This window comes from Phyllostomus hastatus, unplaced genomic scaffold (assembly GCF_019186645.2).
Source record: "Phyllostomus hastatus isolate PE091 unplaced genomic scaffold, TTU_PhHast_1.1 phas_scaffold_385, whole genome shotgun sequence".
Lineage (NCBI taxonomy): Eukaryota > Metazoa > Chordata > Mammalia > Chiroptera > Phyllostomidae > Phyllostomus > Phyllostomus hastatus.
The window spans coordinates 15,038,981-15,106,235 of NW_025334026.1; the positions used below are offsets into that span (position 1 = coordinate 15,038,981).

A 67,255-nucleotide genomic window follows, 5' to 3' on the forward strand; every position below is an offset into this window, starting at 1 on the left:
TCAGGTGTTTGGAGGATGGAGATCCCCGATTGGAGAACATCCCGGGTGGAAGAAAGGTGGCATGAAAACGTGTCCGTGTGTAGGGTGCGTGGGTGCCTGGAGATGAAGCTGGAAAGGTAAGCAGGGGCGAGCTTGAAGGGCTTTGTGTACATGAGAAATTTAAACAATGTCCTGAGTAGCCTAAACGGTATTTCAATTATGAGCTCTGATTTGCACTTTAAAATACAACTGGCATTCAGGCTGGGCTGGAGGGGTAAAAAATCCGAAGGCTGTTGAAGTATGGCGACAGAATGGAGGCGGGGTGACCTGAAATCGTATATTTATTCGTTGTCTCTTCTACTAAGGTGTAACTTTCAATGGAAGAACTTTGCCTGTTTAGTTATTTCTCTTAGCCAACACTTAGAAGAGTACCTAGCACCCATTGGGCCCTGAACAAATAAATATGTGTTGATGAATAACTCGATCTGCCATTGATGAGCCTTCCTAACCCATGGGCTAGTAGATGCAAGTGGGAAGTGGAGCGGATGGATCACTGAAGATGGGAAGAACACAAATACTGAAATCCTGTTCGGTGGATATTTGCTGAGCACTTTCCTGGGCTGACCCCGACAAGATGTGGTGTGGGGCAGAAGTCCAGGACAGACTCAAACTTCTGTTGTGGTCAGGGGAGGGGCCAAGAGCTCAGAACCTGCTAACAGGTACCAGTTCTAGGTTTCAGCCCCCAACAAGAAACATGTCATTTTCCTTTCTGCCTCCTTGTGTTACCGAATTGGAAAAGTACATGCCTTGCTTTGTTCTGTTTTTTGTTTTGAATACTGCCATCCACACGCATAGAATCCATATGACTAGTGGTTTACCTTCACAGATAATGCAGAAATGAGTATCTTCCTGTCTTTTTTTTTCTTTTGTTGAATATTTTCCCACAAGATAGTTTAGTCAAGTAATACTACATCTTACAGGTCTTACTTTATAGTGTCTCACTGCTTTCCAAAAAGTTAATCTTAGCAACAGCAACATCCGTTTGTGCAGAAATGACAAATTGAATATCTACTGGTGCTAAGCACTGGGCTGGGCTCTAGAAGGCATAACAGACACAGATCCTGCCCTTGTGTAGCTTCCAGTCTGGAACAGGAGGGAGGCATTAATCACATCATCACACAGGTATTAATTACAAACTGAAAAATAGTGTAAATTAAAAATACTGGCCGCTAGCCAAGAGGTAGAAACCAGTTTTACAACAATTTCAGCAGCTATGGTGATGGTTGCAAGGGTGGGGGGGAAACTTTCATTTAAAATTTTACTACTCTATTAGCTAAAAAAAAATGGTTTCTCAAGATTCCTTTCCTGTTTTGGTTTTGCATTAACCTGAATTGTTTCTTCCTAGTGCACCTGCTGCTTAAGGAAAGTCCTTTGTTGTGAATCAACAAAAAAAATAAAAATTTATGCCTAAAAATTTTTAAAGATTTTATTTATTTATTTTTAGAAAGAGGGGAAGAGAGGGAGAGAAACGTCACTGTGAGAAACACCGATCGGTTGCCTCTCACACGGTCCTCAATTAATGCCCTGACCCTGACTAAGAATCGAAACATCGACCTTCTGCTTTGCGGGACAAGGCCCAACCATCTGGGCCACACTGGCCAGGGCTGTGCCTAAATTTTTAAAAGGTGAATAACTAGAGTGTACTTATGAACTTTTCCTCTTCTCTCCTCCTATTTATCCTTCAACTGACTCGTCCTCTACTCTGAGCGCACACCTCTGTCTCTTAGCTGAAGCAGGAGCTGGATTTGAATCCCAGCTCCTCCACTTCTAGCGCTGTGACTTTGGACATATAACTTAATCTTTTTGAGCTCTAGTTTCAAATGGAACTAATAATAGCACCTTCGTGGTGTGACTTTTGGCCACATGTCCTCTGTGAGCATTCTTTTATGCAGGAAAAAATAGGTGAGAGCAGAATAGAGTCACCGGCTCCTGGCAGATTATTACTGTAACCAAACCAGTTGCTTGCATGGCTCACAAAAAAACACTGCTAACAAAGACAGGAATGTGCAGGTTACAGTTTTATATTCTAAAAGTGTAGGACAGGTAATGTTCTCCCTTTCTACAGGAGACCTTACCTAGTCTGGATGATGGAGAAGGTCTTCCTTAAAGAAGAGTCTTAGAGCTGAGAACCCAGGTGGATCAGAGCAGAGCCTGCCTGTCATATTGTACTTGCACACATCCAGCACATCAGCGGATCCTGCCAGCCATACCTTCTGACCACAGATCCTAAATCCCTTCACCTCCACTGCTATTGCTGTAGACCCGGTCACCACTGTCTCTTGCCTGGGCCACCACAGCAGCCTCCTAACTGGCGCCCCATTTTCATTCTCATTCCTACCGCCTTTTTTTCCAGCAGCAGCCAGAGGGATCCTTTCACAATGGATCATTTCACTCTGTTGCTCAAAACCCTTCCGTGCTCACCTATCACGCATAGAATTAAACCCAGATTCCTTACCAAAGTTTACAAGGCCCTGTATGATCTTCCCCTGGCTCCCTCTCTGCCCTCGTTTTGTGTCACTCCTTCCTTTGCCTGCCCACTCCTCTCTGGTCACACTGGCTTCCTGGTTCAGCCTCGAATAACCCTTGTATGTTGCCTCTTCAACATGTCTCATTTGCTGTTTCATTGGCCTGGAATGTTTTTCCTCATTCACCTGCATGGCTCATTCACTCAAGTGCTCTGCCCAGGTGTCAGCTTTCCAGAGAGACCTTCTCCAGGCACTCCTCTCCTCTCGTGGTTCCTTTACCCCAATTCGTTTTCACAGCACTTTCCACTCCAGACATCATTGTTTTTAGTTATTCACTTTTTCAATTATTTTTTTGTTTTCCCACTAAAATGCAAGCTCTGTGAGAACAGGAACTTAATCTTATTTGGTGCTAGTGCCTGGCACATAGTAGGGGCTCAATAAGTACTTTCTGAATGAATTAAATCGTAAACGAATGAATGAGCCAAATAAGAGGGAGAGGATAGATGTTCCAGGCAGAGGGGGCTGCCTGTGCAGAGGGTCTGTGGCCCCTGGGGGTTTCAGAGTGAAAGAAGGCCCGTGGGGCTGGGATAGAGACAGGGAGAGGTAGTGTTGAAGACAAAACCACAGGCCCAAAATGTTGTCACTGGTGCTAAGGACAATGATACCAAACCTAGATTTAACACCTGGCATAATTGCAGTTTCTACCTCTCTCATAAAACTTAATCTTAATAAACCGGTCTGGAATTTTCTCAACAAGCATCATTAAGGTAATATGCCACCTGGACCCTCTCCACCCTCCATAGAAAGAAGTGGCAACCTGCATGATAAAAACTCTTGCCATTTCCTTCCCCCACCCCCAAAAGAAGATGTCTAGGTCTTAAAATAATCTTTTCTTTTGTTAATAGCTCCCTTGCCTACCTTTTTTCCTGTAAAGTCTTCTATTTTGTATAACCCCTTGGAGTTGCTCAATGGGATGCTGCCCAATTCATGGATCACATAGTAAAGTCAATTAGATAGTCAAATCTACTCAGTTGAATTTTGTTTTAACAGTAGTAATGAAGAGATGAGGCAGAGAGTTAAGCATGGACCAGACTGCAAAGGACTTGTAGGCTGTGTTACAATATTTTGGCCTTTGTTCTAAGGGCAATGAGATCAGCCATTAAAAGGTTTCAGGTAAATTGAGAACTGTGTTTTAATAAGACCCTCTGACTACTAAATGGTAAATCTCATAGTAATGGGGCAAGAATGGATGTGTGAGACCAGTGAGGTGGCTGTCAAAGTCATCAAGGCAGAGATGACAGAGGTTTGCATTTAGATTCTGGTTGAAGAAGGCAGACAAACATAATATGTATAAAAAATTATCAGCATGCCCTGCCTGGTGTGGCTCAGTGGGTTGAGTATCATCCTGCAAACTGAAAAGTCACTGGTTCGATTCCTGGTCAGGGCACATGCCTGACCAGGGTTGCAGTCCAGGTCCCTGGTTCAGGGTGTGTGAGAGGCAACTGATGGATGTTTTTTTCATGTCGATGTTTCTATTTCTTCCTCCCTCCCTTTTCCACCCCCTCCTCTCTCTATATATATTCATTCAACAAACTCTGATGGAGCTTTTGCCATGCTTTAGGCCTGTTCCAAGAGCTGCAACAGATACAGAGATGATCGAGGTGCAAGAGGCCATTGCATAGAATTAACATCCCAATAAAAATCACATTCTTTGGCCTTCCTACGGTCCCTGCCTTGCCAGTACCTGCTCTCTGTTTTTGGTCCTGGTCTACTTCATATTGTGTGCATATTTTTATGCCCCCTTCTTACCCCAAATCAAAATTGGGTGCTGGATGCAATGATGCAACTTTGAATAAACAGGAATTATTCTCCTTGCTATTATACTCATGGTAATGAAGGAGCCAGTTCTCTAAACTGGAGTTTCTGTCCAATAGAGAATAGTCATCTACCTCACTCACAGAGTTATTAGGAGAATAAAAAATAAATTTAAGGGGATTTGCAAATGCGAAAGGTGCTTGGATGATAGGTAATCCTTCCATTTGGACAGCCGTCTTTACAGTCATGCGCCACATCACATATATGAAGGTGGTCCCATAAATAATGGAGCCGAAAAATCTCTATTGCCTACTCATGTCATAATGCCACAGCCCAATGCACTACACAGATACCACTGTGTTATAGTTGCCTACAGTCTATAGTACAGTAACTTGCCGTGCTGTACAGGTTTGTAACCTGTACTGTAGGGGACAGAATTTGTCACCCCAAAATATGCATATTTGGCATAAGGATTATTTTAGGCCAGTTAATTTTAAGAAACAGAAGCCATGGGAGAAACTCAGAAAGCCAAGTAGAAGTTACCCTGTGCAAAAGACATTTACATTGTAAGGGAATCCACACTTGTAAGGGTGTCTCCCTTGCTATACCAGGAAGAGGGGATGACCTTATCTGTAGAAACTTATGTTGAAGGCCAAGACTTAAACCTGCATAACAGCCTTACCCTTTGTCACTGTGCTTGCCCTGGTAACTTCCCATAACTGACTCCTCCCCTCCCCCAACATGTTTCTCTTCAGCCAAAGACAGTATTTAAGGTGGTGGCTTCAGTCATTTTGGTGAGTTGCTCAGCTTTTGTGAGCCTTGCCCAAGTATACTGGAGGAATACATTTTATTAAACTTTTGTTTGTTTTTATACTACTATGTCTTTTATACAAGGATGTCTCATTCAAGAACACAGAAAGATAAAGGGAAAATTACTTTCTTTCCCCTACAGAGAATAGGCTATACCATATAGCCTAGGTGTATTGTAGACTATACCATCTAGCTTTGTATAAGTGCACTCTCTGATGTTTGCAAAGGAAATCACCTAATAATGCATTTCTCAGGATGTGTCCCCATCGTTTAAGCAGGACATGGTTGTGCTAGTGTTGACTTTATTTCATGTTTATTCAACAGATATTTTTTGAACATTGAACTTGTGCTAGTGTTAGCAGTGAAATGGCACCAGAATGTTACTAGTAATTGGACCTCGGTTCAGCAACCTCAGTACCAGAGTTCTGGCTGAGGAACAATTCAGAGCCAAGACTCAAATACAAGCAAGTTTATTTAGAAAGTCCCAGAGATAGAAAAAGTGAGCCAGCTAGGCTGCATGGGCTCAGGAAACAGGTTACAGAGGCAAAAGAAGGGCCCTTGGAATAATTAGGAGAAAAAGCAAGGATATACAAACCCGAGGGAGGGTGAAGGGGGAAAGCTTGGGTTGCTTCAGAGAGAACTAGGTCTGAGGAAAGAAGGGAGTGGGGCAAGACATGGCATGCTTCTGGGTGACAGGGTGAGGGGGGGAGGTAGAAGGAGACAGGGCCGAGCCCTTTACCTGAAGAGATTTTATCTGTTTCCCAAAGGCAGCGGTTTTAGGGGAGGTCTCAGGTGGATCTCAATAGAATGTTTTTCAGCTTTCCTGTTGTATCCTTTCAGAGTCATGGTCTCCACTGATTGGTTGACACCTAGGCAGGGGGTCATTAGTCATCGCAGCTGGTCTTGATGTCAGCTATGGCGTCACCCCTCCTGGCCTTGCTGCTCTGAGCCTGGAGCAGAAACACAACTGTGGCCTAGATATTATCTCTAGGGCTTAATGCTTAAGGGACTGCTTGTGCAAGGAAGTCATATGAGGCTATTCTCTGGCCCCCTTGTTCCTCCTGTAAGAGGGGAGTCTACGGCATGACTAGCAACACGTAAGGGGAGGAAAGGTCATCCTGTGGGGCAAAGTCCCACCCCAGTTTCCTCCGTTGCTAGGCACCAAAGACTTTCCACCCTGGTGACCTTCTGTACCTGGTCTATTGCTCCTACTCTGCTCATGCCTGTCTGACTGCCTACTATGTTAGGAGCTGAAGATGCAAGGATAAACAAGATTCAGTCTCTGCCTTCATGGAACTTAGATTCTAATATACACTAGAGCACTGAAGGTCAAAGTTGTTTAAAAAATTCAACCAAGTAACTTTGAAGATCTAATTGGCATTATTAAACGATTCATTGGGCAGCATCCCATAGCAACTGGTAGGGTGCTCCTAGAGGATTGTATGAAGTGGAACTATTAGCAAAAGAAAGTATTCTTTTTAAGCCAGGACATCCCGCAGGTTGTCCAACCTTTTGGCATCTCTGCACCACATTGGAAGAAGAAGAGTTGTCTTGGGCCACAGATTAAATACATTGTGACATGTAATCACACACAAAAAACACCTCATAATGTTTTAAGTAAATTTACAATTTTGTGTTGGGCTGCATGTGCCCCTCGGGCCTCAGGTTGGACCCCCCGTTGGGGAGAAGGAATGGCAAAAGTTTTTCATCATACAGATTGCCTCTTCTTTCTTGGGGGGGGGGCATGGAGGGAATGGAGGGAGCCCACGTGACAGATTTATCTTATTGGTGCTTGACCAGAAAATTCTAGACTGATTCAGATTACATTTCTGGGAGAAGTTTGAAACTGCAATTAAATTAGGTATTAAATCTATATTGGGTATGGCTTTTACACTGAGTGATGCTATTTTGGGCCCATGGTTTTCTCTTTAACAAGGTAAAAACAATTTGAAAGTCACTACCTACCCAGTCCCATCACTGCATAGAATGATGCTAGACAGAGAAGCCAGAAGCATCTCCCCTTTTCATACTTTTTTACTCTTCACTGCCAAGCTCCTCATTGCCCTTAACCCCACATGGCAGGCAGGCCTTCCCCTTTGGTGGGGGGAAGGGGGGTTGTCTAAATAATATTTAAAAGATTGGACCCTCTCTGCAAATAATGCCAACAGCTTTTCTTTAAATTCCCAGTAATATCCCCGGTTATTATCTATGTTTCTGTCCTCTTGCATTGTTAAGAGTAGCAGAGGCCCTGGAGACCCTGTGGTAGTTGTTCTGACGTTCTTGTAGGCACTGAGAATTCACATAGCCTCCAGGGTCCTAGATTTCTGAGAGGGTCCTATAGCTCACCTGAGGGTGGAGGGTGGGACGGGTAGAGTAAGACTGGTCCCTGAAATTAAGTGACCCAATACCGATTCTCCACCTTCCTCTTCCTGCTATTTTCAGTCCCAGGAGCTAACCACCGAGAGGAGAGGTAGCCTCCGACTTTATTGTGGCAGCCTCCGTGGAGAAAGAAGGCACATACAGGGCAACCCGGAAAATGGATGTGGGGACAGGAGTAGCATTGTCCTCGGCGCGAGGGTGGTGGGATTGACAGGGGGACCTGTGCCGCGCGTGCGCTTTACTAGGCCCACCAGCGCGCCAGCTGTGCTGGAGGAAGGGGCGGGACGCCACTGGGGGTGGGGGCTCGGTGTCTGCTACCGGGCTACCCGAGGCGGTTGGCTACGAGTAAGGGGCGGGACCAGCTTCCGTTGCTCGCCGGAAGTGTCTCTCCGCCCCTGCCAGTGGGCCATGGAGTCGCTGGCACAGTAACGTCTGAGGTGTAAGGATTGCGGGGCCAGCGGCTATGGAGGCCGTGCTAAACGAGCTGGTGTCTGCGGAGGACCTGCTGGTGAGGCCTGGCCCTGAGGGAGGGAAGGGAAAGATTTGGGCGAGCGGGTCCTGAAGAGAATCGAATATGGGCCAAACTCTTCCCATCAGCAGCTTTGCCTAGGGAAGCCGAACTACTGCTCCCGGCAGCCTTTGCAGCGCCCGGCTCCTGCGGAGAGATTCCACTTTACCCCAAAGGCTAGTGGGAGTTGTAGTTTCCTGCGCCACCATCCCTCAGACTCAAGGCCTAGAGTCTGGTGTGGAAAGACTGATGGGTTCTGGGTGCGTGCAACAGTTAGGTCAGGGTCCTAAGCTGTTTTTGAGTGCTCTCGCAGTGGCGGGGGAGTATAACGACCACCATAAAGTGTCATATATTACTCACTGTATCCATCACGATGTCAAGTGCATTGCAGGCGATTATCTCAATCTTTGAGTTCTGAGAGGTAGGCACTATTCTTGAATTCCCGTTTTGCAGATGGGAAAGAGTCCAGACGCGGCAGGGTGGGGCGGACAGGGGGCAGCAGTCTCTGATGATGGACTGCGTGGGCTGTTGAGCTGTTCTGAATGTAGTTGAACAATATGTTTACTGTTCAGCCGCTCGGGGTCAGCTGCTCTGGGAGCGGTGCCTGGAGCCGCCACCAGGTGGCATCTCCACTCGGTACCACTAGGGGGAGGGAGCGGAGGGAAGGGGAACTGTCCAAGGAGACATCATGCCTACAAGAAACAGAAAGCCGAGTCCCAGAGAGGGGTATAGAACCTGTGGAGAGAGGTATCAAGACCCGCGAGGGAGATGTGGCAGAGACTGGGGAAGATGGATTGTAACTGGGAAATGGACACCTAGGTCCTGATAGAGAATGGTTTATCCCCTTCATTTCTAAATGACTCCTCTCCTCTCCTATGGCAGAAGTTTGAAAAGAAATTTCAGTCTGAGAAGGCAGCAGGCTCGGTGTCCAAGAGCACGCAGTTTGAGTATGCCTGGTGCTTGGTGCGAAGCAAGTACAACGATGACATCCGTAAAGGCATTGTACTGCTGGAGGGTGAGGTGCTAGGCTACCCGACCGTCCCCTTCCCAACTGCAGTCAGTCTGCCCTTCTTTACTGCCATTGGGCATGCCCTCCCTTCATAGGGTCAACATGGGACCCTGTAGTCCAGTCACCTCACAGTTATTTTACAGCAAACTCACTAACAAGGGGCTGTGTACATTAGCCTAGCTTCTCCCACTGTACTTCGGGCTAATTACCTACCACCTCATCATTGTTTTGCCCAACAGTCAGACCGTGTTAATTTCCACAGGACTTGGGTAACCTGGTAGTCTAACCATGAAGAAAGTGACTTGTCTGAAGTGCCACAGCTATTGGCTGAAGTAGGACCAGAGGCTCCTGTTTCATGTGTGCCAGTCCTGGGTTCTTTGTCCCCACCATGTTGCTTATTCAGCAGCTATTGTAGAAAGAACAAAACTTTCGTGAGGGTGGCGTGGAAGATGTTCAGGAGACAGTCCCGAAACCCTGTGAGCAGATGATGCCTTTTTAATAGGAACCCTAGTTCCAGTTGTTTGGGGATATGGCGCCATTTGTCAGGAGCCTCTATATTTGACCTTTAAAGTTCACTGAACCCTCTTTCTCTTGGTCAGGTAATTGGATATAAGCAAACAAGTCAGTGTACTGGCAAAGGATGCCTGTGGTAAATCTTTAAATATAAGAATCTTGCTTAATGCAAATAATTTCACCCTACATTTGTCTGATTTGCCAACTCAGATTTTTCAGGTTTCCTCTATAGCAGGGCACAGCTGTAAAAGTGGTGGTCTCTAAGAGCTGCCAGTCTACTTGAGGAGACCGTACAGACACTTGGGAAGATTTATAAATATCCACAAAGCTATTTATCAACAAATTCTAGTGCATAGAGTACAGTTGAACACAAACTTCTGGGAAGTCACTGGATTATGAGTCAGGGTTATTCAGGAAAGGCTGTTTTTTGTTTTGTTTTTTTTTTAATTGGGGTGGGGAATACAAACTTACTTTTTTTTAACACTTATTTGGGTAACTCGCAACTGTAGTTGAAACACAACAGATGCCAAAACTGAGCAGAGGTGCCTCCTGGCTTTTCCGGTGGCTCTACTGCCTTTCAGCTCACTTGGATGAACCAGGTTGACTGTGGGATCAGCACCCAGGTGTCTGGGCAGCCTGGAGTCATGCTTCCCACAGCTCTGACTAGGAAGCCCAGAACTGCAGGCTCTGAGCAGTGACTTTCTCCCAGAATTATGTAGGGATTCAGAGAATGGAAGGGGTCTCTGGGACACAAGTATTAGGAAAAGAGAAAGCGGGTTTTACTCTTTACTCTCTCCTTCCCAGAGCTATTGCCCAAAGGTAGCAAAGAGGAGCAGCGGGATTATGTCTTCTACCTGGCTGTGGGGAACTACCGGCTCAAGGTAAGGTGGGAAGCTCCCTCCCCACCCCATCCTATTTGGATGAGCCATACACCTTCTCCTCACCGTCCTCCAGGGTAGAGCCTGAAGAGAGCAGTAGGTAGAGGGTGGTATTGGGTACAGAGGTTCAAAGTGATAGCTGATCAGGATGCTGAGGGAAGATGAGACAGAGGATCAGGGTGCCTAGGGTGTGGGGAAAAGGTGACGTCAGGATTGGGGTGCAGCCCCAGAGCCTTGGGTTGTTATCTCCCCTAGCTTATCATCCCCACACAGTTGGGGTTGTTTGTGGACTCTACTCCATTGGGTGGGGCTAGGGTGAGGGAGGGGGTGGAGGTAGAGGGAGGAGCCCCCAGGGCACGTGAAGGGAATGCCCCTCTGATGGGCAGGAGGAGTGCTGAAATACTGAGAGAGGGATGTGTGTGTGTAGGAATATGAAAAGGCCCTGAAGTATGTGCGAGGGCTACTGCAGACAGAGCCCCAGAACAACCAGGCCAAGGAACTGGAACGGCTCATTGACAAGGCTATGAAGAAAGGTGAACGTCTTCCCCTGTTTTCCTCCATTCCCACTCTCCTGTCTCCCGGGCCTCCATCATCCCCAGGTCCCCCTCAACTGTTAGTTTAGTCCTCATCCTCACCCCTACCGCATGCCTAGGCCCTCTGGGCCCTCTTTAAGTGACTCTCCCTGCCAGCAGTTCCTCTTCAAACTCCCAGGAGCCTTCTTTGTCCAGCCCTCAGAGTCCCTCGCCCTGTGACTCCCAAATGGAGAGGCACATCTGTGGAGGAGCAGTGGGCAGGAAGAAGATAGTAGCCAGGGTCCTGGTGGGCTGGGGGTTGACTCCTGACAATCTCCCTCTTCTTCTCCCCAGACGGACTGGTGGGCATGGCCATTGTTGGAGGCATGGCCCTGGGTGTGGCGGGACTGGCTGGACTCATCGGATTTGCTGTATCCAAGTCCAAATCCTGAACGAGACTGCACCTCTGCCTCTGCCCGGGGACACGGGAGAGCCCATGGAGGACACTCAGGGAGGGCCCATCCATCCTCTCTGTCCCTTTCTTCTGCATCCCATCACTGTCCTCTGTGGCCTCAACCTCCTCCCCCCTGAGACCTGTCCTGTAGCCCCAAATCATGTGCTTTAGGATGAGTGTAAATAAAATTAGGCTTTGACTTGGGAACCTCTGTGTCTGTGTTGAAGGAGGGGCAGGTTCCCTCAGTCCCAGAGGCGGGGGTAACGCACGGTCCTCTCCTGCTCTGTGTTGTTCTATTACCTCCACACTGGCATGGGGTTCTTTGTCTGCAGAGCTGCCCGGATCCTACACCCTTCCTCCCCTCCACTAAAGCCACGTGGCCTTTGCACAGCCCTAGAATCCTGGGAGAAAGCAACAACTGGAGGAGGGAAGGGCAGAGCTGAAGGGACAGGCTTGGATTTATGTCTCCTGTCTCCTCTGACCCACTCAGCTGGCTCTTAAGTATGTGGAGTTTTCCACACCATGGGGCCCCCCCACTCAGTTTCCTCCAAAACCTCCGCCCTTCCCCACCCTTTGTCTTCCTGCTTCCTCCTCTTCCTCCTCCTGTAGCCTCCTGAGGAGAGGGGGTGCCACTGGTGGCTGGAAGGATACAGGCATTTGTCATGGAGTTGGCAGGGGTCTTGGAAGAGGTTATAGATGCGGTATACACCAGTTATAGCCTCCAAGATGGAAGGTGAGGACCCAGTCCCCACCCAGCCCGCTGTGCCCCACACCCGCCCTGTGCCAGGCTCAGCTTGGACCTGTCTTGCTTCACTGCATACCTCTCATTCCACAGCCAAGCCAGCCCCGCTGGGGGATTGGGGAGGAGGCCCCTGAGCAGAGCACAGAGCACAGAGCAGCCTGACACACAAAGGAGGGGAATGGGGTTTACACTTCAGCTCAGGGCTGTACTGTGTGACTGCCTGGGTGTAGGGTGAGCCCCTTTGAGACTGAGCCCCAGCCACACTTGCCAGAAGAGAACCAGGGCTGTCCTGCTGTGGCCTTGGAGCAGAAAACGAGACCATCCACACCAGGACAGGTGCTCAGCTTTGGCTAGAAGTGGCAGCCCAGAGGTTTCTAATCCATCATAATTAATAGAGCTTAGTGACATTTCTGATAATGAGTCACTTAGATTAGCCACAGGATCACCTGGGTCTGAGATTTATCCCCCTTGGGGGATCCTTGGCCACAATATCAAGCTTGTTGCTGAGGGTCAAAGATCGACCCACCAAAGGGGAAAGCTCGAGTTCATGAACTTGAAGTTTAGAGGAAAGCAACTCCTAATGGCTTCACCCTGGGTCTGCTGCACCAAAACCCAGGTTAGTCACCAAGTATTGAGTAATTCATACACGTGGGGAGCTTTGATCTCCAGTGAAAATTCTTGTTATATCTTGTGAGGTGAGCAGCAGTAGTTTTAGTTCACAGAAGCAGAAATGAACTCACAGGGCTCAAACTTCATGCCCGTGTCACTTTGGTGAACGATGAGGTTTGGTGTGAATCTAGGTTGGTTGGACTCCAGAGCCATTGGTTTCCCCCACAGATCCTTCTCTAAACTTAATCTTCCTGGAAGACTCAATGCTCCAAGCCCCAGGCCTTGGAGTTTCCTGAATTGTTCTCACCAGTGCTTAGAGGCAGTGGCTCTGCTCCCTGGTTTCTTTCCCAGTGAAGGCCACAACGGCGTACCCGTGGTTATTCCCTCTGTTTGTCCCTCGTATTCCATGCTCTGGCCCCCGATGAAAGCCGAGTCGGAGACACGCTTCCCCTTGGCTCCCGATGCCTCCCGGGGGGGCCCCTCCTTGGCTGCATCCGTTAGTCACTCCCTGGTGAGCCCCCCCCCCCACCAGGGCGGGGAGCCTGGGGCAGCCCGGAGGCATTGGACTTTTGGCCCGTTTCGTTTATTCCCTACATCTCATCAACATCTGCCGCGGGCTCTTGCCTCATTTCTCTGACTGGCCTGCAGGGAAGCAGAAACCTAGAAAGACGGGAGGAAGGCAGAAACCTGGAGACGGACCTGAGGCTGAGGAAGAGGCCAGGGCTGCAGCTGGTCTTCCACCCTTCTCCTCTCTCTTCCCACCTCAGCCAAAGCCCTTCAAGGTCCCCTGGGGCGCAGCCCTTCTCCCTCCGGGGCCCCTGGTGCCCCTCAGGGCCTGCATCCCACCATGTCAGTGGCTGTGGAGACCTTTGGCTTCTTCCTGGCAGCCGTGGGGCTGCTGATGCTGGGGGTGACCCTGCCAAACAGCTACTGGCGAGTGTCCACTGTGCACGGGAGTGTCATCACCACCAACACGATCTTCGAGAACCTCTGGCACAGCTGCGCAACTGACTCCATGGGAGTCTACAACTGCTGGGAGTTCCCGTCCATGCTGGCCCTCTCCGGTAAAAGGTGGAGGGTGAAGGGGGCAGAGGGAGGGGGGAGGTTGGAGAGAACTCTGGCAAGTGCGGGTGCTGCCTGTGGTCTGCCCTTGGGTGCCATACAGATAGGGGAGGCCTGATCAAGCTCAGAGACTGGCTCCTGCAGCATGGAATTCTGGGGATAGACCCCTGTCTGGAGCTAGTGGTGACATGGCCCCCTGCCCTCATGTGACACTGTCTCAGTGGTTACAAGTGCAGGTACCAGGGTCAGACTGCCTGGTCCAGTGCCTGCTGTGCCCTAGCTCTGTGCCTAGGACAGGTGGTAAAATGAGCTCTATTTGACCCATCTGTAAAATAAAGATCATGATAGCACTCATTCAGAGTAGTGGTGGGGACTTTACAAAATAAAAGGTGCAAAATGTTAATACCTATATGCACTCAAACAATTTTAGCATTTTAGTATTGGGTTGGGAGTGTTGGAGTTTGTGGGGTGAAGAGGAGGCCCCATCTTGGAATCTTGAGAGTTAAGACTCTCAGTAGCTCACTGCCATGGCAAATTCTAAAAGGCTGTTTTAAAGAGTCTGAGTGTCTAATGTAAGCAGGTGAGGGGGTGTGCATGTGTGTTTGGGGTTCTCAGGGTAGTGTATTTTTTCGATTCTTGGTGAGCTGGAGCCTACGGCTCTTTTGGCCCAGAAAGATTCACCCTGGTGGCTATAACGTCCTCCTGCTTCCTGCTCACCCTATAAGTAGCCCCCCACTATTCCCTAGGGGAGTCTCCCTTCAGTCAGCCCCTGCCAGAGACCAAGAGGGGGTGACCAGGAACCCTCTGCAGTGCCACTCCTTCGCCCTGACTGGGTCTTCGTGGAGCCCTCTCGCTCTTCTAGATCCCCTTCTGCAGGTGCCGCAGGTAGGGGAAGGGGCAGAGACTAAACTGGGTTTAAAGCAGGGATCCACAAAACCCCCCTAGGAAGACACTCTGAGCAGTTAGAGGGTCCATGTGGGTCTCTTGTTGTGCCCCCACTATTCCCAGAATCTCCTGAGTCAGCTGCAGAGGCTTCATGTTTTCATCCCCCTCTCTAGGACTTACAAAGCAAGTGCCCCACCAAAACCCTATAAAAGCTGAACACAAACTGGGCCAGAAGCCCAGAATACTGGGTGGCCAGAAAGGACAGCCACAGTGACAGCCAGCTCAGCAACCCTGGCCACCCCCACCTCATTTGCGCCCACTCGCAGCCACAGCACTCGGCCTGAGAGGACCATGAGTGCACAGGAAAGACGAGGCTGAGGGAAGGGCAGAGCGCAGCTGCCCAGTGGGCTTGGGGGAAGGGCAGAGCGCAGCTGCCCAGTGTCGAAGGGCATCTTGGTTCCGGTGTGGCGCTGGATACTTCACATACACCATTTTAGGGTGGTTTACAAAATAGTTCTGCTGTTGGGTGCATTAGTAACTCCATTTTACAGAACCTGGAAACCACAGGGATAAGCGTTAACCTGCCTTGAATTGCACAGGTGGTAGGAAAGTTGGAATCCTGCCTCGTGTTTCTGAGTCCAGCGCAGGCAAACTTTCAAGGCCGGTTCTGGTCCTGAGAGGGATCCAGACCGTCATTTAGCCGCCTCCCAGCTGTGTACCGCCCCCCACCCCCAGCCTCCAGCCATTTGGCCTATGCTCGCACAGGTGGAGACTGTTAGATGGATGGGTGGGGATAAGATATGGGGTAGGAAGAGAGGGCAGGAACTCCAGAGGGAATGGCTGGGAGTGAGAAAGTGCTCCCAGAGAACTTTGTTCCTCCTCCCTACCCCCCAGCTCCGAGCCACTAAACATCCTCTTGGCAGGGACCCAGCCTTTCCCCTTCAGCATTGATGGCACTGCCCCACCTGGGAAAGCGGTGCAAGGTCCTTGGGTGCTTGGCAACTATCAAAGTCAGAGAAGGGGGAAGGGGGACCAGGAAAGAAGCCTGCCATTTCCTACAGCTTTGAGAAAGGGGAAACTGAGGCACTGAAAGCACATGTACAAGACTGACTTGGATTGGTCCTGGGCCCAGGTATCCCACCTCCCAGATCAGAAACTGCCCTGGACCCAGTGACCCATAGGCCACTGCTGCCCCCTACCATTCACTCCAGGAAGAAGCTCAGGTCCAGATGTCTGGCACAGTACTAGGCACTAGGTGGGACCTGGAAAGAGGCAGATGTGGGGAAGGGGCTGGGGATGCCCGGGTGCAGTTTCTACAATACACAGCAGAGCTTAGTGGCAATCTCACAGAGCAGTGGCTCTCAACTAGGCGATTTTGCCAAGGGTCATTTGACAGTCAACATATTTTGATTGCCCTGCCTGGGGAGACTACTGACATCTAGTGGTGGAGGCTTAGAATGCTGCTAAATATCCCACAATGCACAGGATTGCCCCCAGAACCAAGCATTATCCCGCCAAAGAGCCAATAGTGCAGAGGAGAAACCCTATAACTGAGGCATAGGCGAAGTGCACCAGTGCAGGTGACAGGGCAGGAGGGGCTGAGACTCCTTGGGGCTGAGGTGAGCTCCAGAAAAGAAGGGGTGTGTGACCCCTCAGCCTGCAGGCTGGATGGGTCTGAAGGGGAAGAAAAGGATTTGAGGGCTTCTAGGGATAAGGCCTGAGCAGGGGCTGTAAGGGCCTGGCTGTCATCGAGGGGAGAGGAGATGGAGGGGTGTGGGTCTGGCTCAGGGACCCATGGCTGCAACCCACCTCCCCAGGATACATCCAGGCCTGCCGGGCACTCATGATCACCGCTATCCTCCTGGGCTTCCTGGGCCTCTTCTTGGGCATTGTGGGGCTGCGCTGCACAAACATTGGGGGCATCGTGCTCTCCAGGAAGGCCAAGCTGGCGGCCACTGCAGGGGTCCTACACATACTGGCTGGTAATTGACGGAAGGTGATGGGTGAGCCCTGCGCTGTGGTGGGAGGTCGGGAGTGGCCCTAGGCAACAGACCCCGGGGGCTCTGTCTTCACCAGCTCCCACTCCTAATGTTTGCTTCACCTTCCCCTTTGCATGGATGCCCACCCTCCCAGGCTAAGCTCTTACCTCCCTCCCTGATCACCTCAGCTTCACCCACACCCGCCAAATCCCTTGGCTACGAATCAGTCCATCAGCAATGTTTCTTGAGTGCCCACAGGAGCCAGGCCACAGGTGAGGCAGGGGTGGGATTCCAAAGGTGGAAGTGAAGGTCTGTGCTCCTGAGCTTACAGCTTGGCTGGGAAGATCAGAGTCAGGGTGTGCGTGCACCCCAGTGCACATAGGAACAGTGCTGTCTGACAGGCCCTCCTTTTTCCGTCTGTGAAACATACCTATGCACATCACTTCATAAGCCTGTGAGGCAGGGAGGGTCTCATCCTGCTCTCCAGATGTGGAGAAAGGCCCAGAGAGGTCAGATGACTTACTGGAGGACAAGCCCGCAGTGAGTGCAAGGCTGGCCCCAGAGTCCAGGGGCCTCACGGGCTTCAGGCCTTCACTTCACTGAGTTGCAAAGGTGTGTCACGGGCTCTGAGGGCTTTGAGAGGTCAAAGGCCAGGGTGTCAGAACAGACAGAGCTGGTAGGAGAAGGCTGATTAGGGCAGCTGGGTGTCCAAGGATGGATGGGGCACAGACTGAGTGAGGAAACTAAATGACCAATGCACTAGAGGCCCTGGAAGGACGAGGCAGGTCAAGGGTAGAGAGGGGACAAGGGCTGGCTGAGGGGCAGCGCATGGGAGACTAGATGAGAAAGGTGGGTGGGGCTGGGTCCTTGGTGAGGGCTAGATAGAGAAGTTTGCAGTTGACCCTGGGAAACAGAAGAGTCATGAACTGGGAAGGGGAAGAAAGGGAGGGAATGAAATTTGCTCTTGGACTTGATGCCCCACACCTACTCTCTCGGCTGTTCCCGCCTGGCCCTCCCCCTATTTCCCTAGGGGCCTAGGGCTCCAGTGCAATTCTCTCCCTGTGCCAGGTTGCTGCGGGATGGTGGCCATCTCTTGGTATGCCTCCAACATCACCCAGGACTTCTTCAACCCCTTATACTCAGGAACCAAGTGAGTGTGGGAGGCTTACCCTCTGGGGCACTGGGTGGAACTCTGCCACGCCCCTGAGCTAGCGTGGCCCTGCATGGTTGTTGTCCCTAGGTATGAGCTGGGCCCTGCGCTCTACCTGGGCTGGAGTGCCTCCCTTTTGGCCATACTGGGTGGTGTCTGTCTCTGCTCCAACTGCTGCAAGGCTCCGGACGAGGACCCCGCTGCCAGGTAAGGGAAGGGGAGCAGCACAAGGTGGAGGTGGGAGGGGACAACGAAGGCGCCACCTCCTTCCAACACAGGACCCTCCCTCGGCAGCACCCGGCTCTCCTACAAGGCCTCCGCAGTGCGGTCTGCTGCCCTTGCTGCCCACCTGCCCCCTGCAGCCTCGGACGGAGACGGCGACAACAGCTTTGACAAATACGGGAAAAACGCTTATGTGTAGAAGCCGTGGCCTGTAGGCCCTACTCCCCTTCCACTGCCCCCCAGTGGAAAGGGATCCCTCGAACCCAGGGCAGCAGGTGCCGACTGCTGCCTGCAGTTACCACCTCAGGGCCAAGCCACACCTGGGGCTCCACTTTGGGCCTGGAAGCCACACCCTGCTCAGGCCCTGCCTCCTCAGCCAGAGCTCCTTCCAGGTGACGCTTCCCTGCTCTGGCCTAGAACCCGCCTCCTGAGGACTCACTTTGGACTCCTGAGACTGGACTCAAACCCTCTTTATCTTCTGAGTCTGGGGTCTGGGCGGCTAGGCATGTGGGGACGACCCCGAGCGGTTGCATTCCATATAAATACATGCATAAATAAATTTGTATTGTGAACTGTTCAGGGCTGAGTGTCATGAAGAACTTGGTCAAGCAAGGGGTGACTGGGGAGGCACCCAGAGTCATCTCGGTTCTTGGACACCAGACTGTCACCTGTGCCCCCTCCATCACCTTTGGACTGTCTTATCCAGCAAAACAGAGGCAGGATTGCAAGTGATTTCAAAAGTGTGGCACTCTTACAATTACTGATAAGAGTCATCAAGGAGCAGCCTGGGAGACCCAGCTGGAGGAAACTGGCCAGCTTGAGATAACAAGTCATTCCTTTTACTCTCGACCTTTCTTCACAGCTGTGCAAGGACACAGGTGGTCTAGAGCAGTTTCTTTGCCTGGGCCTGACAGTGGATGTCAGAAATTGACCAGCCCTATGAAATTGTGTCAAATCAAGGGTCCCGTGCAGGCACATTTTTCTGGGGAAGGTTCAGTAACTTCCAGAAAAGGCTCTGAAGGTCCATTCACAGAGGCTTGTCTATTAGTGGCATGTGTATGACGTCATGATGTCCAGCTCAGACACAGCACTGGATCATGAGCAGGGTTGGCACAGGGAACTGGGCAGACCTGGTACCCACTTAAGACTAAAATGAGGCCACGAGAAAGATGCCTGGCATCTAGTGGAAGGAGGTGATAAGACCTTACGCTGGTACCTTCCCCTGCAGCACTGGCTAGGGTCACCAGTCACTTGGGGGTGGCCTGGGTTCTGACCTCGGCCCCTTCTCCTTCCCCATTCATCCCATCTGCCCCTGGGATGTAAAGACACTCACATCTGAATTCTAACTGGGCTCTCTCTGGGGCTTCCGATGTATGAGCACCCACTGGGTCGTTTCACAGGCTGGGCAAATTTGTTCCTTTCCCCCACACCCACAGCTCCTGTCATTTCTATAACCGTCATCGCCAGCCTCTCGGTCAACAGACTGACAACTTCAATCATCTCTGACTTCTCTCTTCACTTCCCCTCCGCCACTCCCTCCCCTCAGCTGCCTGCCAAATCCTGTTCTCCCTCCAGTTTTCACATCCTCCTTCTTTCCTTCCACTGCCTGATGCTGGGTCAGGCCTTCACCCTCCCTTGCTCAGACTCGTCACAGGGTTTCCCTAATTGAGCTTCTAGCCCATGTTTCTCTACCGGAGCATCATTCATTGTCCTGTCCTGGTAGCCCCCTGGTGGCTTGTGGGGGGCGGGGGAACACAAGACCTCGTCACACTGCCTGGCACTGGCCCATCCTTCTGTCTCCACTGTTCACTATTCCTCTGCACAGCCTTGCTCTCCCAGCAAGCTGGATGGCTCCACTGGCCTTGGACACACACTTGCATCAGAGCTTCCCACCGGGCTCCACCCAGAAACACTGGTGCATTTGAGCTGTTCCCCTATATGAAAGCTTCCATGGCCAAGGAGTCCAAAAAATTCTGTATATCCTATGCCCTTCTGCTTGTGGACAGTTTGTGGATGTCCCACAGCCAAGCCAGTTCCCCTGGCTAAGTCCAAAGCCCACACGGGAGGGACTGCACAGAGCATAGACACTGGGAAGTGTGTTTCGTGGGGGCCCTTTGTGTAACAATCTACTATGGCAAGTATCGGGCCGCCCGACTTGCTTCATTAGCAAACCAACAGTAGGCTTCTCTCTGTGGTGTGACAGACATATCTCACACCAAGCAGAACCTGCGAGACACACAGCTTAAAAAGGGCCTTACAATTCTGAAAGGCTCCGAAAAGCACAAGGATGCCCGTGTACCCCACAGTGAAGGACAGAAGCCAGTTACAACTCCTGATACTGCCACCCAGGCACCTCCAACCCAAACTCTCCCTCAGCCCCACCCACAGCTTCTACCTACTTTCCCCAACTCCATCCTGCCTCTTCTCATCTCCTCCCCTTTTCAGGAAAACTAGCCTTAACCAGGTCTCACATTTGAGCATTTAAATATGTGACTTAGTATGATCACCAGAGTAATTATTGATTTCTTTGTCCACCAGTCATGGTCACATGGCTCTACAGGGCTACTGACACACCCCTCTTAACACATTCTTCTTTTTTAGAAGTTAGAGCACTGAGACATGACCCCTGCTTTCAAAAAATCACAAGCTGGAAGCAAGAAGAAATGTCAACAGCTTGTTAACATATAATGGGCAAGGTGCTGGGGCTACTCCAAGGAGCCCTCCAGTTTTTGAGGGAACTCATGAAAAAGCTCCACAATGAACTGGATTAGAGCTCGGGCAATGAGGTCAACAGCTGTCATTCACTGAGTACTCTCCAGACACTGGGGCAGGTACCCTGCCTCATTTAACCTTCATATATCTGGCGGGTGGCTACAGAATGAGTACAGTGACCTACCCAAGCTACACAATTAGTGAGTAGTAAGACCAAGATTTGTCCCAAACTGAAGACACAATGGGCCTGCTGCCCAGAATTCCTGGCTCTGCAAACGAATTCACATCAGTTCAATTCAGTGCTCACTGAGGTCTTTAGCTGCGAGCCCCGCAAGTCTCTAGTCTTCCAGACCCTACCATTCGCCTCTTCTAGTGCTCCATCACATGACACTGGCGCTAGCCTCTAGAAGCTTTTGGTATAGTGTAGGTTTCCCAAAAGCCTGGTGTCTCCCAAGGTGGGGGACAAGGTCTTCACTAGTATACAGGAAGCTGGCAAAAGTAGTTCAAGGCTTTTCTTGAGGAGCTATGGTTTTAAATGGGGGTCTGGAGATCCTTCCTAAAGATTGTGAATGGGTGATCTGTGGAGACAATCAGCATCAGAGCAAGGGAAGGCCCCTGGGGTCTGGCTCGGTCTTACCAAGGTTGGTTGGGAAAGACTGAATGTGTCATTGAATACACAAACCTTACACCAAGCAGAGCATGTGTGATTCTTTATAACAAAATGTGTCTGCTCCATGCTACTGAGGACACAGCTAGGAACTCGAATGGCTGAGGCTGACCTTGGTGCCTTAGGGCCAAAATCATCACATCTTCACTCCCATGACAGGAGTCTGGGCTGGGGTGGCTTAAAGGCTTGGCCAACTGAACCTATTCCCGGGAGCACCGGCTCGTGGCCTCTCCCTATAGCCTGGGTTTCCTCAGAGCACAGATTTCTTACATGGTAGCTGGGGGCTCCAAAAGCAAGTGTCCCAGGGACAAGGCAGAAGCTGCATTGCCTTTGACCACCAGCCTTTAATGTCACATGGTTTCACTTCTGCCACTCTACTGGTTGAAGCAGTCCTAGGCCTACCTGGATCCTAGAGAAAGGGGACAAAGACCTCACCTTTAATGGAAGAACAGTCAAAAAATGTATAGCCATCTCTTAAAATTTCATTTATTTATTTTTAGAGAGAGGGGAAGGGAATGAGAGAAACATCAATGTGTGGTTGTCTCTTGCACACCCCCTACTGGGGATCTGGACTCCAACCCAGGCATGTGCCCTGACTGGAAATCGAACCAACAACCCTTTAGTTTGCAGCCCAGCTCTCAATCCACTGAGCTACACTAGCCAGGGCCTTTAGCCATCTTTTAAAACCACCACCACACTTGAGACTGCCTGTAAACCCCATTCTCACCACTACTCAACACAAAGCTGTCACCAATGCCACTTTCCCAACTGCAAGTCTCCAGAGAAAGAGCAAGCAGTTCTTCAGGAAAACGCCAGGAACATTTGGGTCAGTCCCAAGAAAGTCCCTCAAGATGGGGAGAAGAACCTAAGAAGGTGCCTAACACTGACTTTGCTGGATTTCATTAACATCTTATTAAGTTCATATGTTCAACAAATACTTCCTAAGCACCTGCTTGGCTATGTCCCAACAGGGTACTGGGCAACTAGGACAGCAACTCCAAGGACGTCAGGCGTGACATGAGAAGCCCCAGGACCACACAAGAGTTACAGCACCCAGGGCCACCCAGAACAGGAACCTCTACACCATGAATTCTCCATGCCTCCCAAGAACTCCTGGGTTTCCTCTGCTAATAACTGCATGTACCACGGCCCCTGCAAACAAGAGCATCCTCAGGACAACCCTTCCATTAGGCTGGCCATTCCTGGGGCCTCACTGTATTCAAAAGACATGCAGAGGAACTTGAGAAACTAAAAGCAAAAACAAGTGAACCAAATCAATAACCAAAAAAGTGACACAGAGAAGCAGTCAAGGAAGACAGAGACATGGGAATGGTAGGACAATGGGACAAAATCTTGCAGTCAGGGACCTAGAGGGGCAGACAGTGAGAGGGGTGATTGATAGAAAAGGGAGAAAAAGACACAGAGCAGTGAGTAGGAGAAAGACATGACCAATCACCTTCACCCCCAAAACACCCTGTGACCAAAAGGCAGGTGCCTCCTCACACGAGACCTTTCAGTAGTAGATGGTACCCTGAGGGCTGGCCCACTTTCCTCCACATCCCCAGGGGTGAGACTGGCCTTCCCTGGGGGATGAGATATGAGGTTTATTGGTTGGGTGAACAGTTCTTCTCTTGGTCCAGGGGAGCACCTTTCCTTTTGATGTCCTCTCCAAGGCCAGCATAATGATGCATGGAGGGTCTTCCTCTCCAGGGACGCCCAGGGTCACACGGTCCACTTCAAGCACCTGAAGGCAGAGGAAACCCAGGGTGAGGAGAGGGTCTGGGAGGCTGTGGGGTATAGGAGGAAGACGGTGTGGACCTGGGGACATTCCCAGCTCACCTGGTCTCCTGGTGAGTGCCCAGACAGCGCACGGTGCAGTATCGGGCGCCACAGCTGACACAGGTATACGGAGAGGGGAAGCCGCATACAGCACAGAAGGGGCGCTGGGGCCGGGATGGGGGTCCTGCACAAGCTGTCAGGTAGTTGGGGCCCTCGGCCACATTCAGGTTCTGCAGATACAAGGGGGCAGGCTCCACGACTTCTCTGCCCACCCACATAGCAAACACCTGCCCGGGACAAGCATCTCTCTGGGTGCAGCCCTTCCCCGTGGGTTCCTCCCTGCCAGTTCCTTTCTCACCTGCTCCTCCAGCAAGGCCTGGAAATTTTTTCGGAAGCGAAGTTTAAAATGATCACCTCGAGTTTTCTTCTTTTTCTTTCCTAAAGATCGAGAGCAATGAGTTACTTGGCACCTTCCAAGAAAGACACCATCTTTCTCTGCCCCGTCATTCACAATGCCCTCATGTCCACTCCCTGCCCACATACTCACCTGGGCTCTAGGTAGGTCTCTGTCTACCATTCTTTTCCCTTCCCCCAACATCTCTAATCCCAGCCTTCCTTCCTCTCTACACTCCCTGAATCTAAGCCTTTATATCAGAGCTGGAAGGGATTTAGAGCGCATCTGCTCCATCTTCTTTATTCTACATACACAAGAAGACACTGAGGCACAGAACGGGGAGAGCAACTAGCTCAACGTCACAGGAGCCAGCCCCTGGCAGAGCCAGAGCAGCTCCCGGGTCATCGTCCCCTCAGTCTAATGTCCTTCCACAAACCTAACCCAGGCAAACTCTTTCCCCTTCCTTCAGCCTTGTCTCCCCAGCCCCACCCGCCTCACCCGCCTCACCAGTGTCTGCATCATCATCAAACTGAGGCAGCCTTTTGCCAAGCTGGGGGAGTCCCGCGTGAGGATCATCCTGGAAATTGTCGTTCTCCAAGGCCTCAAGCTGCCTGTTGATGCGGCGCTGCCGGGCAGCCCTGTCCAGTACCCGCCGCTGTCCAGGGTCCTGGGAGCGAACTAGATGGGACAGAGCCAGAAAGTTATGGGGGGCATGGAGAAGACAGAAGCTGAGGTGACCGTGGCTCTAGGCGTGTGTGGCTGATGTCCATGCGGTAGGGAGCCACAGTTCTCTGATCTCATGCTGGTCACCAAGCCCTTGGCCCCTGTATCTTCTACCAATACAGTAGTTCCCCCCATCTGTGGTTTTACTTACCAAAGTTTCAGTTACCTGCAGTCAACCATGATCTGAAAACATTATATGGATATTGAAATAAAAAATTTGTAAGTTTTAAATTGTGCGCTGTTCTGAGTAAGAAGCTCTAGTACCACACAAGAGTCACAGCATCCAGGGCCACCCAGAACAGGAGCCTGTGATGAAATCTCATGCCAACCCACTCCACCCTGCCTGGGATGTGAATCACCCCTCTGGCCAAGGATCCAGGCTGTACACACTACCTGTCTGTTAACCACCAAGTAGCTATCTCAGTTAACGAGATCAGCTGTCATGGTGTCACAGTTCTTGTGTTCAAGTAATCCACATTTTACTTAATGATGAACTCAAGACATAAGAGTAGTCATGCCAAAAACATGCCAAAGAGAAGCCATAAAATACAGGTATGTACAGGGAAAAAACATAATATGCACAGGGTCTGGTACCATCTGCAATTTTAAGCACCATTGGGAGTCTTGGAACTTTTTTGATGTGGATAAGCAGGGACTGTCTATCAGCCCTTCTGGTCTGCTTCCTTCCTCGTGAAGATTGCTATTTCAGTCACTCAGCCCTGTTTTTTATCTCTTTGGCCCCAGCCTGTCCTCCCAATCCCAGACCTAACCAAGGAAATGCCTCCTGGAGACTTCTCACTGCTGGCAGAAATCACAGAATCATGCTGATGAGACCAGTGTACACTCAAGGCTTACGGGCTCCACTGAAGCCTTAATGCACTTGGCCTTCACGCTCAGCAATCTCGTTTCTTACCTCAAAGGAAATGGGTCACTGATACATAGAGACACTTGTCTTTTAGCCCACCCTCAATCATAATTGCATGGACATCCAACCACCCCCCCCACACCAAATTCCACTGCTAACTCCAACCTTTCACCTCCAGCCGAGTCCTCCCCTCCCTCTAGCATCTTTAATCTCTCCTCCTCAACGGACACTTTTCCTTCCAGGAAAAACCTACTAAACTCTATCTACTGAACTTCATACCTGCTCTTCTTTGACAGAGTGCTCCACGTGACGTTTCATTTCCTCATCTCCTGGCCATCTCTCAACACCCAGTAATGGGCTGGTTTTTTATGGTAACCACTCACACTCAGAATGCTGGTGACCTCCTTGAGTCAAGCCCAGAGTGCAGTTTACTTGAATTCTCTACACTCTGAGACTATGCTGACCATCTCACTCAGGTTGAAAGTGTCTCTTTGTCTGTTTCTTTGATATGAACTCCAGGTGTTCCTTCCCCATCTCTGGCTATGGCTCTGTTTCTAACCTTGCCTTCTCTCTTGGCCTCTAAGGAGATGGCTATCCCTGTTCTCTTTCTCAGTCTATAAACTCTTCCTGAGATTTCTAATCCAAACACAGGGCTCTCTCACCCACAAGCAAATGAGTCCAAAAGTGATTCTCTCCATCCAGAACCTTCTCTTGAGCTCCAAAACTGACTATTCAACTGGCTGCAGGAAATTACCAGCTGACCCCATTGACACTGCAACTCAAAATTAAAAATCTTCCCACTCAAGTCTGATTCTCCTCCTGCAGACTTTCTTTAAATAAATGGAACCATCTACATAGACATCCAAACCAGAAAACCTAATATATTTTAAACCTTTCTTCATTACCATATCAACTGTTCACTAGGTTCTGATAATTCTACACAAAATATCTCTTTATTCATTAAACAAATATTTATTGAGTGCCTGTAACCATAATAGTAGCATCAGTGCCAGTTGCTAACACTTACTGGGCATGTATTGTGAGTCAGGCACTACACTCAGCTCTGCATAAATGGAACCCTTTAACCCTTACGACCACCCTGTGAAACAGGTTTCATTATCACCCCAACTTACTAGAGTTTGTAACTAGTAAATGGTGGGGCCAGAATTCAACCCTGAACTGCCAAGCATCAAAAAACATGCTTGTGAGAACTTTCGGTCAAGACAGAAGTGGAGGTAAACATGGCTCGCCCTTTTGCACAACCAACATCAAAATTACAACTAAACTACAGAAAAACCATCGCTCAGAACCATCAGAAATCATGTTGAATGGAAGTCCGACAACTATGGAACTAAAGAAACCACATCCATCCGGACTGGTGGGAGACACAGACACACAGAGTGGGCTGGCCCACATCCACATGTGGTGGATAAAAATTCAGGAAGGGATATGTCTGGAGCAAGGGGCTCCGGCCCCACACCAGGGCTACAGCCCAGCCCAGGGCTACAGTGCCAGGAAGATAAGTTCCCATACTTTCTGACTGTAAAAACCAGTGAGGTTTCATTCAGTGAAAGAACTGCTTAGTCCCAAGCAATGTCTGTTAAAGGGTCTGCATACGGTCTTACTCAGATTCACCCTGTCTGAACTCCAGCATCAGGGTGGCAGCTTGGGGGGCACCAGAGGCATGCAGGGTGCCACTGCATTGTCTGGTATCAGGGTAACAGCTGGAGAGCAGCTTTCTCCCAGACAGAAAGGTGGGCAGAGCCATTGTTCCTTTTCTGAGCCCTCCCCACCTGGAGCCACAGAGCTGGCAGGGAGGGGCCATATCTGGGACTCCATCATCCTGGCTCAAACAGTTTGCTCCACCCTGGGGAATCCCTGGGGCCCCACCCCACCCAAGCTGTTAACAGTGGCTATTCCATATGAATGGCTAATCTTAGTTCAGGCTTCACATCTTCCTAAATCCTCTCAAACAAGCCAACAGCAGGACTCAGCTAGTCCCCAACCCCTGTACTTCTGGCAAAGCAGCACCAGACCCAGCACTAGCAGCAGCCAGCTTTGGATCACAGTTTTGCTTCGCCTGGATCTCCAAGCCCAGCACAAGTAGCAGCCACCTGCAGATTGCCTTGTAGCTCATGCAGGGTGGCTCCAGGTGGAACACAGGTGGTGGCTGATCCTGGCATGCACCACCTGGGAAACATCAGAGCAGGCTTACCCAGTAAACAGCTACAGACCACGTCAGAATACCACCACCCAGCCCCTGACCAGCTGATCCTCCACAGAGGACTGAGGTTGGTAGTCAGTGGTCAGAGCCAGTCCTTGCAGCTGACTGGCCTGGGTAAATCCCTCCCATTGATCTGCCAACAGCAATCAAAGCTCAACTACAAGAGGAGGGTGCACCTTGAGTACCCAGCTTGGGTGATGGGGAGGCTGTGCCACTAGATCCTTCAGAACACCTACTACATTATGCCACGCTACCAAGATAGAGAGTCATAGCAGCTCTACCTAATATAGAAACAAATATAGGGAGGCTGCCAAAATGAAGAGACAAAAAAATCATGGCCCCAATGAAAGAATCAAAACCCCAAAAAAGACTGAACAAAATGGAGATGAGCAATTTATCAGATGGACAATTCAAAACACTGGTTATAAGAATGCTCGAGGGACTTGGTGAGTGTCTCAACAGCATAAAAAAAGATCCAGGCAGAAATGATGGAAATAAAGAACAATTTACAGAGAATCAACAGTCAAATGGATAAAATCAAGAATCAAAGCAATAATATGAAACATAAGACACAAAAAACAACTAATCAGAATAACAAAAAGAAAAAGAACAACAACAAAAAAAAGGAGGATAGCATAAGGAGACTTGAAGTCTAGGGCAACTTCATGCAATCCAACATTCACAGCATAGGGGGGGCCAAAAGAAGAAAAGAAAGAAGTTGGAAATCTATTTGAAAAAATAATGAAAGAAAACTTTCCTAATTTAGTAAAGGAAGCACAGAGATTCCCAAACAAGATGGATGCAAAGAGGCCCACTCCAAGACATATAATTAAAATGCCAAAGGTTAAAGATAAAGAGAGAAACTTAAAAGCAGCAAGAGAAAAACACTCAGTTACTGACAGGGGAATTCCCATAAGACTGTCAACTGATTTCTCAAAAGAAACTTTGGGGACTAGAAGGGATTGGCAAGCAATGTTCAAAGTCATGAAAAGCAGGTACCTACAGTGAAGACTGCTCCTGCCTGCAAAGTTATCATTTAGAACAAAAGAGCAGATAAAGTGCTTTCCAGACAAGAAAAAACTAAAGGATTTCATCATCACCAAACCATTATTATATGAAAAGTTAAAGGGACTTATTTAAGAAAAAGATCAAAATTATGAACAATAAAATGGCAATAAATATGCATCTATCAACAATTTAAATCTAAAAACCAAACTAAGCAAACAAGAACAGAGACAGAATTGTGAATGGATACAGGAAACGTTTTGATGGTTGTCAGGTGGGAGGGGGGTATGGGGAAATGGGTGAAGAGGTGAGGAGATTAAGAAGTACAAATTGATAATCACAAAATAGCCATGGGAATGTAAAGTACAGCACAGGAAATGGAGTAGCCAAAGAAATTATATGCATGACCCATGGACAAAGGGGTGGGGATTGCCTAAGGAAGTGGGAGGTACTGGGAGGGGGCAAAGGGAGAAAATTGGGACAACTGTAACAGCATAATCAATAAAATATAATTTAAAAGAAAAAAAAGCATGGTCCTACATTATACTGCCTCCCTTCCAAGTGCTAGGTTGTACGCTAGGCTATTGGGGAATACAAACGATCAAACAAGAATGGTAAATCATAGCATATGCTAATATGGGGAAGTACAAAGTGCTACAGAGCACATGACAGAAACAACTAGCCTGGACTTGGGGTAGTCAGAAAGACTTTCCAGAGGAAAGTAAGTCCAAGGTGAGGCCAGCCTGATGAACAGAAGTAAACCTGGTTGGAGGTAAGGAGAGAGTGTCTCAGACCTTGGTACCAGCATGAGAGGAGGCTTGGATGGGAGACTTAAGTGCCTTCAATAAATTAAAAGAAGTTCTGTATGGCTGGTATATATGCGTGTATGGGGGATGGGGTATGAAGTCAGGCAGACCCTTTAAAATTATGTCTTTTAAGTATCTACAGGATACTAGATTTGGAGATTTTATGGTGAAGGTGATAGAAATCCAGTGATGGGTCTTAAGAAAGGAGTAACATAACTAGGATTATTACAAGTCAATCTAAAGGTGTTCCAGCCCTCATCCTTTTTTTATTTGGACTATTCAATAGCTTCCTAACTGGCCTTCCAGGCTCTAGACCTGTGCTATATAATAAAGTAACCACTAGTCACATGTGGTTAATTAAATTTAGATATAGACTTCTGGTCAAGATGGAGGCATAGGTAAACATGCCTCCCCTTCCTCACACAACTATAGCCAAAAATACTACTGGACTACAAAACAAATATCACCCAGAATTGTCAGGAAATTGAGCTCTGTCTAACAACCAAGGATTTAAAGAAGTCACATTCATCCAGATGGGTATGAAGAGGGGAGGTAGGGAGTTGGCAGAGAGGCTCAGAGACATGGAGAAGAGTGGAGGGGAACCAGTGGTCCCACATCCACATGCAATGGGAAAAAATCAGGAGTGATACCTTGGGAGCGAGGGATCCCAGCCCCGGACCAGACTATCTAACCAGGGTTCCAGTGCCAGGAAGATAAGTACCCATAACTTCTGGTTATAAAAACCAGTGGGGGTTGGTGCACCAGAAGAAACTGTGGGGTCTCAAGAGACTCCTCTTAAAGGGTCCACAACCCTTAGGACTTAGGACTCACTCAGACTCATCCCCTCTGGCATTCAGCACCAAAGCAACAGCTTGAAGGGCACCAGTGGCATACAGGGAGAGAGTAACTGGCAACAGAGCTAGTGCCCAGAGTCAGCTTCCTCCCAGGCAAAACTCAAGAGGCCAGGCAGCGGCATTGTCCCCTCTCCAAGCATTCCCCCACACAGAGCAACAGAGCTGTGATATGGAATGCTCTGCCCAATACAACTTAACAGGTGCACTTTTCTACAATAGGCCACACTACTAAGACAGGGAGTCAAAGCAGCTCTACTTAATACACAGAAACAAACACAGGGAGGCTGCCAAAATATGAAGACCAAGAAATATGGTCCAAATGAAAGAACAGAACAAAACTCCAGAAAAATAACTAAATAAAAAGGAGATAAGCAACCTATCAGATGCAGAGTTCAAAACACTGGTTATCAGGATGCTTCAGGAACTCACTGGGTACTTCACCAGCATAAAAAAGACCCAGGCAGAAATGAAGTTTGCATTAAGTGAAATAAAGAAAAATCTACAGGGAACCAACAGTGGAGGGGATGAAGCCAAGAATCAAATCAGTGATTTGGAATACAAGGAAGGAAAACGCATTCGATCAGAACACTGGGAAGAAAAAAGAATTCAAAAAAACAAGGACAAACTTAGGAAGCTCTGGGACATTTTTAAACATATCAACATTCGACTCATAGGGATGCCAGAAGGAGAATTCCTTGTTCAGAAGAACAAGAAATTGAAAAATTATTTGAAAAAATAATAAAAGAAAATTTTCCTAATTTGGTGAAGGAAATGGACATACAAGTCCAGGAAGCACAGAGAGGCCCAAAGAAGATGGACACAAAGAGGACCACACCAAGACACACCATAATTAAAATACCAAAGGTTAAACATAAGAGAGAACCTTAAAAGCAGCAAGAGAAAAGCAGATGGTTACCTACAAAGGTGTTCCCATAATACTGTCAGCTGATTTCTCAAAAGAAACGTTGCAGGCTAGAAAAGACTGGCAAGAATTATTCAAAGTGATAAAAAAGCAGAGACCGACAACCTAGATTACTCTATCCAGCAAAACTATCATTTAGAATTGAAAGGCAGATAAAGCACTTCCTAGACAAGGTAAAACTAAAGGAGTTCATCATCACCAAGCCACTATTATATGAAATGCTAACAGGAATTATAGAAGAAAAAGATCAAAATGATGAACATTAAAATGACAATAAATTCACAACTATAATAACTGAATCCAAATAACAAACTAAGCAAACAAGCCGAACAGGAACAGAATCATAGATATGGAGATCATCTGGATGGTTATCAGTTGGGAGGGGAAAGGGGGGAAATGGGGGAGAAAGTACTGGGACTAAGAAGCACAAAATAGTAGGTACAAAACAGACACACAGATGTTAAAAATAGTATAGTTAATGGAATAGCCAAAGAACTTATATGCATGACCCATGGACATGAATTAAAAGGGAGGATTGCTGGGGAGAATGGGGATACCAGGTGTTGGGGGGCAAAGGAGACAAAATTGGGACAACTGTAGAAGCATAATCAATAAAATATATTTTAAAAATAAAAAATAAGCTTAGATGTAGATTAAGATGAAATAAAATTTAAAATTCAGTTCCACGATTGCAATAGTCATATTACAAGTGCTCAATAGCCACTTGTGGCTAAGGCTGCCATGATGAACAGTGCTGGTTAAGAACATTCCCATCATCCCAGACATTCTGGGCAGCGCTACTCTAGTCCCTCCAATTCATCCTCTTTCGCTGAAGCTAGAACTGCCTTTCTAAAAGATAAATTTGTTTGGGTCACGCCCCTGGCTTAAAAGCCCTTAATGGGTCTCCACTGCTCTCAGAATTCAAATTTTTCCGCAGTTCATATAATGCCTTTCAAGTGTGTCTTTCCCTAGCCCTCCAGCCTCTCTTATTATTCCTCAGTAAGTACGGAACTGTGAACTTGGCTTCCTAAGCGACTTGCTTTTTCTTGCTTTCATGCCTTAGTAAGTGTAGTTCTTGCTGCCGGGAATGAGTCCCTGCGCACCCACACAGAGCGAAACCTAATTCGCCTGTCAAGACTTAAGCGTTCTTTTCCCCTGCAAGCCTTCATTTACCACCCCCTACTTTCCAGGGGCCCAGGCGCTGTGCATCCCTCTGCCAAAGCGCGTATGAAGTACAACGGTAGGTCTGCAAGTCTGTCCCCCTCCCAAACAACCACTTCCAGGAAGATAAAGATCTTTTTGCTTTTTCCATTCTCAGCGCCGGCTTTGAGCAGGCATAAATAAAATGTAAATGGATGGTTTGGGAGCTGCCCGGATGCCAGGACCTGAGGGCCAGGGAAGGAATTTGAGACTAATAATTGGGTGAGAAAATCTTAGGCCAGGTTCAGATTTGAGAGGAGGCAAAGAGCCAATCCCAGAGGGGCTCACGTACCCGAAGTTTTCTTCTCCACCATTTCCACAACACACCTGACGGAAGAGCTTACCGCGCGCGCGTGCTAAACCCTCCGCTTTGGTGAGGGCCCCGTAACTTCCGGCGGCCTGTGCTTCTGCGCGTGCGCAAAATAATGCCAATGCTTAGATTTATTACGTGATGTTCCCTTGGAGACAAGCAAGCTTTCTGCCATATTTTATAGGGGCAAATGTACTTCCTGCCTCAGTGTATTTTTGTATTTTGTGGGAGCCCTGAAATGGGTCATTTTAAAGATGTGGTGCCAGTGGTCTTTCCAGAAACGTCCTTTGCCTTTGGTCCTTCTTTGACCCTTCAGGGTCTGCCAGAAAGGCAGACCCTGAAGCTTCTCTCTAGGCAGTCTAGGCAGTAGAGATGACAGGAGGGACTCCCAAAGATTGTAGGAAGGCTTGAGTGGGCAATCCGAGAGGTCGCTGGTGACGCTCTGCAGATATTTCAACCCCTAGCTCCCCTGGAGCTTCAGACTCTTCGGCATTTTCCCTCTCTTCCGCTCGCTCCTCCACCCGTTCCCGCTCTGCGCGCCCTCCCAGCCTCGTTCTGTCTCCTGCCCCGCCGACGGGGCAGGGCTGTAGCAAAGACCCGCCTCCGCGTCTGGTCGGACCCGCAAGCGGTCACTTCCCCTCTCGGGGTTTCAGTTTCCTCAAGTGTCTGCTGAGCGGTGGGCTGGGCTGTCTCTACCAAAATCCTCAGCTAGTGCTCACCCGCCCAAGCCCCCGCCCCTCTTTCGCCTCACGGCCCAGCGGCCCCTCCGCCCGCACCGCGCAGTCCACGAGCCGGCGTCCAGGGACAATCCTCGCCTTGTCTGGGGCGCCTGCATCTAGAGTTTTCTGTAGCCTCCGGATACGCCTTTTTTCCAGGGCGGAGCCCCGGCCCGGCCCCTCCTGGGTCGCACTGCAGCCCCGATCGCCTTTCTAGAGCCACCTCGCTCCATAGTTGGGATCCAGGCACGCAGCCGGAGCCCATTGCCCGCCTGTGTGCGGTCTCAGCCAGCTCCCCGCCATGGCCTCCTGGGGCCTGGGACTCCGGCTCCTGCTGTTGTTGCTGCTGCTGCTGCTGCTACCACCACCTCCTGAAGCCGCGGCTGCGGCCTCGGCCTCGGACCGTCCCCGGGGTGGCCACCCAGTCAACCCAGGTGAAACTCCCAGGGAGTGCCCGGTGAGCTCCGGGCTGACGTGTCTGCGGGCTGGGGCTTGGAGGAAGCTGGAGCGGCGCGGGGCGGTCTCTCCCCTGCCCAGCGTGCTCCTTGGGACCAAACGACTCGCTCCCGACCCTGAACTGTTTTCATCCTCCCGCTTTTAAGTGACCCCGAATTCCTGGGTGTCACTCCCATAGCTCTCACTGGGGCCGAAGTTTCTCAGGGGGAAGATTTTAAGAGGGAATGGAAAAAAAGAAGCAAGGGACTTCAGCAGAGCTTGAGGGAGGGGAAGGGGGCCTGAGGTGAGTGGAGCACGTGGGGCAGGCAATGAGCTGGGTGAGTGGGTCCCGACTGCCAATTCTCGACTGGTGACAGAGAAGTTGCTGGTGATCACCGTGGCCACAGCCGAGACGGAGGGGTACCGGCGTTTCCTGCAATCAGCGGAGTTCTTCAACTACACAGTGCGGGTGAGAGGAATGCCCTTGTGGGCGCTAGGAGGTGGGGATGGATGGCTTCCAGCTGGAGGAGTGGGCTGAGGGCTGGATGCCTGGGGCCCCATGGTGAGCCTGGCCAGCTGAATCCTTCCCTGGCGTGGTGGATCTCCCCCACAGACCCTGGGCCTGGGAGAGGAGTGGCGAGGGGGTGATGTAGCCCGAACTGTTGGTGGAGGACAGAAGGTCAGGTGGCTAAAGAAGGAAATGGAGAAATATGCAGACCAGGAGGATATGGTCATCATGTTTGTGGACAGGTAAAGAGGCTAGAGATGGGGAGAAATGGGTGGGGCAAACAAGAGGAAGGAGGTGAGGATACTGAGGGTCCTAGCGGCTGTCTGTTCATCCTGCCCTTCCTTGCCAGCTATGATGTGATTTTGGCCGGCAGCCCCTCAGAGCTGCTGAAGAAGTTCGTTCAGAGTGGCAGCCGCCTGCTGTTCTCTGCCGAGAGCTTCTGCTGGCCTGAGTGGGGGCTGGCAGAGCAGTACCCTGAGGTGGGCACAGGGAAGCGCTTCCTCAACTCTGGTGGTGAGTGGCAGAGTGCCTGAAGCAGAGGGGCTGAGAGTGTGGGGTCTGGAGTGTTCCAGGTGCCCAGGAGCCAGAGAGGGAGTGAGGACAGGTTCATGGGACAAAGGGAGTCTTTGAGTCAGCACCTCCCCTCCCCCCACAGGATTCATTGGCTTCGCTCCTACCATCCACCAAATTGTCCGCCAGTGGAAGTACAAGGACGACGATGATGATCAGCTGTTCTACACTCGACTCTACCTGGACCCAGGACTGAGGGTAGGGACGGACAGAGGAGGGGTGACCACTTTCAGCCCTGTGGGCATGGCAGACCTCAGGCTGAATGGGAGAGAAGGGGTAAAAGGGTTTGGGGAAGACGTAAAGAGAAAAGAGTGAGAGATGTTGTCTCACCCCTTCTTGAATTAACTGCCCCATCTCATCCCATCCAGGAGAAACTCAGCCTCAATCTGGATCATAAATCACGGATCTTTCAGAACCTCAATGGGGCGTTAGGTGAGCAGAAAGGCAATCAGAAGGGAAGATAAGAGAGACTGCTGGGGTCCTGAATTAGGGAGGAGCTCCTGGTGGAACTGGGGTGGTCTTCAGCTCACCTTCATGTTAACTTATTAAACATCTGAATGGCTGATAGGTAAAGTTGCACAGTGCTAACAGTAGTAAAAGCAGTGGCCATCATACAACATCTATGAAAATACTGTGTGTCAAGGCCCTGGGCCAGGGGCTTTACCTCTGTAATCTCATTAACACAGCAATCCTACAAAGTGGAGCTGGGGTCTGTGGTTATCTACCTCTTACAGACGAGGAGACTGTCTCTCTGAGGGGCTGGTGCCTTGCCCAGGTCACACCAGTAGTAAGCGGAGGAGCTCCCCAGGAGGTTATTAGAGAAGCTGGATTCCCTCATATTTAGAAGCACCTGCTGCTCAGCAGCTTCAAGAGAAAGGGAGTCTAAATCCTGACTTTTCTTTCCCAGATGAGGTGGTTTTAAAGTTTGATCGGAATCGTGTGCGTATACGGAATGTGGCCTACGATACGCTTCCTGTGGTGGTGCATGGAAATGGTCCCACCAAGGTGCCCCAGAGACTCACACCCTCAGCCCCATACCTGGTCCCAGCCCCTCACCCTGTCCCAGGCTTGGCCCCACAACCTCTGTCCCTGCCCCAGACCTCATCCTAGCCCCGAGGTACCTCCAACCCTTCCGAGCAGTCGGTCCTCCCCAGTCCCAGCCACAGAGGTGCTAGGAGAGGTTCCAAGTGTCCGCTGCTCCCCCACTTCCTTGTTCCTGTCTATCTACCCAATCTACCTCATGTCCGGTCCTGGACTCCTGTATCTCAGCCTCTCTTTCTGTCTCTCCCAACAGCTACAGCTGAATTACCTGGGAAACTATGTCCCCAATGGCTGGACTCCTGGGGGAGGCTGTGGGTTCTGTGACCGGGACCGGAGGACACTCCCGGGGGGGCAGGTAAGAAGTGGTGGGGCAGGAGAGCACATTGAAGCAGGGGATGCAGGGAGAGCATGCTAGACAGCAGTGGGGGGCAAAGCTCCGAAAGCCCCAAACCTGGCCAGGTGGGTGGTAGAAGACAGACCAGGTGGGGTTCTGGGCTTTCCTGTGAGCCCTGTTGTGTATTTTCCAGCCTCCCCCCCGGGTGCTTCTGGCTGTGTTTGTAGAACAACCTACCCCATTCCTGCCCCGCTTCCTGCAACGGCTAATGCTCCTGGACTATCCCTCCGACAGGATCACCCTTTTCCTGCATAACAACGTAAGACACCCTGGCAGCCTCTCCATTAGGCCCTCCCGAGGGACCTGCCCTGAGGGACTCCTGCCCCTCCCACTCCAGATTGCTTCCAACACCCTGTTCACTTGCCTCCTTTCCTCTCCATCGCACCCCTCAGGGTCATCTTTTCTGCCCTCTCAGCACCATCTCCCATTTCCTCCCATCTCCAGGAGGTGTACCACGAGCCCCACATTGCAGACTCCTGGCCTCAGCTCCAGAACCACTTCTCAGCAGTGAAGCTGGTGGGGCCAGAAGAGGCTCTGACTCCAGGCGAGGCCAGGGACATGGCCATGTGAGTGAAATCTGGGCAGGGAGGACTGTAGGGGAGCAAGGGGTGGGAGGGAGTGAGGCTGCCACCCACTGCGTCCCCCTTCCCCCTCCACCTACCATCCAGCTTTTCCATGGCCTCACAGTGCTGCCTGCCCAGCATTCTGTCCCTCCCTTGCCCCTCTTTCACAGACTAGACAACCTGGGGGTTCCAGAGAGGGGCAGTTTCTCCCACTCTGCAGTCCCCTCCTTCCCCCACCTGCTTCAATTTCAGTTCTTTTGTCTGTTGTCTGTCCCCACCAGGGATAGCTGTCGGCAGGACCCCGACTGTGAATTCTACTTCAGCCTGGATGCTGATGCTGTCATTACCAACCAGCAGGTCCTGCGCATCCTCATTGAAGAGAACAGGTTACTTTCCTGGCTCAGCCAGAGGGCCCCCAAGTAGTCCCCCAGAAGCCCCCCGCTCGTTCCCTGGGCATGGGACTCTCCGCTGCCCAGTCCTCACCTCCCACTGTTCACAGGAAGGTCATAGCACCCATGCTGTCCCGCCATGGAAAGCTGTGGTCCAACTTCTGGGGAGCCCTGAGCCCCGATGAGTACTACGCCCGCTCTGAGGACTATGTGGAGTTAGTGCAGCAGAAGCGAGTGTGAGTCCTGCCCGGGCTGCAGCCCCTCTCCTCCTCCCAGCTGGGCCTGAACAGTCTCAGGGGTCTGGTGTGGCTCTGGGGTAGGAACTGACTGTGGAGCGGGACATGAGAGGGTTGCAACCACAGTGCCTGACAGAGGAAGTGACAGGGCCTCCTGGCTGAGAGAGTGGGGTACCCTGAGGGGAGGGATCCAAGGCTGAACTGGGCAGAATTGTGGGGGCCACCCACCTTGCTGACCTTAGTGTGGGCACCTCCAGGGGCGTGTGGAATGTGCCCTACATTTCCCAGGTATATGTGATCCAAGGGGAGACCCTGAGGACAGAGCTGCCCCAGAGGGAGGTGTTTTCGGGCAGCGACACTGACCCGGACATGGCCTTCTGTAAGAGCCTGCGGGAGAAGGTGAGCAGGGCGGTTGGACCCAGTGCTGGGGTGCTGGGAGGTGCTGAGACCTCGTGTCTCCTGCTCACATCCTCTCTCCACTCCAGGGCATCTTCCTCCACCTCAGCAATCAGCACGAGTTTGGCCGACTCCTGGCCACTTCCCGTTACGACACAGACCACCTGCATCCTGACCTCTGGCAGATCTTTGACAACCCCCTAGTGAGTAGTGGCTCCCTTGCTCAAAAAATGTGAGTGCCCTTCACTGTAGGTGGGTGCACGTGGGCATGCAAACCCTTACAGGACCTGCTGCTGCCCAGGGAGGGGCTGTCCAGGCGCTGGGGCTTCCCGGGTGGGACCAGATGAAACAAAAAGACACACATCGAGGTGTGCTCCCCTGCCTCCGCCCCAGGACTGGAAGGAGCAGTACATTCACGAGAACTACAGCCGGGCCCTTGAAGAGGAGGGACTCGTGGAACAGGTAAGCCCCACGCAGGACTCCTGACTGTCCCGATGGCTGTCACCCCCTTGGGTCCACTGCCTGGACTAGTGGTTTCCAAACTGACTTCCCCTAGGTGTCTTAGGGTTTTCTGCTCGGGCAAGATGAAGGCAGAGGCTGATCAGATAGGCTTTCAGCCCCCCAACCCCAGCATTAGTCAGTGAGCTCCTCTTGTCTACTGGGTACATTGGTATGACAGGCAAAATGCCATTTTTGTAAGGAAGTCTGAAAAGCACAGTCCCAGAATCTGTGGCCCAGGACTCTCCTGCCATGTGTGCTGTGTTCTCAGTGCCACTCCCTCCGTGTCCGGCTGGCCTCTCTTGGCCGAGCCCTTGCCACGGCCCATCCCCACGCTCCGACCCCGTTCCCCCAGCCTCTCTCACCTCCCGGCTTCCTTTTCTGCTCCCTGCTTTTTCTGTCCTTCATTGGCTGCCCGTCCCCTCCCTGAGTGTCTCCCAGCCCTGTTGTTCTTCCCTGGCTGTTCTTAGCCGTGCCCAGATGTGTACTGGTTCCCTCTGCTGTCGGACCAAATGTGCGATGAGCTGGTGGAGGAGATGGAGCACTACGGCCAGTGGTCAGGAGGCCGGCATGAGGTGACAGGGGCTGGGGCGGGGCGGGGGGCCTTCTAGGGAGAGCGAGGTGCTGGGTCTGTCTGATGGAGGGAAAGTAGTACCAGGAGAGTGGGGACAGAGAGGAGTCCCTATCGGGGAGAGGGCCTGTAAGGGTCACAACTGCATTTATTTATTCGTTCAAGAAATCCTTGCTGGGCAAGCGCTGGGTGCCAGCCATGGACCCAGGTTGTGCAGATGCGCTGGTGAGCTTTGCAGGCCGCACTCGCCCTCTCAGCTGCGGCTGTCGTTAGCAGCAGCAGCCCAGGTACTGTGGGAGCCAGAGGAGGGGCCCTTGGCCTAAACGTGACGTGGGGGACCAAGCAGCTTCGCAGAAGAGGTGACATCTTAGCTGAGACTTGAAGAGACTGTAAGAGCGAGTCAAGCTAAGATGTGATTGAGGCTGTTCCAGATGAGGGAACACAGGCTTTCAGGCCTGGGAGCAAGAGGACCGGGGCATGGGGCGGGCCTGGCACTGCTGTCAGGGGCTCAGTGCCCACTGTGCACAGGACTCCAGACTGGCTGGCGGCTACGAGAACGTGCCCACTGTGGACATCCACATGAAGCAGGTGGGCTATGAGGACCAGTGGCTGCAGCTGCTGAGGACATACGTGGGGCCCATGACCGAGAAGCTATTTCCAGGCTACCATACCAAGGTGGGCTGCCACTGCTGCCACCCTCGCCCCTTCAAACTTCCCACACCCCAGTCCAAACTGGGAGTTTCCACGCAGCACCCTTCCGGCCCCTGTAGCATTTGGGGCCCCGTGGAAAGAAATACCACAGGAGATCCACCCTGGAGGGAGCCTGCCCGGCCCCTGCAGCCACTGCCACTCCCTGGACTGGGGCTGTCACCTCCTTAGAAGGGCCCCTCAGCCTGAGGGTCATCCCTCCATCCTCTTTTCTTGTGTCCCCCCAGACCCGGGCAGTGATGAACTTTGTGGTCCGCTACCGGCCAGATGAACAGCCCTCTCTACGGCCACATCATGACTCATCCACCTTTACTCTCAACGTTGCCCTTAACCACAAGGGCCTGGATTATGAGGTGAGCCCCTCGTGTCTTCCTGTTTCAGGGTGCCACCAGGGTCCCTACACTCACACTCTCTCTCCTCCCCTGGGGCCCCGTGTCTGCCTCTTACAACCCTGCACGCAGCCCTCAGTCACCCTCCCTGCCCGCAGCCCGCCCCCTGCGCGTTCCCCAGTTTCTTTGCTGGTACCCTGTCCTGGATCACTTCTAGGCTGGCTGCCTCCTCCTTGCTCCTGTGTCTCCCCAAACCCCCTGCCTTCCCCCTCCCTTATCTTTTTTATCTGCCTCGTATGTCCTTGCATCTGTCTGTCCCCAACCCCATGCCTTCTCATTGTCCCCTTCCGTCCCCTTCCCAGGGAGGTGGCTGCCGCTTCCTGCGCTATGACTGTGTGGTCTCGGCCCCACGGAAGGGCTGGGGGCTCCTGCACCCTGGCCGTCTCACCCACTACCATGAGGGGCTGCCCACCACGAGGGGCACTCGCTACATCATGGTGTCCTTTGTCGACCCCTGACGCTCAACCACTCTGCCAAACCTCTCCTACCACCGTGCCTTCTTGTGCCCTACTCCTCGGAGGGCGTCTGGCTGGCTCCTCGCTCACTGAGTGTGCGTCCGGTGTGTCTGGGACTGAATGTCTCACCTCACTGTCTCCCACAACACACAGCTGTCTCAGGAAGCTCCCGGAGCCCCCTTGAGCCTCCCCTCAGCCCCCGAGGGTTCGTGGAGAAAGAGTTTCTGGGGAGGTTCCCCATGTGATAACTTATTGTTTCTTAGCCTCACTCCCAATAAAGGAGGATTTGTAATTCTTGAGTCCACTTATTGTCTTTCACCTGCTTGTTGACCTTGTACCCCTCCTGCCATCCAGAGTAGAGAGAGATTGGACTTACTACAAAGAAAAAGAACCGAGAAGAGGAAAAGGCAGAAGCAGAATGTATGGGACCCTGGAAGCTTCCCTGGATCCCATTCCTCACTGCCCTTTACTGACTGAGCTGGGGAATTACCTTGGAGGGGACAAACCAAAAAGACTTCACTGTCAGGTTCAGCTGAAAGTCACCCCCACCCAACCCCCACACACTTCTCCCTGAGTCTCTCATCTCTTGATGGCACTTCTCCTTTACCTAAGGGTGGGGTAGCATATCCCTGAGCCGGGCTTCAGGGACGGTGGTCAGAGAAGGAAGGCTCCTTGGAGGCATGTGTCCCACGAGGGAAGGCAGGCCGGGGCCTTAACTGCCACTGGGGTGTCAGGAAAGGGAAAGCCCTGTGGCTCATCCCAAGGAAAACTTCCTGGAAGAGGAATATGAAGTAGCCTTGGAAGAGAGACCTTCTCACAACCTGTGAAGTAGCAAAGGTGTTTATATTTTTATTTATTATTTTTCAGAGATTTTATTTATTCTTAGAGGGGAAGGGAGGAAGAGGGAGAGAAACATGAACGTGAGAGAGAAACATGAATGTGAAAGAGAAACACTGATCAGCTGCCTCTCACAGGTGCCCCACACTGGGATGACCTGAGACCCACACACAGTCCAGGCATGAACCCTGAGCTGGAATTGAACGCGTGACCTTTTGCTTTGCTGAACAATGCCCAACCAATTAGCCACACTGGCCAGAGTTGAAAGTGTTCACGCTTTTACTTTCTGTTTTTTTTAAGATTATTTATCTTGGGAGAAGGGAAGGAAAGGAGAAAGAGGAGGAGAGAAACATCAGTGTGTCACTGCTTCTCACGCACCCCCCACTGGGGACCCAGCCCGCAACCCAGGCATGTGCCCTGACTGGGAATTGAACCTGCGACCCCTTGATTCACAGGCTGGCACTCAATCCACTGAGCTACACCAGCCAGGGCGGAAAGTATTTACATTATTAAATGGTTGAAAAGAAACAAAAGAATCATGTTTTGTGACAGGTGGAAACGATATGACATTCAAATTTCAATGTCGCAAATAAAATGTTGGAATCACATCCCACCTCCCCAAAAGATGAGACCTCCTGAGAACAAGTCCTGCCTCCAGCCTCTAGGGGGCTGTCAAGCTCTTGCCAAGACCCCTCCACCCAGGAACCCTGAGGACAGCCGGCTGTGCCTGCCCCTTGAGCTTGGTCTGCCCAGCCTTGTACCAACCAGCCTACCTTACTGAATTTATGTCCCAACTGTTCCCTTGCAGAAAAAGACTTTTAAAAACCAAGAAGGCCTGTTCACCTGTCCCAGGACATTTTCTACCTCCTGCTTAGACCCCCAGGAAACCTTCCCTAAGAAGCCTTCCTTCCTGGGGGTGGGGGATGAGTCATCTGAGTGGGTGGGTCACCTTACCAAGTGGACTGAGCACTTCTCTGGCCAGACTTTGAAGTTCATCTCACCCTGCTCCCCCGCCCACCGCCTTCATCTCATGCCCTGTAGATGGACGTGGGCTGGGCAGGGGCAGAAGAAAATACCTCCTGGTAAGGTCCTGGATGAGGAAGGCTGCACAAGAGTGGGACAGAAAGTGTGTGCCAGCCCGAGCAGTTGGTCCTGGGCATTGGAAGCTGGCTCATCCTGTCTCCTCCAGGGGGCGCATTTACTTACAGAGCATCTCCCAGCACCAGGCACCCATCACAAGGGCTGCAATAATAAGCACATTACTCCAGTCTTGTTGCTTACAGTTTAGGGGAGACCTTCATCAGGAAATCACCATGATGGAGGGAAAGTATTTTATGCTAGGAGAGCAGAGACAGAGACCCTTGATGGTGTGTGCGTCAGATTTTCCTAAAACAGTGGCATTCCCACTGCCAGCACATCCTGTCCTTAACAAGGCCTGAGCTCAGGAGATGCTATGTTACCAGAGCCTTCAACACGGTGGAGTTTTATCAGAGCTTGACAAACCTAGAGAAAGGACAATGTCCAACTCGGCCCCCTCTACCTACCCCTGTGAATGGAGCCCTGCCATTCACAGTACACAGCACTCTGGAAACACACCCTCCCCCCTCCCTGAGAAGCTTGCGGGGAGCACACAGCCCAGGCCACAGCCTCACTCAAAGATCAAGACCTTAGTCATAAGCCTGTAGAATGCTTCCCCTTCCTCACGCCTTCCCGCCATGTCACTAAAGGCCTATTTTACCTAGTACATTCTGTCTGGCTTTCAACAACCAAAAAAATGTTTTTCAAATACAGGACTGGCCCTAGCTGGTGTGGCTCAGTGGACTGAGCACTGGCCTCCAAACCACAATGTCGCCCGTTTGATTCCCAGTCAGGGCACATGCCTGGGTTGTGGGCCAGCTCCCCAGCTGGGAGCATGCAAGAGGCAACTGGTGGATGTATCACCTGCACATTGATGTTTCTCTCCCTCTCTCTAAAAACAGATAAATAAAATCTTTAACCAAAAAGGTAAAAAATATATGGGACATACTAAAAGGAAAAAGTGCAGTTTGAAGAGGCAGCAAGCATCACAACCAGACTCAGATAAAGTAGTGATGTTGACATTAAGCGCACCTGGAATTTTCAAAAAGAAAAAAAAAAAAAGGTGACATTCCCTGACCTGCAGAAGGTGCCAGCTCCCACAGGCCTCTGGTCATTGCTGCGCAGGGCCATGGCGACAGTGAGGACTGGCTCTGGCCCACTTGGAGGATGGGCCCACTGGTCCTAAGATCTACCCAGAAAGTCCTTCCTTCTGGAGGGGCTCCGCACCTAGTCCTAGGCTGACTAAGGGGTTTTCAAGAGGCTGTCACTCGTGTTGGGAGCCCTGCCATTCACAGTACACAGCACTCTGGAAACACACCCTCCCCCTCCCAGTCACTGTCCCAGACCTCCGCTAGCTGGCTCCTCACAGAGGGGGAGGTCCTGATAGCCACAAAGTCCAAAGACCTCCGTCAACCCCCCTCTACCACCCCCAGCCTGCTCTTTCCAAGACCTCTGGTGGTGGTTAACCCTTCCTCACTGGGGCTCAGCAGAGCACAGTGTGCCAGGCAGCACAGGGGACAGAAGTGGGGTGGAACCAGGGCTAGGGGTCAAGGCCGATGGGTTGGGCCAAAAGGAGCGTGTTTAAGAGCCCATGGTGGCCCCTGGGCAGCTCTCCTCTACAAAATGCCAGCCTCTTGCAGCCGCTTCCGCAGGTGTCTCCAAGTATTTGCCGTCCTGCAGTGGGTCTTCTCCTTCTTGGTGCTGGGTGAGGCCCTCAAGCGCTACCCGGAACCTCCTCACACCCACCTGGAGCTCTGCTTCCCCGTTACAACAAGGGAGGGAGGTGGAGCAGGGTCTCCGGGGTCCTTGAAGAAGTGTGAAGGAATTAGGTGGGACAGGAGAGGGGTCAAAGAGGAAACCTGGGACTTAAACGCCTGGGTCCTGAAACCGCCTTCCCCATTCTGCAGCTCAGGTGTGCCTGGCCGTGCTGCTCCTTGCACTACTAGGCCCGGCCTGGACCCTAGCGGTCCTCTACCTGGTCTGGCTCTATGGAGACAGGGGCACCCCACAGGCAGGAGGTCGCCGATCTGCCTGGGTCCGCAACTGGGCCGTCTGGAGACATTTCCGGGACTACTTCCCCATCTCGGTGAGGGTCCCCAGGGACCGGGTGTCGAGTTGGGGTCGGGGATACAGAATAGACGCTTCCCAACGTCATTCCCCAAAGTCCAATCTCGTCGTCGGGGTTGGGTGTGCACCCTCTGCCCCCCAGCTGGTTAAAACAGCAGAGTTGGATCCCTCCCACAACTATCTCTTCGGCTTCCATCCTCACGGCGTCCTGGTCATCGGAGCCTTCAGCAACTTCTGCACAGAGGCCACGGGCTTCTCACGCACCTTCCCCGGCCTCTGCCCGCACCTGCTCATGCTGCCCTGTTGGTTTCATCTACCTCTCTTCCGGGACTACATCATGTGTAGTGGTGAGGAGTGGGGAGCCCGGGCTCTGGAGCCCTACTTCCTGCTGTCACCTCTTACCCGCATTCCTCCCGTCGCGGGGCGAGGGGGCGGGGGCTCCTGGTCCTAGCGCTACCTGCCCCTCCTCCCTCTCCTCTGCCCTGGAAGACCCAGGCGGCAGCCGCCCCCCACCCCCACTCTCCGGCCTTTGCCTTTCCCCAGGTTTGGTGTCCTCCGCCAAGGCCAGCGCGGCTCATCTGTTGTCCCGGCCCGGGGGCGGCCAGGTGGCGGTCCTGGCCGTAGGAGGGCCCCTGGAGGCGCTGGAGGCAAAGCCCGGAGCGCTGAGTCTCCGGATCCGGAATCAGAAGGGATTTGTCAAGTTGGCGCTGGAACACGGGTGAGGGAGCCGGGCGGCCCGAGGGGCACACCCTGGACTGCCCTGTGAAGGAGGAGAACAGCGTGCCCCTGGGCCCAGAGTCAGGTGTGCCTCTGCTCGCCCAGGGCCTCTCTGGTGCCTGTCTTCTCTTTCGGGGAGAACGAGCTCTTCCAGCAGTTTCCGAACCCACCGGGCTCCTGGGTGCGGAGGGCTCAGGAAGCGCTGCAGCGCGTGCTGAGCGTGGCGCTGCCGCTGTTCCACGGCCGCCTGGGCCTCCTCCTGCCCTTCCGCACGCCGGTCTGCACCGTAGGTGAGCCAGGGCCCGCCCACTCCTCGGGTGCTCAGCCCTCGCACGCTTCCCGCCCCGGGCTGCGAAGGTCACTGGTTGGGGCCTGTGATCCTGGCTGCCCCGCCTGGCTGTGGGCCACACAGACCTTTGACTACCGCCGGGGCCGCGACCTCCGTTCCCGACGGTCGCTGCGGGCGGGAGGGAAGGGGGAGGAGAGGCAGTCCCGGCGACCGCTGTCTCCCCGATCCGCTCACAGTAGGGGCCCCGATCCCGGTGCCCCGGACCCCGCGGCCCAGCCGGGCGCAGGTGGACGCACTGCACGCGCTGTACGTGGAGAGGCTCACGGGGCTGTTCGAAGAGCACAAAGGGCGCTACGGGATCCCGGCCGACCGGCACCTCGTCCTCACCTAGGCGCGCCGCCGCCTCCCACTTCTTTCTTACTGGATGCCTCGGTGACTGGGAGAGGGGGTATTGGAATTAAAGGCGGGAACAGACTGTCAGTGTTGGTGTGTTTGTGCACAGCCGGGGAGGTATGCGCGCGCCCCCGCAGCCCACCTCCATCTCCTACCCCCTCCCTCCCCTCCTGGCCGAAGCTCCAGTTGGCCTTGACACTCCGGGAGACCTTCCAACAGACCCCGGGCGCGCGTCGAGGGCCTGTCGGGCTGCACTGAAGCTCAGACTGCGGTGGAGGCCCAGTCCTCGAGCTCTGCAGCGTCTTCCCAATCCTTTCCGCACGGCGGTTGCCTCACTTCCCTCGCACAGCCCCTCTCTCCTCCCCGCCCTGCAGCCAGCCCAGGCTCAAAGACTCTGGAAGCTCAAAGGCCAGTCTCAGAACATCTTCGAGACGCCCGGGTCCAAGGATCTCCTCATCCACAACTCGCCCCGGCACACACACGCATCCGGGGAGGTCCCAAAGGCTCCGCCCCTGGACAAGAAAGCCTCCCCAGACACCTGCGGGAACCTTCCTCATTTGTCCTCTGGGTGCTGGAGACCTGCAGGCAGAGGGCAGCTACTGGGATAGGAGTCTCCGCTTTCCTGCGGCCCTCCTGCACCATGAAGACCCAGCAGAAGCAGTGGCTGGAAGTAGCGAGCATCTACCATTACGTGCTAGTTTTTCTCTTCCTGGGTGCGAAGGGTGGGAGAGGCATGGGTGTCCCGGGTCTGCAGGGGGAGAAGGGACTGGGAGGAGAAAGGCTGGAGTTCTACTCACCTGGATGCCCGAGGGCAAAGAGAAGGGGAGAAGGTCCACTGGGGATGAGAGTTAGCAGGAGGATAAGATATGTGAGGGTGGAGGAAAGGAACCTGGATGAAATGCCTGTTTCAAAAGCTAACTGGTTTTTCTTTCTCATCTTTCACCCAGGTCTTTTCTCAGCCCTTGTTTTATTCTGCCTCCTCTTCACATCCCTCTGGCCATTTTCTGTTCTCTACTTTGCATGGCTCTTCCTAGACCGGCACACACCCAACCAAGGTGAGTTCTGGAAAGGGGATCCGTGCATTGAGAAATGGCAGCTCGGTGCCTCCACGGCTTCTTCCACCCCTGTCTCTCTGCCCCAAGGTGGAAGGCGGTGTGAGTGGATGAGGAACTGGACCATTTGGAAACATCTAAGGGATTATTATCCTATCAAGGTAAAAGGTTACCCTCCAGAGAGACACTCTGCCACCTCCCCCTCCCTCCCCTCTCCCACCTATTCACTACTCCCTGTGCCGGAGCCTGGGCCCCAGCTGCCAAAGGTAAGGCAATGGGGCAGGGGGTGGAATGGTGTTCAAGAGTGGGCCCCTCTGCCCTTGGGACCTTGAACTCTGAAGTCTGTTGGGGTGGGGGGAAACACTTTTCAATGGGTGTCCTGATTTCTATGCTTTCTTCCCCTCATTTTGGCCAACACCCTAAAGCTGGTAAAAACAGTAGAGCTGCCCCCTGACCGGAATTATGTGTTCGGCTCTCACCCACATGGGATCATGTGCATCGGAAGCTTCTGTAATTTCGTCACAGAGGGCACCGGTTTCTCCCAGCTGTTCCCTGGGATTCACCCCTCAGTAGTCGGGCTGAACTTACTCTTCTACCTCCCAATCTATCGTGACTACATCATGTCTCTTGGTGAGCTTCCAGCTGAGTGGGAGGGGGTGCCCTCCGGCCAGGGTAGCCCCCACCCACTCAGCTCAGGGATCTGGCGACACGAGCCAGGTTCACAGACAGCATCAGTGAACAGCTTTGGAGCAAGTGTCCTTGCTGGAACAGATACCACAGAGCACAGAGACACGGGCATGGTGGAGAGGGGAGTTTGGAAGGAATGGGCTGTAGAGCTCACCCTTCAGATTCTAAAAGATGGCGTGAGGGGCTGGGGAGCCAAGCAGGGGGTGGTGACTGCTCCCCACCTCCTCATACCTGCAGGATTATGTTCTGTGAACCGCCGGGGCCTGGACTTTATTCTGTCGCGGCCCCAGCTCGGGCAGGCCGTGATCATCATAGTCGGGGGTGCCCAGGAGGCCCTGTTTGCGATCCCAGGGAAGCATCATATTGTTCTCCGGAATCGCAAAGGCTTTGTGCGCCTGGCACTGAGGCATGGGTGAGTGGGGTGCTGGTGCCCGGTCCAGGGCTGCTGTTTTTTTTAAGATTTTGTTTATTATTTTTTATCTTTTTAAAGGTTTTAGTTTGTTTTTTAGAGAGAGAGGAAGGGGTGGGGAGAGAAACGTCAGCGTGTGAAAGATTGACTCTCCCAGGCTGGCACTCAACCACTGAGCCACGCCAGCCTGGGTCAAGTCTGCTTTTAATGGTCAGAACTTCACAGTGTGTCTGGGGGTGCACACTCCCCATCCCTACATACCCAGCTCCCTGTAGGTTGGGTTGTGTGTTCCCAGAGTTTACACTGTGCCCTAAACCAGAAGGCATGTGTGTCAGTGCTTGAGTGTTTACTCTGCACCAAGCACTATGTCCACTTTCCAGGCTTCCTCTCACTCCAAGAGAGTCAAGGTCATGGTGCAAATAGCAGACTCTTCAGATCAGATCAGGGGTTCAAATCCTTCTCTGGCACTATTTGAAAAGCAAGGCCTTAGCCATGTATCTTTACCTATGAAACAGAGTTAACCCCTGACTTGCAGTGGTGTAGTTGTAATAACCAGATGAAGAAATGTGTACAGGAAGGTCCAGCATACAGTCATTTCTCAGGAAATGGGAGTCCCCTCTTCCATATTTTTCTCTGTAGCTGTTGTCATTTGCTTTAAAGGCCTTGGGAAGCGGAATCATGAGGTGTGGGGAGGGGCATGCTGTTCCCTGGGGCTCCAGGAGCTGCTGACCTGACCACCGCTCTTCTCTGTTGCCTCTCCTTCCCAGGGCCTCCCTGGTGCCTGTGTACTCCTTTGGGGAGAATGATTCCTTCAGACTTAAGTCTTTTGCCCAAGACTCCTGGCAGTACCTGTTCCAGATGACCTTCAAGAAGCTCATGGGCTTTTCTCCTTGCATCTTCCACGGCCGCAGTTTCTTCTCTGCTAACTTCTGCGGCTTGCTGCCCTTCCCTGTACCCATCACCACTGTGGGTGAGTCCTCATTTCTAGGGAAGAAAGCTGCCATCAGCTGCATGGGCAGCAGAGGCCTCGCCTCACCCATCTCCCCTCTCCCTGCAGTGGGCCGCCCCATCCCGGTGGCTCGGTGCCTCCACCCCACCGAGGAGGAAGTTGACCACTACCACAAGCTCTACATGAAGGCTCTGCAGGAACTGTTTGAGGAACACAAGGAAAGCTGTGGTGTCCCTGCTTCTACTCACCTCACCTTCATATAGCCCTGGCCCTGCTCCTGCCCCACTCCCGCCCATGAGCTCCTGATCCCAGTGCGATGAGACCCTCCCCCGCCCCCCACCTACTGCCACATCTAGTCCTCCAATAAAAGCTAGTTCTCTTCCACTACTCTGTGGAGTCCGATGCTTTCAGGGCTGACATTCTGGCTCTGGGGGTTAGCATGCCCAGGCATAATCAGCGCCCATCCTAATGTGCTACAGAGCTGCTGCCTTAGATTGGGTATCAGGACCCTAAACTCTTCTTCCAGTAAGAATTAATTCTGCTGAGTGAACTTGCATAAGTCTCTTCCCTTTGCTGAGCCCCTTCTCCCTCTGTAACTGAAGTTATCTGCTTAGCTAAGAGGCATTCGGACTAAGTGGGGGACGGTGGCTGCAGGAGGAGTAGGCTTTGAAGGATAAGCAGGGTTTAGGTAAGTGGAAAAGATAGTGTGGACAGTGGAATACTATGAGAAAAGCTGAGCGCTAAGCTTGGTCCAGGGTACCTGATAGTATAGAGAATGGGATGATCCCAGTGATAGAAAAGATAGTTAAGTGCATAGCTTGCTTCTGTACCCCCTCCTCATTCTTGAAGTTTCCTTGGGGCTGGGAGATCAGATGAAGCAAAGATTTGTTTTACCAGCAGTAAGCCCTGCTGTAAGCCCAGCATTAGGTCACCATTTGCTCATTTGCTTAATAAGCATAGGACTACTGTGAAGATTAAAGAATTCAGATTTAGGGGCTTAGAAGAGAGATTGGCAAAATGAGTCAATGAGAGTTTGCTATCACCGTCATCATTACAGGTATGGCATCAGTCAAATGAGACGGTCAGATTAAATAGCCTAACAGTCCTTATGTAGTCATAGAAACTTTTGTCAGTCCTATTTGTTGACTGGCTTTGTGTCTGTATTTAAACAAGATTAACTTGTTTGAATGGAATTGGAATGTAACTTCTCCCACTTTCCTAAAATTTATTCAGTGGAAGAATTTTCTCTTGTCCCTGGATAAGAATCTTGGCAGTCCCATGACTTACCTGGGTCATTCTCAAGTGATAAGTTCTATATTCATTTTAACTTAGTACGTAGAAATAACTAGTTCATAACTGACACTTGGATCTTCAGCGAGGGGTAGGAATTATCCCCTCTCCAGCAAGGGCTGATTGCAAGTGGGCTGCCTGCTTGCCCACAAGTGGCCATTGAGGAAGGCAGAGTAGAAAGGGGTGGGACTGACTTCTTTCCACCCCCTCCCTTGCCAGCTGCTGTTACTGATCCTTATGGGGTTGAAGAGTGGAGCAGGAGAGGGAAGGGGGGCCCACGAGTTCTTGATGGCATTGTCATAAGATAATAATGTGTTCTCCGGACCTCGAGATCTTCAAAGTCTTTTTCTTCTTGGTACTCCCATGGATTCTTTGAAGTTGTTGTGTTTGTTTGTTTGTTTTTAAGATCATATTCATTTTAGAGAGAGGGCAAGGAAAAAAGAAAAAGAGCATTGCCTTTCACAAGCTCCAACTAGAGACCTGGCCCACAACCCAGGCCTGTTCCCTCTTCAGAATCGAACCAGAAACCTTTAGGTTTGCAGGATGATATGCCCAACCCACTAAGCCACACCAGTCAGGGAAGGATTCTTTGAAGATTTCCCTTAAAGCCCCTCTGGCATCTTCTGTACTTTCTCTGTCTTATTGTCCATCCCTGGTTTTCTGCCCATGCACTCAACATAGGGTTATCTTCAGTTCTTTACTCTTCTGGTCTGGGGGGTGGGAAGAGGGATAGAAAAAAACAGCCCTAGCTTCAAGCATTCTCAGTCCTGATACCTTTAGACTGCAGGCCGACCTTCATGTGGCCACTTGTTCTTCCTTCTGTCCTGGCCGGAAGTCCTAGTCAGCCACTCTCTGGTGACTGGATTTCTCCAATGGACACCTCCGCCAAACACTGGAACATACCAAACTCTTTGTGTCTTGAAGCCTTTTGTCACAGACCTTGTTAAAGTAATCCTTGCCCTCTGATGGCAGGGCTTTAAGCAATCTCAAAGTCCTCCCCAACCCTCCTCTCTGTCTCCAAACTGATTCTTGCCATGGGTGAGGGGCTCAAGAGTCACTTCTCAATCATTTCTTTTAAAAATGTGGCATGTGAAGCCCTGGCTGGTGTAGCTCAGTGGACTGAACGTGGGCTGCAAACCAAAGTGTCGCAGGTTCGATTCCCAGTCAGGGCACATGCCTGGGTTGCAGGCCATGGCCCCCAGCAACTGCACATTGGTGTTTCTCCCTCTCTCTCTCTTTCTTCCTCCCTTCCCTCTCTAAAAATAAATAAATAAAAAATCTTAAAACAAATAAAAATATGGCATGTGGTCTGGTCTGGTCACTTATGGAATGGAAGACCTACTTACTGCATCTCTGTGCCTCAGCCCAAACTTCATGTTCACGTCTTGCGTGTTTTTCTCTGGGTCCTTCCCTGGAGGGCCAAAGATCCAAACTGGCCACCAAGAGCTAGGGTGTGGGGATTAGATCACTCTGGGCCTTTCACCAAGAAGACCCCTGCTCTTTTTCTTCCCTAAGAGCAGTGGGTGCCCCTTTCTAGGATGGTGGGCTTGGGCTGGGTAGTAGGTAAGGAATGGGAACTTTGTGTGGGACTTGGAAGCAGGGAAGTGGGGAAAGGCCCCTGTCTGAAATCCAAGACAAATGAAATCATGGTGAGGAGCGTGAATAGGCCTGAAGCTGGAGAGGAATAGGAGCAGCCAAGAGGCTCAGTTAAGAAATGGGGTTAACCCAAGGGCCAGAGATATGATCAAAAGGACAAAGTGCTCCCAGTACCTTTGAAGACAGTAGGGCAAGGTTCTCAGGAAATATGCCAGGTCTGCTCTTGGAGAGAGGAAGAATTGGAAGGGGACATTATCCTCTATGTGGAAACATCTGGGTTGGGGGACAGACCACAAAACAAACTAGAAAGGTACAGGAAAATTAACATCAGGTTTCTATCTCTGGGAGAGAGACTTGGAATCCACATGTGAGTATTGGGGACAGACTGGCAAGTAGAATATGTTACTTCAGAGGGTTGTGGAAAGACTTACATGGCAGAAAGAGACAGAAATGTCAGCCCTGGACAATGACTAGTGTGTTCTTCCAGGGTCCCTTGGGCAAGATGAGTGCCGCTTCCCTGCTCATCTTGCCAGCCTGGCATCCTTCCTGTCCACTGTGACCGGCCACCGGCAGCCCTCCCCCACCATCATCCACTCTCTGAGTGTGCCGTCCTCTCCAGGAAGCCAGCCCAGACTGGGAGGAAGCCCTGGGCATCAGAAGTTCCTGCCAAGATTCACACCCTTTCTTGAGCCTCCCCAGGTAACCTCTGCTGTCATGCTGTGATCCTAGCCTCTCTGAGGCACAGGTCCTCTGATCCCCATTTTCCTCCTGTCATTTGGCTTTCCAGACTTCCTTCATCAAGCACCTTTTTTGGGTGGGACTTAGTCTAAGAGGCTGGAGCCTCATATGAAGAAGAGTCTAGAGTTCAGGTGCCAGGTCCATGTCTGTGCAAGGACGTGTCTGGTCCATGTACTCCCACCAGTCTGTGCAGATCCCAGGTCACAATGTCCAGGCCACGGGTATAGCCTGCTAGACTGAGATACCAGGTGAGACACTCAGAATGGCCTTCAATCAACTATTTCCCAGCAGCTGCTATCATATGGGTTCCAAATAAAACTCACATTGGAACTAAATCCCCCAAACTCAATTACCAGCTTGGCCTTTGTGCTGAGCTTGGCTGAGGGGTCAGGCTCAGACTTTGACCAACACTGGAGCCCCTGCAGGAATTGAGACTCAAAACAGGATGAGCTCGAGCCCAGGCCCCAGGATCAGGGGGCGGTTCCTTCCAGTTCCTGCCTCTAGGTCCTAGGTCCTGACTAAGAGACGTGCCACAGGGCTGCCCTGGTGCTGTGACAATGGACATTTATTGGGAACAGAAATAGGACAGAGTTGAAAGGCACATATTTCAAGGGGAGGCTTGTCATAAAACCTGGGTCTGAAGACCTAATGTTGTCCATGTCCATCTTAGCACCTCAGGGGTATGGCAGGGAGAAGGGTCAGGGAGTGGTCAGAGAGGGAAGGGCACCTATCTCTGAGTCCCACAGACCTGGCTTTGAATCTCAGCTATTGACCATGACCTTAGCCAAGTCATTCAACCTTTTCAATCTACAGTTTCCCCCGGTAACATGGGGCTCCCTACTTCAGAGTTAGGTTGTTTTTTTTTAACTTTTCATTGAAATACAACACAGACAAGTGCACAAATCATAATAAGACACTGCTTGAGTTTTCACCAAAAATAACCATATACACACAGTTATTTTGGGAAGTGAATAAGATGCACGCAAGCTCATGGGACAGCTGCACAAATGTCTTTGTGCTTAGGTTGAAGGAAACTGTCATCCACCGGCTTCCCACTGCGCTCTACCCTTAATTTCTCTGCTGGGTGGGCACCCATTCACCCACAATGCATCTGGAAGGGAACATTTGGAAGCCTTTTTGTAGAATGAGGAGAAAGGCCAGCACAGCAGCGGGCTAGGGTAGGGAGGAGCCCTCACAACTGGTAGAGGAGACAACCCAGCAGGCCAGAGGAAGTTAGAGCAGATCATTGCAGCTGTTTTAGAAGCGCCAGACCCGACAGTGAGAACCCTGCTGGGGTCAGACTTGAGCCCTGTGCTGTCCCTATTCACCTACCACATATGCAGACCCTAATGTGCTTTGGGACTCTGGCCACAACCTCTCCGAGGTGGGCTCCTCTCCAGTCCTTCTACCAGTCGTTCCTTCTGAGTTCCACCCCTGCGGGTCCTCCCCTCCAGCTCATCCCTCTGGCTCTGAAAACTCATCCAATCACCTCTGTGTATTCAATGAGCTGTGTATCCTGAACTGCCCGCTGCCACCAGAGGTTATCATTGCCCAGTCACAGGCTGGAGATGCTAGAATCACCTGCACCTTCTTCCTCTCCCCCCACCCTTCAAGACCCCACTCAGACTTCCTAGCCTCTTCTGTTTTTCTTCTAAACTATTTTTAGCTTCTCCCCTTACTCCATGCCTCCGTCCTTCCCCCCTCCCATGGACTTCCTCTGGGACCACTCTTCAGAGGTCAGAGGTCTTGTCTCTCATCTTCTATCTACCACCTTCTCATGTTCTCAAGATGCTCTTCTTAAAACAGTTTTCATCGTGTCATTCTTCCTACTCACTGTCACCAGATCCTCATTATTAGAAGGTGTAAGCTCCTCAGCAGAGCATCCCACAGCCAGAGCATCCCACAGCCAGAGCCCAGCCCAGTTTCCCATCTACCCTTAGCATGCTCTCCTTCCTGTCACTGGGGTTCAGCCCACCGTCCATCCTGGGGACTCCCACCGTCAAGTCACAGCTCAACTTCAGTGTTTTGCACTTAATAGCTGTCGACTTTGTCAGACTTATTTGACTTCTCTAAGCCTTAGTCACCTACACCATGAGCTTTGCACAGTGTCTGGCAGGGTACTCAGTGTTAGCTATTTTCACCATTTTTCCTGCCCACCTCTTCCACAAAATCTTTTCCTAACCAAGACCACATCACAAGAATTACATCATGTGATCACATTATGTGAACCTGTTAGTGGGATTCCCTCTCCTGGGTCCTAGCCTTGTTTACAAGAGAAGAATTCAGGAGAGAGACAACACATATAGTGAAAAATGAGATAGCAAGTTTATTTATGAAATACACTTGAGCACGAAACTATAGGCAGGCACCCAGCTAGTCTGAATGCCCCACATATAGAGGAAATAAAGTTGTTAGTAAGTTTGTTCTATACACTTGAGCTCAGAGCTGCAAGTGGGCACCCAGCTAATCTGAGTGCCCCGACTATTGGGGCTCAGGAATTATAGGCTTTAATCAGTTTTTAAGTTCCCTCTCCTCTTCTCTCTTTCAGACCTTGAGACAGTTACAAAGGCTTTCTTTCCCAGCTAATGGACACAATACACACAGAATTTCAAGGGCTCCCCTCCTCCCGTGCCATCATAATTTTGCTTGTGATGTTGGAACACCTGGCAATCTTATCAGATGAGGCTCAGGGCTGCTGAATCAATGGGTGAGACATGTCTCCCTTTTGTTTCTAGCCTCCTGTTTTAAGTTCTTTATGATACTGTACTGGGTAGGGCCGTGCTTTATTTCCCCTCCGGCCGCTCATTCCTGACTGCTACCTAACAAACCTTCACATTATGCAAACCATTGTTTTACAACACCAATATATAGTTTGTTTATTATCATCTATCTCCTATTACTAAATGCCAACATAGAGAACAGGAAGTGCGCCTTGCTGTTTTTACATTTTGACCATGTCTTGGTGATCACGATGGTTGGCACATGGTGAGTGCTGAACAAATGAAATGAGTGCAATAGACCTAGAGTAGAGGGAGGGTGGTTGTAGGGTGTGCCGTGTATCAGACACCCAGCTGGGGGTGGGAGTGAATGCGGATTTCCTGCACTGAGTTGAAAGTGGGGTGGCATCCACCATGGGAAGAAAGAGTGCTAAATTTGTTTCCTAAGGCTGCCATAAAAAATATCTTTTACTTGGAAAATTAAGGCAACAAAATTTTATTGTCTCACAGTTCTGGAGGTCAAAATCAAGGTGTTGGCAGGGCCATGTTCTCTATGAAATCCTTAGGAGAGAAATTTTTCCTTCCCTCTTCTAGCTCCTGGAGTTGGCCATCTACTCTTGGCTTACAGCTGCATCACCCCAATCTCTACCTCTGTTGTCACATGGCACTCTCCCTCTATGTCTGTGTCCAAATTTCCCTCTTCTTATAGGATACCAGTCATACTTGATTAGGGTCCACTCTTATTCCATATGACTTAATCTTTACTTTGTTTATATCTGAAAGAATCTATTTGAAATACGTTCACTTTCATAGTTGCTAGGAATTAGACTTTCAACATATCTTTTTGTGGGACACAATTCAACTTATAAGCACCTTTTTTTCCATTGGAGTTAACACTCAATATTATTTTATACTAGTTTTAGGTGTGCAGCATAGTGGTCAAACAATTATATAGTTTACAAAATGATAACCCTATAATTCTAGTATCTGTCTGGTGTAATCAAAAGCAGTCTGGCTGCCTGCTGATACAAAAGCCAATATTCTACAGGCAGGTGCTGGTGTAAAGGAAAGTGGTTTATTCAGGTGCCGGCCACTGGGAGATGGGGGATTCATGTCACAAAGCCAATCTCCTGGAAAGATGGAGGGCTCGTGTCCAAATCCCATCTCTACATCTCAGTGGAGGCAGGGGTTTTTATAAGGAGGGAGAGGGGAACAGAACAAAAAGAACAGGGAAGGGGATTGAAAAGTTGTCTACATGCAGACTAGCATAGTCCATTCCAATAAGGCAAGTGATGGTCCAGTGTGCGTCGTCCTGGTTTAGTCATTCTGGCTCCACATCATCTGGGCTTCATATCATCCTGACTCCACAGTTAAAGGTCAGCAAATCTCCTGAAATTGGGATGCCTGAAGGTCAAAGTCTGTATCTTTTGAAGTTAGTTCCTAGGATTCTTATATAAACATGCTGTTCATCTGCAAGCTACGTATTAGTCAGAGTCTGCACTTATAGAAACAATGTAAAAAGAATGGTGGAGTAGGTTATAGTTTCCCACCATTAACAATTATCTGCTGTTGCCCTGGCATCATTCATAGTTATTACAATATTAGTGACTGTATTCCCTGTGCTGTATTTTCCATTCCTGTGACTATTATGTAACTACCAAGTTGTACATCTGAATTCCTTCAGCTTTTAAAAAAAAGTTTTATTTATTGATTTGAGAGAGAGAGAGAAACACCAATTCGTTGTATACTTATTTATGCACCCATTGGTCAATTCCTGTATGTGCCCTGATTGGGAATGGAAAACCTCAGCCTTGGTGTATCAGGACGACACTCTAACCATCTAAGCTACCCAGCCAGGACCTTCCTTCACTTGTTTCACCCAGTCCTCCAATCCCCCTCTCATCTGGCAACACTCAGTTTGTTATCAGTATCTATGAGTCTGTTTCTATTTTGTTTGTTTATTTTGTTCTTTAGATTTCACATATAAGCAAAATCATATGGTATTTGTTTTTCTCTATCTGATTTATTTTACTTAGTATAATTCCCTCTAGGTCTATCCATGTTGTCACAAATGGTAAGATGTCATTCTTATTATGACTGAGTATTATTCCATTGAATATATGTACCACATCTCCTTTATTCCATCATCTATTGATAAGACTTGGCTTGCTTCCATATCTTGGCTATTGTAAATAATTGTAATACAGTAATTATAATATTGTAATACAGTAGACAAGGCTCACCTCCTCACACAACCACATCAAAATTACAACTAAAGTATATAACAATCATCACTCAGAAACATCAGAAATCAAGTTGAATGGAAGTCTGACAACTACGGAATTAAAGAAACCTCATCTATCCAGACTTGTAGGAGAGGCATAGACATGGAACAGGCTGGTTCCTCACACATGCATGGTAGATAAAAATTTGAGAGGGATATCTCAGGAGCGAGGAGTCCCAGCCCCACACCAGCCTCCCTAGCCCAGGGTGCCAGTGCCAGAAACATACATCCTCACAACTTCTGGCCGCAAAAACCAGCAGGGATTGAGTCAGTGGAAGAAATTTCTGGAGCCCTAAGCAATTCCTCTTAGAGAACGCACATGTAAACTCACCTACTCAGACTCTCTACCTCTGGACTCTGGCACTAGAGTGGTGGCTTGAGGGGCACCAGTGGTATATGGGGAAAAACTGAAGTGTCTGGCATCAAGGTAAGCAGAAGCCATTGTCCCTTTTCTGGGCCCTCCCCCCATAGAGCTGGCAGGCTGGTGCCATATCTGAGACTCCATCAACATGGCTAACACTGTTGGACCTGCCTTGAAGATCCCCAGAGATTCTGCCCAACTTTCAGGGCCACCCAAGCTGCTTTTCCATATGAATGGCTGGTCTTACCTCATGCTTCAAAACTTCCTAAATCCTTTCAAACAAGCAAGAGCTGGCCTCAGTGATCCCCAGGCCCAACAGAAGCAGCAGCCAGTCTTGACTCACAACTTGGCTTCACCTGGGAATCTCCAAGGTGGCAGAGCACAACCACCCTGCCCCCTGCACAGCTGATCCTCCACTGAGGGCAGAGGCTGATGGTAAGTGGTCACAACCAATCCTTGCAGCTGACTGGCCTGGGTAAATCTCTCCTATTGATATGCCAACAGTAACCAAGACTCAACTACCAGAGGAAGGTGTACTCAGCCCACACAAAGGGTGCACCTCAGGTAACCATCTTGGGTGATAGGGCAGGCTGTGCCCCTCCACCCTACGGGACACCTACTACCTTAGGCCACACTAACAAAACAAAGAGTCAAAGCAGCTCTACCTAACACATTGAAACAAATGTATTCTGGGAGACTGACAAAATGAGGAGGCAAAGAAACATGGCCCAAATGAAAGAACAGATAAAAACTCCAGAAAAAGAGCTAAATGAAATGGAGATGAGCAATCTATCAGATGCAGAATTCAGAACACTGGTTATAAGGATGCTCAAAGAAATTAGTGAGGACCTCAACAGCATAAAAAAGATCCAGAAACGAAGGATACACTAATTGAAATACAGAACAATTTAAAGGGAAACAACAGTAGAGTGGATGAAGCCAAGGATCAAAACAATGATGTGGAACATAAGGAAGTAAAGACAACCAACTGGAACAACAAGAAGAAAAAAGAATCCAAAATGAAATGAGGATAGTGTAAAGAGCCTCTGGGACAACTTTAAGAGGTCCAATATTTGCATAATATGGGTGCCAGAAGGAGAAAAGAAAAAGCAAGAAATTGGACATCTATTTGAAAAAATAATGAAAGAAAACTTCCCTAATTTGGTGAAGAAAGTAGACATGCAAGTTCAGAAAACACAGAGAGTCCCAAACAAGATGAATGCAAAGAGGCCCACTCATAAAATGCCAAAGGTTAAAGATAAAGAGAGAATCTTAAAAGTAGCAAGAGAAAAGCAGTCATTACCTACAGGAGAATTCCCAAATGACTGTCAACTGATTTCTCAAAAGAAACTTTGGGGACTAGAAGGAATTAGCAAGAAATATTCAACATTACAAAAGCAGGTACCTACAGTGAAGATTGCTCCTGCCTACAATGCTTTTATTTAGAATTGAAGGGCACATAAAAGTTTCCCAGAGAAGAAAAAATTAAAGGAGTTCATCATCACCAAACCATTATTAAATGAAATGTTAAATGGACTTTTTTAAGAAAAAGAAGATCAAAACTATGAACAAGAAAGTGGCAAAAAATACATATCTATCAATGATTGAATCTAAAAGAACAAACTAAGCAAACAAGAACAGAGACAGAATCATGGACTCAGAGAGCATTTTGATAGTTGCCAGATGGGAGGAAAGTTTGAGGGTAGGGATGAGGAGGTGAAGAGATTAAGAAGTACAAATAAGTAGTTGCAGAATAGCCATAGGATATAAAGTACAGTATAGGAAATGGAGTAGCCAAAGAACTTCCATGCATGACCCATGGATATGAACAATGATTTGGGGATTGCCTGAAAGTGTAGAGGATGCTGGGTGGGGGGAGGCAGATGGGGAAAAGTCAGGACAACTGTAATAGTATAATCAATAAAATATAAAAAAATAATGCTGCAGTAAACATATGGGTGCATGGTGCATATTATCTTTTCAAATTAGTGTTTTGGTTTTCTTTGGAATTGCTGGGTCATAAGGTAGTTCAATTTAAATTTTTTGAGGAACCTCCATATAGTTTTCCACAGTAGTTGCACCAATTGGCAGTCCCACAAACAATGCAAGAGAGTTCGTTTTTCTCACATCCTCACCAACGCTTGTTGTTTGTTGATTTATTGATGATAGCCATTCTGACTAGTGTGAGGCAACATCTCATTGTGGTTTTAATTTGCATCTATCTGATGATTAGTGACACTGAGCATCTTTTCATATGTCTATTGGCTATCTGTATATCCTCTTTGGAGAAATGTCTATTCAGGTACTCTGTCCGTTCTTTAACTTAATTGTGCTGTTTTGTTTTAGGGTTGAGTTGCATGAGTTCTTTATAAATTTTGGATATTAACCTTTTATCAGATGTATCATTGGTGAATATCTTCTTGCATTCAATAGGTTGTCTTTTTGTTTTGCTGGAAGTTTCCTTTAATGTATAAAAACTTTTTAATGTAGTCCCATTTATTTATTTTTACTTTTGTTTTCCTTGCCCAAGGAGATATATCAGAAAAAAATATTACTAGGAGCAATGTCAGATTTTATTGCCTATGTTTTCTTCCAGGAGTTGTGTGGTTTGGGATCTTACATTAAAGTCTTCATTCCATTTTGAGGGGGTTTTTTTGAGGGGGTGTAAAAAGGTAGTCTAGTTTTATTTCTTTTTGCATATATTTGTTCAATTTTCCCAACAGCATTTATTGAATAGGCTGTTTTTACCCCAATGTATGTTTTTGCTTCTTTTGTCATAGATTAATTGACCATATAGGCATGTGTTTATTTCTGGGCTCTGTTCTATTCCACTGATGTCTCTGTTTTTATGTTACTACCATGCCATTTTCATTACTGTTGCTTTCTTTTTTTAACATTTTATTTATTTTTTTTGAGAGAGAGGGGAAGGGAGGGAGAAAGAGAGGGAGCGAAACATCAATGTGTGGTTGCTTCTCACATGGCCCCCACTAGGGACCTGGCCTGCAACCCAGGCATGTGCCCTGACTGGGAATTGAACTGGCGACCCCTTGGTTCACAGCCCACGCTCAATCCACTGAGCCACACCAGCCAGGGCTACTGTTGCTTTCTAGTATAGTTTGATATTAGGTGGCATGACACCTCCAACTTTGTTCTTTTTTGTCAAGACTGCTGTGTCTATTCAGGGTCTTTTGTGGTTCCACACAAATTTTAGAATTATTTGTCTTTGCTCTGTGAAAAATGCTGTTGGTATTTTGATAGGAATTTTATTGAATCTATTGATTGCTTTGGGGAGTATGGACATTTTAACAATGGTAATTCTTCCTACCCATGAGTATAGTATATGCTTCTACCTCTATTTTTTTTATCTTTTTCATTTTCTTCAATGTCTTATAATTTTCAGAGTATAGATCTTTAACTTCCTTAGCTAAATTTATTCCTAGGTATTTTATTCTTTTTGATACAATTCTAAAAGGGGATTGTTTTCTTATTTTCTCTCTCTGTTAGTTTATCATTTCTATAATGTATTTCTGTATTAAAAATGCAACCAATTTCAAAATATTAACTTTGTATCCTGCTACTTTACTGAATTCATTTATCCATTCTAGTAGTTTTTTGGTGGAATCTTTAGGGTTCTCTATAAACAGTATTACGCCATCTGCAAATAATGACCAATTTATTTCTTCCTTTCTAATTTGGATGCCTTTTATTTCTTTTTCTTGTCTGGTTGTTATGGCTAGGATTTCCAATAGTATGTTTAATAAAAGTGGTGGAAGTGGACATCTTTGTCTTGTTCCTGATCTTAGGGAAAACATTTTCAGCTGTTCTCCATCAACTGGCTGTTGATTCTTTGACAAGTGGAGTAAGGGAAACTGAGACAAGATAATTAAACAAGGCCAAACAATCTGAACAATTTACAGCCAGCTAGTGAATCATGAGGTTTTATCTTTCCTAACAAAGGACAATTAGGAGTAAATGGTTTACACATGCCAGACTGTCCTGGGACAGAATGCCCTCAGTCCTGTTTCATTTTCAATGACATTCTTGATGATGTTCTTTAAAAATGAAACTAACTGGAAAATAACCTCTGACCCCTCTGAATGCACATTTTGATAAATCAATATATTGAAGGACACACCTGAAAAGTTAATGAATGTTCTGTTAAGACCCTCCCCTGAGACCTCCCCTAGGATTCTGACAGGCCAAGGAGAGATAAAAGCCTCAAGACAAAGAATGACCGAGTGCTCTTGCTAGAACACATCCACACCTTGTATCTCAGCTCACTTTCTCCTAAACCCTAAGGGACCCCACAAGACTTGCAACCAGGGGATCAGTGGGCAACAGCTTGTCCCACAATTACCCACTGAACCTATCTCCAAGGCTCTCTTTTTCTCTTTCCAAAAGAAGTCACTTTTCACTTCTTTTACTGTGACTTCTATTTCTTAGACAGCCAAAGCAGCCCACCTAGGCTCTCTACTGTTTCTTCTTCTTTCTTAAGCCCTTCCTTTGTTTCACTGTCCCCAGCTTTAATAAGCATACTCTCACAATCACCTGGACTCAGGTTGTGGAATCTTGCCTACATAAAGTCAAGAACCCACATACCAGCTGGCCTGAGGCGGACACACTCTGGGCCCAGTCTCAGTCCCATAACACCTTCAGCCCTTGTCCTGAAGCCACACAACTCAGTTTCTCCTTGTAGGTCTCTGTCCTACCCCCAACTTGTCCCACCCCTGGAGGCCAGGGTGAGTGCCTGCAAATGAGAGTTTGTGCGTGAGCTCTTTAAGGGAACACCTGAGTTTCCAGCAGCCTTCTGTTTCCCCTGGATGAACAAAATCCCCACTGATTTTCACAGCCAGCTGTTATGTGGGCTCCTCTTCTTGGCACTGGTATTCTAGGCTGGTGAGCCTGGTGTGGGGCCGAGACCCCCTCATTCATCAGGGGAAACCTCTGCTGCTGAGATATCCCTCTGAATTCTCAACTGCCCCATGTGGACATAGGGCCAGACTGTTTTATGTCTCCACCCCTCCTACTAGTTGTGATGTGACTTCTTCTTTATATTCTTAATTATAGGACTTCTGTTCCACTAGTCTTTAGATTGTTATACAGGTTGGTCGTTCTATAATTTAGTTGTAATTGTGATGTGGTCATGGGAGGAGGTGAGTACAGTGTCCTACTCTGCCATCTTGACCAGAATTCAGCTAGCCCCAATTGAGTGATATTTGATAAATAATGTCTGGTCTCACTCTCCCCAGCTGCAGAAATAGAGTGAAATCATCCATTCCTTTGCTCATTCATTTATCCATAACATACTTATTAAGTATCTACTATGTGCCAAGACCTGAACTAAGTACCAGATGTATAATGATAACTGTGATGTAACCCTGTTCTAAAAGGGTTTATGGTCAAGCTCTATGGTTTTCCATCTTTCTGCTTCCTGATTAATTAAGTTCTTAGAGTTTGACAGTCTTGGAAGAGTAATAAACAAGAGAGCTTCAGTTATGTCTGAATTCCAGTGTATAAGCTGTATAATACACCCCATTTGAGAATTGCTTCTCCATTTGGCTAGATCATAATACCTACCATTAACTGAATTTTTATGCTATGCCAGGCATTTTGCAAACATTATATTATTTAATCCTTATTGGAAGTTAAGTACTATGCCCTCTTTACAGATGAGGAAGCTGTGAGTCACCAGTGAGTGCATGGCATCTGTGATACCAGATGATTCTTCAGTGCTATAATTCTGAGTAAGGCTTTTAGGCACTCACTGGCTCTGTGACTCTGGACCAATTATTTAACCTTTTGATCTTGGTCTCCTTTCTTTATGCAAAATGAGCTTGTAGTGAAGGTTATGAAACCAGAAATGCCAGGGTTAGTTCTGCCTGTCACTACCAGAACCAACAGGTAGAGACAAGGATTGAAAATTTATGGGTACTTTATTCAGATGTCAGTGACCTGAGAAGATAGTGGGTTACATGCCTTCAAATACTATCTCAACATCTCATCTCAAGCTGACCTTTTTATAAGGAGAAAAAAAGTGAGGCAAGGGGTTTGGAAGAAAAAGTTAATAAGGATGAGTTGAAATCCAGTGGTGATTTTCCCAGTATTTCTTTATCTGCTGATCAACAATTCTTTATTTGTGTCACAGATGTTCCCTCCCTGGAACACAATGGCTCAGATACCATCTCCACTGCTTGCAAGCCCCCTGAGGTACAAAGGTTGGATTGCTTGTCAACCTCCTGGTGTCACGTCGCATCAGTCATGCATTCCAGTTCCTCAGATAACAGCTCTCCACATACATTAATCACTTAAGCCTATCAACTATAACTACAGCTAAAATATATGAGGTATCCAGCTCAGTTCCTGTAAAGCACTTTTGTGCCTTTCATTTCACTGTTCTCATCCAAGTGCAGATATTCCATAAATAGCTGGAGATGCCCTGGAAAGTTAAGACTTGTAGATTGGTGATTACCCAGATAGAGGAGGGGCTACTATATCAGGAGGAGGGAAGAAGATAGAAGAGAGGGGGTCAGAGAGAACACTCAAGACTCACAAATCTGGAGGAGGAAGTCACAGTTTCTAGAAACCCAAGAGGCAGCAGTATTCAGAAGACCTGGGGAAAAGATCCAAGGTTGTTCATTGTAGGGAAAGGATGGGAGAGAAAAGAGTGGATGGGGAGGGCCCTGAAATCAAGAATCAGACCCAACTGAAATGACACAGATCAAAGGTAGCACCCTGTGACAGTAAGACATACCTGTCCCAGAGGGAGGACAAACAATAAGCTCTCCCAAATAGAAGGCCTTAATTATTTATTTGCAAATAAATAAGCCCAGCATGAGGGTCAAAGCCAATACTCAGAACCTCAAGGTACAAGACATTTACAAAATTCAGAGTGACTAATGGAAATCTCCAGCATTCATAGTACTGACATTTGTTTTGTGCTTTATAGCTTGCCAAGTGTTTTTATACTTTCACAAGGTACAGTTGTGAGTGGTCAGAAGGGTCTGAGTTTGCAGCCAGAAGACCTGATAGCATTCTTTGACAGCTATGGGACATAGCCCAAGCCACGGAACTTCTGAGGACCCACTTTCTTCATTTGTAAAGTGGAAAACAAGTCCACCCATCCTACAGTGTTGTGAGGGTTAAGCCACAGTGCTTTGCACACATATTAGCACCAGTAGTGGGTGCAAGGTGGCTCTGCAACCCAGGCCTGAGAAGCCTTTCAACTAGTAGATCATCCTTCCATCCCCCACTGGCTTTGACCTTGGTCATTTCAAAACATGTAGCACAGGGTGATGGCCCTCCTCCCTGCACCCTCAGAGAATTTTAAAATGCTGAATGACTCTGGTTCTCTCTTGCTGGGAGGGGCAGCCAAGTTACCTTTCAACTTCTTACCACCACCACTGCCCCCTATCCTCCAGGTCAGCCAGAATGGAGAAGTCTAAACATAGTGACGTTAGAACCATATGGCTTTTGACTGGCCCAGTGAGCAGCGACATCTTGCTCTGAACAATGTGAATATGAGGGGATTGGAACTTTGGGAAATTGTGAGTCAGATTGAGGGAACTGGAAGTGGATGAATGTTGGACCAATTCAAGAGTTTCTGATGGCAGAAGGTTAAGCTTCTGGTGAAAGAATGTGATTGCATTGCCACTCCCTCCTGCCACTAGTGAGTATTTCCTTCAATACCTTTAACTTTTTGAGGTGCTCCCCACTACTGAGCATATTCCAGTTTGCCTGCAGCTTTGCCAGATGCATGCCATGTTAGAAGTTTTAAAAATCGAAATGGGGAGGTTCTATTTAAAAAAAAAAAAAACAACTTTTGAGTGATTTGTCAGTTACTTTCCTGGCCAACTTGAAGCTAAAATTCAAGAGATAACGCTCATCCCTTTACCCACTTGGTGGGCCAAAGTCAAGGAACATGTCCCTCAATCTTACCACCTTCAGCCAATGGGGTCGGTTTACCAGATTATGGAATCAGCACCTTGGAAAGCACAAAAATGGAATGAGATAAGTGAGGGATCAACTTTGGTGGTCATTGGGGAGCAAGGGAGCTGGGCAGGTCGAGGAAGAGAGGGGTCCCATCCTCAGCAGACCTTAACACTCTCTGCAGCGCTTTACAGCCACTGAAGGGCTTTCACATCCATCACTTTTCCCGCTCTTTATAGGGCAGAACTGCAGGTGTATTTACACCACTTTATGAGGGTGTGAGATGGGCGTCCTCAGACGTTAGGAGGCTGGGCCAGCAGCTTATTAGAGTCAGAGACAGTGCCGCACCCTTTTGGATTCCAGGTGCACGCTTTGCTTTTCCTGCCATCCCTTCTCTACCCGCCCGGGCTGGCACGGGGTGCCAAGCCCCGCGTGCTCAGATCCCCAGCGCCGTGCACATGTGCAGAGGTCTGTGTGCATGCGCTTGGTGTACACCGTGCACTTGGAAGTCTTTCCTTCCGCGGAGACCCTGCTGCCTGGCGGCCCCGAGAAACGAGTGGCTGAGTGTCAACTGGGCCACCTCGTGCATCCCCGGCACGCGGCTGACCTGCGACACTGGGGGCCGCCTGGCCCGTCTCGGCCTCGCTCCTTTCAGCCTCTCTGCTCCTTCCGTCTGTCGGTGTCTTCGCTTCCCACTCTTCATGGGTTTCCATTTTCCTCTGTCAGTTTCTCCGACCCGGTCCGCAGGGCCGTCAGCTCCCCACCCTTTTCCAGCTGCTCGAACCTGCAGGCTGGAGGTCGGAGAAAGGGGGTGAGGTCCGGGGCGACCTCACGGAGGGGCCTGCGGGGCGGAACTGACTCCCGGACCGAGCCCAGAGGTGTTGTGCGCAGGGTGCGAGAACTAAACCCGCATCACCCCGTCCACCAAACCCCGAGACACCTCCCCACGCTAGGGTGGCTCCCCGCCCAGGACAAGGGGCGGAGTCGCGCCAGCGAAACGGGCCACCCAGCTGGGCCCCCCCGCAGGGCCGCACCTCCGGGGGCGACGGCCCCTCCCCGCCAGCACCCCCCCCGCCACGCCGGCGGACCGAGTCCGCTCCGGATCCGAGCCGGGTTTCCTCCCGGTCGCTGGGGTCCCCGCCCCTCGGAGCCGCCCGCCCGGCCGAGCCCGCGTCACCCTGGGCGCCACTCGCAGCGCCCGGGCCCCCCGGCGCTGGGTGTGGAAGCCCGCGGGCGGCCCCTGTGCGTTCGGACTCCGAGTGCGGACCCGTGCGGTCCCCGCGCGTCACCCGAGTTCGACCCTCGGGACTCCGAAGTGACCCCCTCCCGGCGGGCGCCGTTCTGTCTGCGCGGCCGCCCGGCTCCGCCTCCCGGCATCCCAGCCCGGCCCGGGCGAGGTAAGGGGGCCGCGCGGCCCGAGGGGCGGCGCTCGGCGGAGGAATGGGGGCAGCAGAGGCCAGCGCCGCCCTCCCCCCCGGGGAAGAAAGCCGCTGCCCGCTGTGGCA

The 67,255-nt window shown here is 50.1% G+C and overlaps 6 protein-coding genes and 1 long non-coding RNA gene across 7 annotated transcripts in view; 5 read left to right on the forward strand and 2 right to left on the reverse strand.

The window, feature by feature from the left end:
- Nucleotides 1-7,860: 7,860 nt before the first annotated feature.
- FIS1 (fission, mitochondrial 1) lies at nt 7,861-11,589 on the forward strand. The gene is made up of 5 exons (XM_045819691.1): nt 7,861-8,016; nt 8,899-9,031; nt 10,343-10,419; nt 10,844-10,949; nt 11,283-11,589. Exons 1-5 carry the CDS (start codon nt 7,972-7,974, stop codon nt 11,378-11,380), a joined length of 459 nt encoding a protein of 152 aa, XP_045675647.1. The 5' UTR covers nt 7,861-7,971; the 3' UTR covers nt 11,381-11,589.
- Nucleotides 11,590-13,313: 1,724 nt separating this feature from the next.
- Nucleotides 13,314-18,610, forward strand: CLDN15 (claudin 15). Its single transcript, XM_045819545.1, has 5 exons — nt 13,314-13,797; nt 16,498-16,662; nt 17,728-17,809; nt 17,900-18,016; nt 18,104-18,610. The coding sequence occupies exons 1-5, from the start codon at nt 13,581-13,583 to the stop codon at nt 18,228-18,230; spliced, it is 708 nt and encodes a 235-aa protein (XP_045675501.1). The 5' UTR covers nt 13,314-13,580; the 3' UTR covers nt 18,231-18,610.
- Nucleotides 18,611-21,952: 3,342 nt separating this feature from the next.
- Nucleotides 21,953-32,577, reverse strand: ZNHIT1 (zinc finger HIT-type containing 1). The gene is made up of 5 exons (XM_045819522.1): nt 32,475-32,577; nt 24,091-24,261; nt 23,548-23,627; nt 23,250-23,419; nt 21,953-23,154 (listed from the first exon to the last, which is right to left on the reverse strand). The coding sequence occupies exons 1-5, from the start codon at nt 32,494-32,496 to the stop codon at nt 23,133-23,135; spliced, it is 465 nt and encodes a 154-aa protein (XP_045675478.1). The 5' UTR covers nt 32,497-32,577; the 3' UTR covers nt 21,953-23,132.
- Nucleotides 32,578-33,128: 551 nt separating this feature from the next.
- On the forward strand, nt 33,129-40,653 carry PLOD3 (procollagen-lysine,2-oxoglutarate 5-dioxygenase 3). Its single transcript, XM_045819654.1, has 19 exons — nt 33,129-33,642; nt 34,021-34,112; nt 34,257-34,393; nt 34,501-34,664; nt 34,807-34,919; nt 35,090-35,153; nt 35,629-35,726; nt 36,016-36,117; nt 36,290-36,415; nt 36,601-36,722; nt 37,001-37,105; nt 37,219-37,344; nt 37,602-37,743; nt 37,830-37,943; nt 38,134-38,202; nt 38,709-38,813; nt 39,338-39,484; nt 39,745-39,870; nt 40,209-40,653. Exons 1-19 carry the CDS (start codon nt 33,510-33,512, stop codon nt 40,362-40,364), a joined length of 2,241 nt encoding a protein of 746 aa, XP_045675610.1. The 5' UTR covers nt 33,129-33,509; the 3' UTR covers nt 40,365-40,653.
- A 3,203-nt stretch (nt 40,654-43,856) lies between these two features.
- On the forward strand, nt 43,857-45,823 carry LOC123806398 (2-acylglycerol O-acyltransferase 2-like). The gene is made up of 6 exons (XM_045819523.1): nt 43,857-43,980; nt 44,183-44,361; nt 44,485-44,689; nt 44,886-45,060; nt 45,165-45,349; nt 45,585-45,823. The coding sequence occupies exons 1-6, from the start codon at nt 43,899-43,901 to the stop codon at nt 45,737-45,739; spliced, it is 981 nt and encodes a 326-aa protein (XP_045675479.1). The 5' UTR covers nt 43,857-43,898; the 3' UTR covers nt 45,740-45,823.
- A 402-nt stretch (nt 45,824-46,225) lies between these two features.
- On the forward strand, nt 46,226-49,215 carry MOGAT3 (monoacylglycerol O-acyltransferase 3). The gene is made up of 7 exons (XM_045819524.1): nt 46,226-46,463; nt 46,689-46,796; nt 46,884-46,954; nt 47,219-47,423; nt 47,718-47,892; nt 48,657-48,859; nt 48,947-49,215. Exons 1-7 carry the CDS (start codon nt 46,382-46,384, stop codon nt 49,099-49,101), a joined length of 999 nt encoding a protein of 332 aa, XP_045675480.1. The 5' UTR covers nt 46,226-46,381; the 3' UTR covers nt 49,102-49,215.
- Nucleotides 49,216-56,366: 7,151 nt separating this feature from the next.
- LOC123806495 overlaps nt 56,367-67,255 on the reverse strand; it is an 11,388-nt gene continuing 499 nt past the window's right edge. Inside the window, exons 2-4 of the long non-coding RNA XR_006783495.1 lie at nt 66,358-66,541; nt 65,760-65,805; nt 56,367-56,568 (exon numbers count right to left, since the gene is read on the reverse strand). This is a non-coding gene — a long non-coding RNA (uncharacterized LOC123806495). The remainder of the gene's footprint in view (nt 56,569-65,759; nt 65,806-66,357; nt 66,542-67,255) is intronic.

What these genes read in the sequence shown, in the direction of transcription:
- MOGAT3 (XM_045819524.1), top strand. Translation starts at nt 46,382, where the DNA reads ATGAAGACCCAGCAGAAGCAGTGGCTGGAAGTAGCGAGCATCTACCAT. An exon ending in TCTCTTCCTGGGTGCGAAGG is followed by an intron (nt 46,464 to 46,688) that starts GTGGGAGAGGCA and finishes TCTTTCACCCAG; the next exon opens with GTCTTTTCTCAGCCCTTGTT. An exon ending in CCGGCACACACCCAACCAAG is followed by an intron (nt 46,797 to 46,883) that starts GTGAGTTCTGGA and finishes CTCTGCCCCAAG; the next exon opens with GTGGAAGGCGGTGTGAGTGG.
- LOC123806398 (XM_045819523.1), top strand. Translation starts at nt 43,899, where the DNA reads ATGCCAGCCTCTTGCAGCCGCTTCCGCAGGTGTCTCCAAGTATTTGCC. An exon ending in CTTCTCCTTCTTGGTGCTGG is followed by an intron (nt 43,981 to 44,182) that starts GTGAGGCCCTCA and finishes CCCATTCTGCAG; the next exon opens with CTCAGGTGTGCCTGGCCGTG. An exon ending in GGACTACATCATGTGTAGTG is followed by an intron (nt 44,690 to 44,885) that starts GTGAGGAGTGGG and finishes GCCTTTCCCCAG; the next exon opens with GTTTGGTGTCCTCCGCCAAG.
- FIS1 (XM_045819691.1), top strand. Translation starts at nt 7,972, where the DNA reads ATGGAGGCCGTGCTAAACGAGCTGGTGTCTGCGGAGGACCTGCTG. An exon ending in AGGCATTGTACTGCTGGAGG is followed by an intron (nt 9,032 to 10,342) that starts GTGAGGTGCTAG and finishes TCTCCTTCCCAG; the next exon opens with AGCTATTGCCCAAAGGTAGC. An exon ending in TGGGGAACTACCGGCTCAAG is followed by an intron (nt 10,420 to 10,843) that starts GTAAGGTGGGAA and finishes GTGTGTGTGTAG; the next exon opens with GAATATGAAAAGGCCCTGAA.
- CLDN15 (XM_045819545.1), top strand. Translation starts at nt 13,581, where the DNA reads ATGTCAGTGGCTGTGGAGACCTTTGGCTTCTTCCTGGCAGCCGTGGGG. An exon ending in GTCCATGCTGGCCCTCTCCG is followed by an intron (nt 13,798 to 16,497) that starts GTAAAAGGTGGA and finishes CCACCTCCCCAG; the next exon opens with GATACATCCAGGCCTGCCGG. An exon ending in GGTCCTACACATACTGGCTG is followed by an intron (nt 16,663 to 17,727) that starts GTAATTGACGGA and finishes TCCCTGTGCCAG; the next exon opens with GTTGCTGCGGGATGGTGGCC.
- PLOD3 (XM_045819654.1), top strand. Translation starts at nt 33,510, where the DNA reads ATGGCCTCCTGGGGCCTGGGACTCCGGCTCCTGCTGTTGTTGCTGCTG. An exon ending in GGACACTCCCGGGGGGGCAG is followed by an intron (nt 36,118 to 36,289) that starts GTAAGAAGTGGT and finishes TGTATTTTCCAG; the next exon opens with CCTCCCCCCCGGGTGCTTCT. An exon ending in AGGAGGGACTCGTGGAACAG is followed by an intron (nt 38,203 to 38,708) that starts GTAAGCCCCACG and finishes GGCTGTTCTTAG; the next exon opens with CCGTGCCCAGATGTGTACTG.
- ZNHIT1 (XM_045819522.1), bottom strand. Translation starts at nt 32,496, where the DNA reads ATGGTGGAGAAGAAAACTTCGG. An exon ending in AGGCCTTGCTGGAGGAGCAG is followed by an intron (nt 23,420 to 23,547) that starts GTGAGAAAGGAA and finishes TTGTATCTGCAG; the next exon opens with AACCTGAATGTGGCCGAGGG. An exon ending in GGCACTCACCAGGAGACCAG is followed by an intron (nt 23,155 to 23,249) that starts GTGAGCTGGGAA and finishes CTCTGCCTTCAG; the next exon opens with GTGCTTGAAGTGGACCGTGT.